The sequence below is a fragment of the Micropterus salmoides genome, unplaced genomic scaffold, assembly GCF_014851395.1.
Source record: "Micropterus salmoides isolate LMB-PRFRI ecotype aquatic unplaced genomic scaffold, ASM1485139v1 Ms_hic_scaffold_11, whole genome shotgun sequence".
Lineage (NCBI taxonomy): Eukaryota > Metazoa > Chordata > Actinopteri > Centrarchiformes > Centrarchidae > Micropterus > Micropterus salmoides.
In genome coordinates this window covers 270,230-340,601 of record NW_024040152.1, presented here as the reverse complement: position 1 = coordinate 340,601, position 70,372 = coordinate 270,230, and the positions used below count along the sequence as shown (strand labels likewise).

The 70,372-nt window shown below is 41.6% G+C and overlaps 2 protein-coding genes across 2 annotated transcripts in view; both read left to right on the top strand.

The window, feature by feature from the left end:
- The first annotated feature begins 11,479 nt into the window (after positions 1-11,479).
- Positions 11,480-38,231, top strand: popdc3 (popeye domain containing 3). The gene is made up of 3 exons (XM_038710302.1): positions 11,480-12,167; positions 31,648-31,756; positions 37,037-38,231. Exons 1-3 carry the CDS (start codon positions 11,662-11,664, stop codon positions 37,298-37,300), a joined length of 879 nt encoding a protein of 292 aa, XP_038566230.1. The 5' UTR covers positions 11,480-11,661; the 3' UTR covers positions 37,301-38,231.
- A 32,014-nt stretch (positions 38,232-70,245) lies between these two features.
- bves (blood vessel epicardial substance) overlaps positions 70,246-70,372 on the top strand; it is a 13,942-nt gene continuing 13,815 nt past the window's right edge. Inside the window, exon 1 of the mRNA XM_038710301.1 lies at positions 70,246-70,372. This exon is cut by the window's right edge and continues 31 nt beyond it. The gene's annotated coding sequence lies outside the window, so the exon portion shown is untranslated.

Here is a 70,372-nt window from a genome sequence, read left to right as displayed (position 1 = left end):
TTTTGAGGAAGCAGACTATATAATACTAGACCATACTAATGTGGTCTATCAGGAGATTCCTATATTGGTGATTGTTTAAATTCTTTTTTTTTTCAAATTCATGAGTATAGTTTTCTTGGCAATGCATAGGGCAGTGAGAAGCATGTACGATCTACTAATGTCACACACTTAAAGTTAGACACTGAAAGTTTGTCGGCATATGATGGCTTCACATGTGGATTCTGCATTCCACTGAAGTGTTGGTTGTGCCAACCCATTCTCACTCGCAAGTCATCAAGCACTATGGACGCATGGTCAAGATCCATCGGTGTCAGTTTGTAACGCCCTTGAGAGCCCCTTAGTGTCCTAGGGGAAGCCCTGCAGTGTCAGTTTTAAACACTAAATGTAGATGTAGGATATTTAACAGAAAAGTCAGAGTAAGAAGGTGGTTGGGGAGGAAGGTGGGCCAAAAACCGGACTTTCAACCAGAAGACTAGTGTTAAAGTTACATAGGTGAGGTCAGTTGCGTTTACGCAAGTAATTACTTTTATTAATTACTTCAGTTACATAAGTTAACTGACGTACATAACGTAGTTATTTTAACCCAAACTGTAATCTTTTCTAAAACCTAACTAAGTACTTTTGGTGCCTAATCCTAAACAGATTGCGACGATTCACAACGTTAACAAGTACTTTGAAAGTCTAACCGGATGTTGCATGTTTATTGTTGCTAACATGACCGTGGAGCCCTGTGCGTTCAGTGTGTAATATTTCTGAGAATCCATTGACAGAAATGCAATATAAGATGCATAAGTATGTTTTCAGAGGTGTAAAACCCTTACATAATGAACCGTTATGAGTCATTTCTATCTACATAACGGCGAGTCCCCCTTCCATGGATGTCGCCATGTTGTGCCATCATGTTTCTACAGTAGCTTAAAATGGACAAACAGCGCTACAGAGCATGTTTCTTCACTATGTTCTTCTTGTTCTACTTCTGGTAGAATTCTGGCAGCGTGGACACTCAGCTGTTACTGTCATGACTGAGATCTATTTCAACACCGCTATAAAGGTATTTAAGTAATGTATCTATCTAAAGAAACCTAATTTCTTGACTGGCTACTCTCTGCTGTCTCAGAAGAGACACCTTTTGTGCTGTGTCAGCAACCGTAGCTGTCCTACGCTCTTTGAAAGGGTAAGGGGCAGTGGTAGACTGGACACAGCTAGATGCCACTAAATCTTACACGCTGAACCTTTAAAAAGCGATGGCACAGGTTCTTGACCAAGCGGCAGAATTGATTATTCACATAAAAACATAACTCTGAATGTCACCCTATTAAGCACTGGTATCCAGAAATTTGAATCACCTCCAAATGTTAATGTGCCTGTACTTATAAAAAGCTTGTAATGTATTGACTGGAGTCAACACTCTTCAAACTCCAAACTATTTCTTTACCTTCATGTCATCCCTTCCCCCTCCCTCCTGTTTAGTGAAGTGGGGCTTTCATTTCCATACTTCCTGCTCTTCATTTGTACAGCTGGCAACTTAGTGGAGCAATTAAACTAAACTGCTTTGCCCAAATGGTGCAGGCAGCAGAGTGGGAAGGTGGGTGAAGTGCTTCAACAATCAACACATATCATGAACTTGCATATTTACATGGGTGTATCTTTGTGAGGCAGGAGTAGAGAAATCTTTGTGTGTTTTCACAAGCCATTTAAGTCAGAGGTAGAACCTAAGCAGGTCATTTCAACCGACACACCCTCAACCAAAGTCGAAACAAGTTTGATCTGCTAATGAGTTGGTTATTCAGAGTACTGATGGTTCCTCCCACTCGCTCTTTATTTCACCTATACTTACAAATACACGCAAGACAGATCCATGAAAATCTTCCACTTAAAGCTTGGACAATTCCCTAAATCCACTTACCTATCCAGCTGTTTCATCGCTGCTAGAAAACACTTTTCACAAGTCACGAAGGAAAATACTGCAGAGCTGAACTTATTTTCAGCACATCTTTAACAAAACAGAAACTAAATCACTGACATGCAGAAGGACTTCACAATAAAAACAAATTTAAGAATAAACTTCCCGTTGTTGACTTTTGTTTTGTTTTGTCTTGTCATCTTATTCATATTTCTCAAGAGAATTGGGATGAATTTATTAGGACAGACCCTGGAAGTAAAGTTGTATATAAACATTCAGGGACAAAAACCCATACTTGGCATGCCTCAGGCTGTCTCCTAGCATCCCCCTCTCTGTGTCCTGGAGGAATAGCAAATCATGGCCATTTTATTTATATAGCCCAACATCACAAATCTGGAAGTTTTACAACTTACAACCTCATCTATCCTTAGACCCTCGAGTCAGATAAAGAAAAACTCCCCAAAACTATTCCCTCAGTATAAAACATACATAAAAATGATAATATATACAATAATGTGTGTTGGATATGTTTTCTTCTGCAAAAAAGTATGATTTTTACAATAAAGGCTCCTTCTCACTCATTAAAAAGTGCATTGTCTGTGTATGTGCAAGGGTGGACTCAAGTTTCTACATCACACCAATATAAGTTGCCAATTGGACCAGGATTGGCTTCCAAATGATTTGTGATGTTGCAAATCATATGACAAACGGGGACAGAACAGAAAAACCAAACATATATATACAATAGCATCATAGAGTACGGTAGCATCATAGAGTACGGTCTAGACCTGCTCTTTTATGAAAAGCGCTGTGAGATAACTGTTTTTGTGATTTGGCGCTATATAAATAAAATTGAATTGAATTGAACCAGGGACTAACAAGCAGGGCGGGAGCAACACAGGTGACAGGGATCAAGGCTAACGAGGCAGGCAGGGAAAAAAGACTGGCAGGTAGGCAGATTACTTGGGAACAGACAGAACACGTTACAAAATACCAGACAAGAATCTAACCCCAGATAATAACAGAAACCCATGTAAACAGACAAACACCAACTATAACACCGGGATCATAACAGACAAAACCTAAACAAGAACACAGGGTAGAAAACAACATAACGGGCCAAGTCAGAAACTGAAACTAGGATTTGACAGAACACCAGACAATTACAGAATAAGACAGGAACTAAAGTCAAGCACAGATAATAACCAGATAAATAATAACCCAGACTAAATAACAGATACCGAACTGATCAATACGTAAACACAGTGAAACAGATGACAGAACTAAAAAGTACATACAAAACCCAAAACTCAGATTCAAGAACCAAAACCCAGAAACAGAGAAACCAAAACCCAGAGAAGGCCAAAATAATATAACACCAACAACCTCAGGACATGATCGTGACAATATAGACCTATGTTACATTAAAAATATGTCTTGCTTTTTGAAAAGCAGTAGAATTTTTCAAAGCAACAATTATTAAAATAACATAATTTTACATAATATGATATGATAATAATGTGATAATTAATTAACTTTATACAAACAACAATGGTTCTCCGTTCGTTGCATGAGGAAATACACTGCTCAAAAAAATAAAGGAACACTTAAACAACACAATGTAACTCCAAGTCAATCACACTCCTGTGAAATCAAACTGTCCACTTAGGAAGCAACACTGATTGACAATCAATTTCACATGCTGTTGTGCAAATGGAATAGACAACAGATGGAAATTATAGGCAATTAGCAAGACACCCCCAATAAAGGAGTGGTTCTGCAGGTGGTGACCACAGACCACTTCTCAGTTCCTATGCTTCCTGGCTGATGTTTTGGTCACTTTTGAATGGTGCTTTCACTCTAGTGGTAGCATGAGACGGAGTCTACAACCCACACAAGTGGCTCAGGTAGTGCAGCTCATCCAGGATGGCACATCAATGCGAGCTGTGGCAAGAAGGTTTGCTGTGTCTGTCAGCGTAGTGCCCAGAGCACGGAGGCGCTACCAGGAGACAGGCCAGTACATCAGGAGACGTGGAGGAGGCCGTAGGAGGGCAACAACCCAGGACTGCTACCTCTGCCTTTTTGCAAGGAGGAGCAGGAGGAGCACTGCCAGAGCCCTGCAAAATTACCTCCAGCAGGCCACAAATGTGCATGTGTCTGCTCAAACGGTCAGAATCAATTCAATTCAATTTTATTTATATTGCGCCAAATCACAACAACAGTTATCTCACAGCGCTTTTCATAAAAGAGCAGGTCTAGACCATACTGGACAGGATGTTCCTGATTTTTGCAATATTCCTCACAGTGGTGCTGGAGGCCAGGGCGATGCCATCAAGGGAAACTATATCTTTAGATAATGCGTCACGGAGGTTCTTAGGCCCCATAACAATAACTTCAGTTTTATCAGAGTTTAACATTAGAAAATTACAGGTCATCCAGGTTTTAACATCCTGAAGGCACATTTGAAGTTTAGCTAACTGATGACTTTCATCTGGCTTGATAGATAGATATAACTATAATCGATCTGATAAATAGGACTTAAACCAGTTTAGAGCGGTTCCTTTCATGCCAATGAAATGTTCCAGTCTCTGCAATAGGATCTGAGCCTGCAGCACTATCAACAAGATGATCGATTTGGGAGGGACTGAAACTAGCATAGTCCTCTGTTACTTTGTGACTCGATAATGAATTTAGAGCTGATGGAATCGCATCCTTAAATTTAGCTACAGCACTATCAGACAGACATCTTGTATAGAAATCTTTGCCCAATGGTGTGTAGTTCAGCAATACAAACTCAAAAGTTATCAAACAGTGGTCGGACAAAGAGGGATTCTGTGGGAACACCACTAAATGTTCAATTTCAATACCGTATACCAAAACAAGGTCGAGGGTGTGGTTAAAACAGTTAGTCGGTTTGTGAACACTCTGAGAGAATGTAAATGCTCTGTATTTGAATAGTGCCTTTCTAGTCTTTTCGACCACTCAAAGCGCTTTTACACTACATCTGCATTCACCATTCACACACATTCATACACTGGCAGAACAGCCGCCAGGGGCAATTCCAGGTTCAGCATCTTGCCCAAGGACACTTCGACATGCAGCCTGGGGGAGCCGCGATTGAACGGCTGACCTTCCGATTAACAGCCAACCCGCTCTACCTCCTGAGCCACAGCCAATGGAATCTAACAGAGAGATAACCTCAGTACTGAAGCTGTCACTCTAAACGTCCACATGAATATTAAAATCCCCTACAATAATAACTTTGTCCGTTTTAAGGACTAAAGTTGACAAAAACTCATTCAGAGTACGGACCAGGTTCTCGGTACACTATAACAAAAAGAATTGGTTGCAGTGATTTACAACTTGGGTGTGAAACACTAAGAACAAGGCTTTCAAATGAGTTATTGGGGCCCGAGCACGAATCGTGCGAGGTACCTATTGAATTTGTAAAGATTATATTTAGGGCCCGAGCACGACCGTGCGAGGTCCCTATTGAATTTGTAAAGAGTATATTTAGGGCCCGAGCACGACCGTGCGAGGTCCCTATTGAATTTGTAAAGATGATATTTAGGGCCCGAGCACGACCGTGTGAGATCCCCATTGAATTTGCTAAGATTATATATATTTAGGGCCCGAGCACGACTGTGCGAGGTCCCTATTGAATTTGCTAAGATTATTAGGGCCCGAGCACGACCGTGTGAGGTCCCTATTGAATTTGCAAAGATTATATATTTTTAGGGCCCGAGCACGACCGTGGGAGGTCCCTATTGAATTTGCAAAGATTATATATTTTTAGGGCCCGAGCACGACCGTGCGAGGTCCCTATTGAATTTGCTCGGATTATTAGGGCCCGAGCACGACCGTGTGAGGTCCCTATTGAATTTGCTCGGATTATTATTATTATTATTATTATTATTATTATTTTTATTTTTTTTCTGCAAAGTAGGCTCAACTGACATGGCCTAAACATACTCGAAAACTCACCAAAATTTGCAAACATGTCAGAACCGGTGAAAAATTTCGTATTCTACAAGTTTCGCACATGGGCGTGGCAAAATGACTCGCTCGAATGCTATTTGCAAGTTTTCGTCAATGGGCGTGTCCGTGGCGTGGCGTCAAAGATCAAGTCTTCGCCATGACACGGAAGTTGTCGTAGCTTCAGTGTACATGCTCACATCTGCACCAAACTGTACATGTAGGATGAGAGTCCCGCCCTGAACATGCTGACATTCACCCACAGTCATAGCGCCACCTGCTGGCAACAGGAAGTGACTTTTAACGAAGCAGCCCCCGCCGCACGTTTCACCTACGTGCACGAATTTTCTGTGGTACGTGTATCTTGTCCAGACGCACAAAAAAGTCTCTTGGAGCGATGCCCTAAAACCAACAGGAAGTCGGCCATTTTGAATTTTACGTCAAATTTTGGATGGTTTACACACTTCGTACTTTAACGAACTCCTCCTAGGGATTTAGTCCGACCGACCTCAAATTTCTGCCGTGCCTTCTAAAGGCATTGAAAATGAAAAGTTGTGCTATCTGCGAATTTTCGTCAATGGGCGTGTCCGTGGCGTGGCGTCAGAGATCAAGTCTTCGCCATGACACAGGAAGTTGTCGTATCTTCAGTGTACATGCTCACATCTGAACCAAACTTTACGTGCTTGATAACTCAAGGGGTCATCTTCTCTGCTATTGGTGGACCAGTCAGACAGGAGAGCTCCTACTCTGCCTGCAGACATCAACGATCTTGCCCCTCACACAGTGCACTGAGGTGTTTAACAACTCTGAAGACAATACTACCAGCAATGTCTTCCTTCTCTTTTCATGTAGACGCTCCGACAGACAGTGCTTTCAGTTTGCTGCATGCATGGACACAGAACTGCGGTATAGAGAGAAGCACACGGTCAGCTGGCTAAATCTGGAGTGCACTCGTATTCAATTCTGTATGGTAAATTCAGTTTTAACGGAGCAGAGCGAGCTGACAGGCAGAGTTAGAGACTTTTTCTGTCCGTTTCTCTCTTTACAAAGGCGCACGTTGCAGTCAGAGTCTTCTCTGAAGAGGGCAATGAAGTCTCAGTAGTACACGATGCGAGCACGACATACAACACAATTTATCAAATTACACAACGGATATACAGTATGAAAATAAGATTGATTGGATTATACTCACAGGAAGTATAAAACCTGTTACATGCGTCTATTAAAAGTAAAGTAACACAAAAATGTCAGGGAAATTACTTTACTTAGAATTAAGTACTGCAGTTGTACATTTGAAATACCTTCCTGCCTTTCTGATAGGAAGCCTTCTTGAGGTGGTATAAAACATTTCTTCTTATATTCTGATTTGAGTTGTGGACAACTATGACCACATGAATTAAAAAAATTAAACATTTCACTGCCCAAGTCAGCTATAACACAAGTCATGTCCATTAGACTACATGCTGTACAGTGTTTGTGGACAGATTTTGTCCCAGGGTTTATTATGCATTTCTTCTTCTGCGTTGCATGATTTAGAATAATAAGGTGAGAAATGGGTCTATTCTGAGTTCATCCTGCACTGCAGCAGCTAATAAAGTCCATTTAATCCCAAAAACGCTTTTCTTTTAGGCAGGCTGGAGCAGAAAACAACTCACCTTTCTCAAGTTGTACAGTAATGTCACATGTGTATGAAGGTGGATCAAACAAGCTAATCTTAAATGTCAAAGTAGAGAGGAGCCTAGGAGGCCTATTTATTTTCATTCATTACACAATATGAATAAGCTATGCAGACAGTTGTAAAGAAAGAACATCTTTTTCTTCTGTTCTCTACTTGTTATAGTTACACAGTATTAGGGGTGTGGGCTGTATTAAAAGTATCCACTGTTCTCCCATGCTCTAACACACAGTAACGATGAAATGTGTGCTGTTCTCACATTCTTCCTCTGTATGTACACATAAACAACAAGGCAGGGAAATATAAAAGGAATTTATTTTATTGTTTGGGTACATTATTGTTCAGTGTACATGCTCACATCTGAAACAAACTTTACGTGCTTGATAACTCTCCCACCCCGCAGACATCTACACGTCAATACCGATTTATATTCATAGCGGCAAGTGCTATGTAGCTCCACATAGGGGACACAGGAAGTGACATATAACACCTTCATGCGGCGTCGGAACCGCGTTGGAAATTCACAGCCGCACTGGCAGAGCTCCAGAATATGCAACTGGCCGGCTCACACGCGGACGCGCTTACAAGTGCGAGGGCCCGCCCAACACTGCTTGCAGCTTTAATTAGGGCCCGAGCACGACCGTGCGAGGTCCCTATTGAATTTGCTCGGATTATTAGGGCCCGAGCACGACCGTGTGAGGTCCCTATTGAATTTGCTAAGATTATTAGGGCCCGAGCACGACCGTGCGAGGTCCCTATTGAATTTGCTCGGATTTTTTTTTTTTTTTTTTTTTTTCTTTTTTCTGCAAAGTAGGCCCAAATGACATGGCCTAAACATACTCGAAAACTCACCAAAATTTGCAAACATGTCAGAACCGGTGAAAAATTTCGTATTCTACAAGTTTCGCACATGGGCGTGGCAAAATGACTCGCTAGCGCCACCTAGAAAATTGGAAAAGATTAGCCCCTCGTTCACGTTCAACCTACATGTACGAAATTTTCTGGGGACATGTATCGTATCAAGACGCACAAAAAAGCCTCAAGAACCCATGGCCTAAAGTCAACAGGAAGTCGGCCATTTTGAATTTTATGGCCATTTTTGGATGATTTACACGCTTCGTACTTTAACGAACTCCTCCTAGGGATTTAGTCGGATCGAAGTCAAATTTGTGCTGTGCCTTCTAAAGGCATTGACTATGAAAAGTTGTGCTATTTGCGAGTTTTCGTCAATGGGCGTGTCCGTGGCGTCGATGATTCGCAATGAAACAGGAAGTTGTTGTAACTTCAGTGTATATGCTCACATCCGGACCAAACTGTACATGTAGGATGAGAGTCCCGCCCTGAACACATGTACATGCCGACATTCACCCACAGTCATAGCGCCACCTGCTGGCAACAGAAAGTGACCTCTAACGAAGCAGCCCCCGCCGCACGTTTCACCTACGTGCACGAATTTTCTGTGGTACGTGTATCTTGTCCAGACGCACAAAAAAGTCTCTTGGAGCCATAGCCTAAACCCAACAGGAAGTCGGCCATTTTGAATTTTACGTCAAATTTTGGATGATTTACACACTTCGTACTTTAACGAACTCCTCCTAGGGATTTAGTCCGACCGACCTCAAATTTGTGCTGTGCCTTCTAAAGGCATTGAAGATGAAAAGTTGTGCTATTTGCAAGTTTTCGTCAATGGGCGTGTCCGTGCCGTGGCGTCAAAGATCAGCTCTTCGCCATGACACGGAAGTTGTCGTAACTTCAGTGTACATGCTCACATCTGGACCAAACTGTACATGTAGGATGAGAGTCCCGCCCTGAACACATGTACATGCTGACATTCACCCACAGTCATAGCGCCACTGCTGGCAACAGGAAGTGACTTTTAACGAAGCAGCCCCCGCCGCACGTTTTACCTACGTGCACGAATTTTCTGTGGTACGTGTATCTTGTCCAGACGCACAAAAAAGTCTCTTGGAGCCATAGCCTAAACCCAACAGGAAGTCGGCCATTTTGAATTTTACGTCAAATTTTGGATGATTTACACACTTCGTACTTTAACGAACTCCTCCTAGGGATTTAGTCCGACCGACCTCAAATTTGTGCTGTGCCTTCTAAAGGCATTGAAGATGAAAAGTTGTGCTATTTGCAAGTTTTCGTCAATGGGCGTGTCCGTGGCGTGGCGTCAAAGATCAACTCTTCGCCATGACACGGAAGTTGTCGTAACTTCAGTGTACATGCTCACATCTGGACCAAACTGTACATGTAGGATGAGAGTCCCGCCCTGAACACATGTACATGCTGACATTCACAGACAGTCATAGCGCCACCTGCTGGCAACAGGAAGTGACTTTTAACGAAGCAGCCCCCGCCGCACGTTTTACCTACGTGCACGAATTTTCTGTGGTACGTGTATCTTGTCCAGACGCACAAAAAAGCCTCTTGGAGCGATGCCCTAAAATCAACAGGAAGTAGGCCATTTTGAATTTTACGTCAAATTTTGGATGATTTACACACTTCGTACTTTAACGAACTCCTCCTAGGGATTTAGTCCGACCGACTTCAAATTTGTGCTGTGCCTTCTAAAGGCATTGAAGATGAAAAGTTGTGCTATTTGCGAGTTTTCGTCAATGGGTGTGTCCGTGGCGTGGCGTCAGAGATCAAGTCTTCGCCATGACACAGGAAGTTGTTGTAACTTCAGTGTACATGCTCACATCTGAACCAAACTTTACGTGCTTGATAACTCTCCCACCCCGTTATGGAGGACCGATCCTGACACAGTCAGAAATAAATACAGAAATAAATAAATGCTCAATAAATAAATAAGCATCCTATTAAATACACAAAAAAATAAAGTAAATAAATAAATGTAGGTAGTAATTAAATTATACAAGGAGACATAAATGTATATATTTTAATTAGTGCCTTTACTTATTCACCTTTGTTATAATTACCTTATTTGTTTATTCAACTTTATTTATTACTAATTTTTTTAATGTATTTATTTATGTGTGTGTTTTAATATTTTTGTCTGTTTTATTCTTCCTTTGTATTTATTTACCTTATTTATTTTCACCCATGGTATTTATTTCTGCCTGTCTTTTTAAATTTTTGTATGCATTTCTGCCTCATTATGCAAATGAGGAGGGGCTGTGTCTCAAGGGGTCATCTTCTCTGCTATTGGTGGACCAGTCAGACAGGAGAGCTCCTACTCTGCCTGCAGACATCAACGATCTTGCCCCTCACACAGTCAGATGGCTTCCTTCAGTGCGCTGAGGTGTTTAACAACTCTGAAGACAATACTACCAGCAATGTCTTCCTTCTCTTTTCACGTAGACGCTCCGACAGACAGTGCTTTCAGTTTGCTGCATGCATGGACACAGAACTGCGGTACAGCACACAGTAACGATGAAATGTGTGCTGTTCTCACATTCTTCCTCTGTATGTACACATAAACAACAAGGCAGGGAAATATAAAAGGAATTTATTTTATTGTTTGGGTACATTATTGTTCAGTGTACATGCTCACATCTGAAACAAACTTTACATGCTTGATAACTCTCCCACCCCGCAGATATCTACACACCAATACCGATTTATATTCATAGCGGCAAGTGCTATATAGCTCCACATAGGGGGCACAGGAAGTGACATATAACACCTTCATGCAGCGTCATAACCGCGTAGCAAATTCACAGCCGCACCAACAGAGCTCCAGAATATGCAACTCGGCCGGCTCACACGCGGACGCGCTACAAGTGCGAGGGCCCGCCCAACGCTGCTTGAGGCTTTAATTAATGTATTCATATTACATTATTGTATTTTAGTATTTATTATGCAGGAACAGAAAGATGCACATTTTGTATTAATTATAATAATAATAGTTATTAATAATATTATGTTTATATATTAAAAACATCACAAAAAAACCGTACATGTATCTTTCAGGACCTTTCCCTTGCTCGCGGTATGTCCTTACCATAATAACGCTACTTCAGGCGCAACAAAAATCAAACAGCGGCTGTCTTGACCACGGTCTCGCATTTGGCGGCTCACGTTACCGCAGTTGGATGACTTTGTGTGTAATGTGGTAGTAGTTTTATCCACTGCCGTTAACATGGAACCTTCGGACTTCGAATCCATGAACTTCACGTCGGAGTCAGCAGCGACAGAGTACCCTTTGTGTGAGGAATGGAAAGCCGGCTCGGAGGGCTCCGTGTTTCACCTCGCCAGTATTTTCCTGTTCCTCGGCTTCATGGGCGGCAGCGGCTTTTATGGACTCCTCTACCTGTACACCTTCCTAACGTTGGGCTACTTCTGCTGTATGCTGTGGTCATGGTCGTATTTCTGCACGAAGGACTCTTTCCTGTGGCATTTCGCGCTCTTCGGGGTGTGTATCGTACAAGTCCTGCATGTGGCTTACAGGCTGAGGAGCGTTTCCTTCCAGAAGGAATTCCAGGAGCTTTACAACTGCTTGTTTAAAAAACTAGGGGTGTCGCTGACGCACTTTGGGAAGATAGTGGCCTGCTGTGACGGAGACATCCACACAATAGAGAAGGACCACTGCTTCGCCATAGAGGGAAAAACCGCTATCGACAAGCTGTCTGTGCTCCTGTCTGGCAGGTGACTAACTTTACATTATCCATGAATGTGTCTCACGCCAAACTGCATTTAAAGATCTGAATTGTTTTGCTTAAGGCCAAAAGTTCAAACAAAGATTGAAAAAACCTTTTACACTGTAGCCTATGACTTTTTTCATAACCTGTCTATTCTCAATTGATATTTGAAATTCCAGCTTACATTGAGATCAAAGTCATAGGCATGGTGTCAGTTTTGGGGGATCCCCCCAGAACAAATACTAAATTTGAAAAATTTTCTTCCATTCTACAATATTTAGAAATACACATAGCAACAATTTTTACACAAACAGAAATGTATGCATTGTTAGGCCTATAGGAAGACGTCCATATGAAGTCCATATTGTGGCCAAGTAGGGCTGCACCAAACGATTATTTTTAAAGTTCACTAACCTAACAATTATTTTTTTCAAGTAGTTTATTAATCTAGCGACAAATGTATTGATCTACCAAGATTTTTTACTTCTTAATTTAACATAAAACTTTATCCAAAAGAAATATCAGAAACTTTTATTTAATTTAATTAACCTTAAAATGAGATACATAAAGCATATGAGAATAATGATTATAATAATGGCAAATTTTAAAATTAGTCTAATTTCCTTGTCATTGCTGTATGACACTGTGAATTGTCTCATAGTACATTCACTCCATCTGCGGCTGACTTCTTAGAAAAGTCAACAAACAGTTTGACCTGCTTTAAGTGTTTCTGTCTCGGACCCACCATAACGGCCAAAAGGTTGAGTGTGGGACGTTGGATACTTCTCACCCTCAATGAGCGCCATTTTAGCTACATAGTGGAAGGGGGAGGGACTAACAACACAGGAGAAGCAGAAAGTTTGTACGTTTGTACACTATTTCATCACTAAATCCATTTCTGAGAAGTTTTGAGGCGAGAAATCAAATGTATAGATGTCAAATATTGACAGTTTTACGAAAAGTGATGGCAGATCAAAAATGTGCTTGAACGTTTTTGGAGGAGCGGGGAAGCTAGCTGCCCGCTCACAGAGCCGTCTGCTCAGGCAGTCACACAGACCACTGCTGCCAACGCAGCAAGTCGGGTCTGGTTGCAGCCTCCCGTCAGTCTTGAACGCAGCAGCAGACGAGTCCAGAAACAACAGTAACAACTGCTGTTATTCTGTCATTACATTACAGTAATTTAAATCAAATGAAGAAACTTCTTGGCTTGTGAAACTTCATCCATCCATCGTCAACCGCTTATCCTGCGTACAGGGTCGTGGGGGGCTGGAGCCAATCCCAGCTGACATCAGGTGAAAGGCGGGGTACACCCTGGACAGGTCGCCAGTCCATCGCAGGACCCATATTTAGTCCACTGTATACTACTTTTTTATTTATTTTTTTGTCAAGTTTTTTAGTTGACTAAAAGTCTGGGGATTTTAGTCAAAAGAAAATCAAAAGTTTTTTAGTCTAGTTTTAGTCGTTAACCATCATTTTAGTCTCTTCTAACTCAGTATAAGTTTGATCAGCATTTTGGTCAATCTGCTCAAACCAAAATAGAGGTTGAAGGTTAGCTCTGTTCTCATTTTTATTGCAAAGGAGACATCAACTTATCTCAATTTTCAGGTGGTTAGCCTTGATATGCCGCTTCAAGTTCGTAGTGAATTTTCCAAAAATTTTATAACCACATGTGTGCAAACTATAGCTTTCGGGGAAGCTTGTTTTTTTCCCCCGTGACTGGGAGGAGGGGGGGCCAACTGTAATTCTTACTGCTAAATCATTAATAGCTGCAAGCATGTAGGCCATGGGCTGACTGTGAAAGTATCAGGCATGTTTGTCTTATTAGCTATAATAATAATAGTATTTTTTATTATCATATGTAGCCAATATGCTACAATTGACAGGGGCAGGAGATTGCGGTGTGGACGGTCTGTGATTGTTCTCTCTGGCTGGTATTTCTTTCTTCAGTTTTTCAGGTGTGCTGTTCCAAGTACTAGGCAGGATGGGCATGTACATACGATTTCCACATACCTGGGACGCACTGAATGAAACAAACCAAGGTTGTTACGCAGTGGCTGCTTTCCCTCCCGACCCTCTGGCAGAAACCATTAAAACATGCAAAACCCTCATTTAAATACTGACATCTCCATTGTGTTTGCTCCTGTTGTCATCTACGCAATAATTCTTAGTAATCACCCATAACAGGTACTACAATCCTCCACCTCTGTCACTACTCATGAGGGATGCCCCTTCCTGCAGATTATAAAGGGTTGGTGCTCCGGTGCCCCCTTTCCTCCAGCGTGGCGTGTAAGTGCGCGTTTTATCCACCAAACAACGTGCTTCAGCTTAACCAAAACGAACATCAGTGGTTTAAATGTCTTTTTGTAGCTCTTTTGTCAGAATTTGCAGTCCTTTTCTTCATGCATTCAGTACGTATTAATATTAATGAGGGGCGTTTCACTGACCATTTATAGACAACTGTGGGCGTTTATAGGGTCGGACAAGGAGCTCGGTCACATAAGCCACATTTCAAGTTGATTGTGATTTATAAAGGGAAATCGGTGTAACGTGCGCACTTCCTGTGTTTTGTACGTACACAACCTTTAGGAGTCTTTTCTATGTCCATTAGAGCAGATTACCTTCCTGGCGTGCTGCACAGAAGGGTGGACATCATGTCGAGGGGGGCCCTTGCCAAGACTAGTGGAGCCTCCACCCCGGTCTGATCGCTCAGATCTGCAGCAGGTTCGCTGATGCAGAGGTGGTTACATTTGCCTCACAGTGCACCCACCTGCTGAGAGTGAGAAATACAGTAGTGAGAAGTGCTGAGCAGAGCTCTGCAGCAGAGACAGCGGGGAGCTCCTCCGGAAATCAGTGGAGCTGCTCGCACTGGCAGGGATTATACTGCTAAGTTCTGCAACAGTTAGAGTGGGGTACTCTTGTGAAGAGGGGGCTTATATGCTCTGATGTGGTAGTGAAATGCTGAAACCCATTTATCATCATCATGCAGGTTTGATGTGTTGAAACAGAGTTGTAAGAGTTTTATATTAATCTATTCTATATCTACAGTTGCAGTATCCCATGGTCATGTTAATGTTGACAATTTAAAAATGATTGTTGCGTTCCTGGTTAGCTCAGTAGTGCACAGGCCTTTCATTTGGAGGGTTGTGTGTTTGGTCCCCCCTTTTGCGAATATATCTTTTCCCCTCATCAACACATGCTCACGTTAAAGCATGTGCTGTGTGTATGTATGTGTATGAGTGTATGTGTCCTGGCGATTGATCCATATTCATCAACCTATGGACGCCTATTTTCATTTCCCCAGTATCTACAGGCAGTGTAAATTCCTGCGCTTCTCATTCAGGGGAATCACATTTCCTGAGGCCTTTTTTAAGAGGTGTGTGAAGCACGCCACAGACTCTTTTGAATGTCTTTCAAAACTTTTCAAAGTAAACCTCTCAAATCAAGTCAAAATAAAGCATTGCTGCAAAAACCTTTCTCAGGTTTTTATTTTGTAGGCACAACCACTTAAGAGGAAGTGATTTTGTGAGTAAGTGTTACTGTCTTTATTTATTTGTCCAGTGGGCCACCTTTGGCCAACCACTGCTTTAGGTGAAACCAATGTGAGATGCACATTTTGAACAAAAAGTGCAGGGAGGCATCACATCACATATTTATATATTTCTACATTTATTTATGTTGACTGTATGTTTGTCTACATGTAGCAACTTATCTAGTTGAGATAGCTAACTTACCGTTCATTGTAATCACGTGTAACGTTACTTCGGCAACTAAGTGCTGCTATACTGAGTTACAACAAATCTAATAACCAAAGATAAACAATGTATGCTAACTAACTAACTAATAACTTTAAATTTGAGGTAAAAATTGGCAAAGTGACATCTTGGTTAAGTGTTAACGTTACTCACATTAACTTTAGCTAGCTACAATTATATAATCTAACAGTTAATATCTTCCGATAAACCACGACTAAAGCTGGCTACATAAAATACTATTGACTAGATTCATGAGAGGACAGCTAATGAGTTGAAATTACTGCATTTGTTGACATTTTATCAACGTACCAGGCAGCGTACTTCAGAAACACTGAAATGAACGGGGCTCAGGGCTGGAACTATGGCGTTACTTCCGCATTCCACAGTTCCAACAGAAGTCAATGGGAGTGTCATAACTCTCTTATTTAAGGGCCCTGGTTGAAAAGCCATGCAGATATCACCCACCGGTCTGAGAGGTGACCGGGTGCGCACGGGGGGCAGCTCCTGTAGCAGTAGGGGTGGTAGCCATGGCAGCGAGGGAGAGTGACAGTCATCTAGCCAATCATTGCATTCGGTTCGATTGGAACAAGTGGCTGTGTTTACTGCAGCCCTGAGAGGACTAGAGACAGACGATTTTTATACTGTTTATTTGTATACTGTTATTTTTTCAGTGCCCCTAACTTTTTAATATGCATTGTTTTATATAGACAGTTTCAACAAATATGACAGTGTTTTAAAAGCAACTTGCCTACCCTGCCTTTAAATAATTTACAAATAATTAATAGTTCTAAATATGTTCCTAAAATTTACAGCTTTCAAATAGGCATTTGTAAGTCCAGTTTTAATTTATAAATTGAAAAGCATTTGTGAATATCTTTCTAACATTTGACACTTTGAAACAGGCATCTGTTAGTCCTGCTTGTATTTGTGGACAAACGTTCCGCCAGTGTAGAGAAAATCGAGTAGTGTCACTCAGCCGTTTTCGAAAATGTGATGTTGCCTGCTGATGACGTCATTTCCTTTATTTCAAAGCACAGCAGAGCTGCCTGAAAGTGCTAGCTTGTTGCTGTCTGTAACGAAATATCAACTTCTGTGTTTCAACAAAACGTAAATGCAGAGTGAAATTCAACTGTGGTGTTGTGTCGGGAGAGGCAGGGATTTATACCAGCGGTGAATAAGAAATAGTATATATTATACATGTAATTCTTTAAGTTGTGAGTAGAGGGAAATGCAGTAGACGTGTAACTACAGGTTACACTATTACAAGTGGAGCATCATTTAACATTAGTTAATGTTTGATTTATGTTTGATCCAACTTAATGTAGGCCCTCTCTCTTAATATACAGTATCAGGACACACACAATATTGACACTCTAGGCCCAATTTGGTGATTTTCACTTAGGGGTGTCACTTTTGTTGCCAGCAGTTTAGACATTAATGGCTGTGTGATGTGTTATTTTGAGGGGACAGCAAATTTACACTGTTATACAAGCTGTACACTTAAGTGTAATTTCTTCAGTGTTGTCACATGAAAAGATAGAATCAAATGTACAAAAATGTGAGGGGTGTACTCACTTTTGTGTGTGTGTGTGTGTGTGTGTGTGTGTGTGTGTGTGATATACACATTAACGCGTTATCATGTGTGTTCAGAGATGGTATTCTGCATACCGAGTAGTTATTTAAGTTACTGTTGTCTTTCTGTGTTCTCGAACCAGTCTGCTCATTTTCCTTTGACATCAACAAGGCATTTTCATTCACACACCTGCCGCTGGATATACTCTTTTTCGGAGCATTCTCTATAAACCCTAGAGATGGTTGTGCGTGAAAATACCAGTTTTTGATATTCTCAGACCAGCTCTTCTTGCACCAACAACCATGCCATGTTCAAAGTCACTTTTTTCCCCCCATTTTAATACTCAATTTGAACTTCAGCAAGTTGTCTTGACCATATCTACATGCATAAATACAGTGAGATGCTGTCATGTGTTTGGCTGATTAGCTATTTTTATTAAAAAGCAATTGTACCTAATAAAGTGGCCAGTGAGTGTACATACATGTCACGATCCTGGTCATTTGCACCAAAAGAAGTGACACTGATTCACAATCGCTTCTACTTCCTAACTGGGCATATTGATATCCCTGAAGTTTAATTGGTGTGAATGCTGTAAAGCAAGCACAATATTGATCTAAATTAGGAATCGATTACTTGTATTCAGAATTTTGGTAACATTAATACTTTGAGATATTCAAGGTTTTCCACGATTTTTTCCCCATTCAAGTGGATGGGCGGAATGTTCAAAATGTCCCCATTTTCACCCCTTTTCACGTTTTTTCAAGTCTTAACTACTCATTCATACTTTCAGCTAGAAACTCCATTCAAAATGGAAAATTAAATTTTATTTATATAGCGCCAAATCACAACAACAGTTATCTCACAGCGCTTTTCATAAAAGAGCAGGTCTAGACCGTACTCTATGATGCTATTTACAGAAGCCCAACAGTTCCCACCAAGAGCAGCACTAGGCGACAGAGGCAAGGGAAAACTTCCTTTTAAGAGGCAGAAACCTCGAGCAGAACCATGGCTCAGGGTGGGCGGCCATCTGCCTCAACCGGTTGGGGTGAAGGGGGGGAGAGAAGAGAGAGGCAGCCTACACAATATACACACAGAGGTACAGACAGTAAAGGTGAAGTTGCTATAGACTACATGAAAAATGGTACAGATATTTATAGTAGTGTTACTGATAATAATCGTAATGTTAATGATTATAATAATAATAATAATAGGACTAGTAACAATAGTTGTAACAGAGGGTATCGAGCAGGAACAAGGGGGCAGCAGGTGACCCGCAGCCACAGATCCAGACTCCACAGCTCCAGAGCCAGAAACACCTGCAGGAAGTGATAGTAGGAGAGAGGAGAGGGACGAGAAAGCACAAGACTACCGGAAAGGGGAGAAGTTGTGTTAGTAACATGCAATAATGGGATGAGGTTGCATACAGAGGGAGAGAAAGTAGAGGAGAGAGGAGCTCAGTGCATCATAGGAAATCCCCCGGCAGTCTAGGCCTATAGCAGCATAACTAAGGGATGGTTCAGGACTCACCTGAGCCAGCCCTAACTATAAGCTTTATCAAAGAAGAAAGTCTTAAGCCTACTCTTAAATGTGGAGATGGTGTCTGCCTCCTGAACCCAAACTGGAACCTGGTTCCACAGGAGAGGATTCCACATCTTTCCTTCTGTCTTCGTATTATTCAACTTTCAAATCCTATTCAAGCTCTTCAATCTATTCAACTTTCTTTGAAACTTTGTTATAATGAAAGTCAATGAGAAAATCATTCTAACTCACTGATCTTCAACCTCTTCCCACCAATTCATACATTCATGTAGAAAAGCCATTCCACCTTTAAAACATTCACAAACCTTTGAACTCTTTCCAGTGAATTAAATTTTTTCACATCTCATACTTTTTACACAATGTCAATTCAAGTTTCATGTCGTTTTCAGCCTGTTTATAATGAGTTTCTATGGAACGGAATGTTCGCAGCCAGAGTGAGAGGAACAACTGACACGGTGGGAATTCACTTCAAAATCTTCTTAAATTGTCTTCAACTCTCTGTATCTCCCACAGCTTTCACTCTACATATGTAATTTTTGTTTGGAAAAAGTTGTAGGAAAACTTGTTCTGCCACTGAGGTGTAACTTTGAAAGCAATTGGACTTACAGAGCTCGCACAGTCAGCTTGGAAGTGGGAGCATTGCCGACCAACTGCCGCATAGACTCCCATACTAAAAAAGTGCTGCAGTTTCAGGAAAGAGGCAGAAAGATGGACATTTCTATACTGCTGCTGTGAAGCCATTTTTGACAGTAGACACACAAATCTCCGACATCATCTTCATGAGGATCTTAACTCTCTAACAATATGTTTGCTATGGCACTGAGAGTTACGGTCTGTTCGGTAGGAGCAGGAGAAGCAGAGCTGTGCTTCAGGTTAAAACTCTGTTTTACTGTCTAAGCCAGTGTAAGTCAGAAAGCTTTTAGCATCGCCATGGAAACCTGGGAATGCAGGCTCAGCACACAGCTGATTGAGATGATGTAATGCAGACAACTCAGTGTAGCATGGCTAAAACTTAGCTCTGAATTTTAATACATTTATGAGAATTAATACCCAATTATGAATTTTAATATTCATAAAATATCACAAATCTCTCGTTTCGGGGCACCACCGGAGTTGTTATTATCCTAGAGTCTTTGGACCTTTAGGTAGCTTTTAATAATTATACAATTATTACTAGTTAATAATCGCTAAAGTATCTTAAATCAGTCAGTCAGTCTCATATCTAAAGGGTCAATTCTCTTGGCAGGGACGTGGAGATAGTCAACACACACAATTCCTTGATTACAGTTATTAACTAACTAAAGCGATATAAACCGGTGGTTAAATACAGGGAAAACAAACAATGGCAGAACAATGAGAAATGGAGGTTCGATTGTGGGAAGCATTTGACTCATACAGCAGAGGAGAACTAATGAAAGTAAGCTATGAGTTTAGGAGTTAAAAGAAAATATTAACATTATGGGACATCCCTGGCCACAGAATGTTTGTTGGGACTTACTGCTTGTCTACGGCCTGCTTTGTCCTGTTGCACAGGTCCCACGCTTTGCTAGGGATTCTCCAGGGTTTTCCGTGTCTGAAGAAAAACCTCAAGGGTTGGCTGTTTTCAGGTTTCCTTCATTGCCACTGGCGAGACCTCATGGCTTGGTCTGACCTCGGTGAAGTTGGCTCGACGAAAAAGCTTAAAAGGTAACTTGGTCGTTCCTGAATTAGACCAGTGTAACTTAACGGACTGATAACTTTAACAAAACAAAAGAAAGAAAGAAAATAAAACAAACTGAGGGGCAAATCGATGTCGCGGCACTTCGCGTGTGTAGCTTCAAGCGAAACAAAGGCTTCGTTGCGCTGGTCTAACTCTTAGGGCATTGCCTGGAGAGGTACGCCGGACGCGTGCCAAAGCGTCCAGAGAGCACAAGGAGAAGAGAAGAGCCGAGAAGAGAGAGAGTTTTCACTCTTTTGTTGTCTGGGGCGTGGTTCCCCAGAGGGCGTTTCCAGTTTTCCTTTCTAAACTTTTAATGTCTAAAAAGAAAATGTATTTGCATGTATTATAATCAAATATTTTCCACGATCAAACCTCAATGGTCAAACGCATTTCCGACGATGGTATGTAATACTTATTTGATCCACTTGGGGGAGCTCGGGTTACATGAGGAAAGCTTAGATTAATCCAAAACAATCTTTCCTTAGGAACTGGGGAATTCAGCCTTATATATAGTATAGTATGACATTTCTTTATCATCATTTTTCAAGGAATTCTGTGAGAAAGTATTGTGAACAAGCGTTACACATAAGATGAAGGAGTGTCCTTAATCTTGCTGAAAATAAAAACACTGCAAAAGTAACTTATTTAGATTCTTTTCAGCACTAATATCAACAACAGATAGCAGTTAATGCTTTGGTGCTTTGGAGACTGCAGTCTTTGTTTATTTAAAGTTCGGCTGTCCTGGATTATGTCATACTTAGGCATAAAAGGGGGTATCCCTTTGATGGGGTAATGAAACACTGAGCAAGGTCAGTTGCCACGGTTACATGAGTGGGGGGGGCAGTTTAGGATTTCCTGCCCCCCCTCCAAGGAGAGTTCCGATAGGCTGTTTGTAATCTCTGGTTAATTTCCCTTTTGTCAGTTTAACAGGTCTCTTCAGCAGTCTGTTGAAAGTTGATCTTTAACCCCCCTGCTCCTCTCTGGGAGAGGAAAAGAGGAATTTGGAGTAGCTCCAAATTTATTCAATATAAAATGCACAAATCCACACTGTTGTCCCACTACATCAGTAAACGTGGCCCTTCACTACATCCTCCATACCTGGACTCTCCAGGAGACCACACCAGGATCCTGTTTGTGGACTCTGCCTTCAACAACATTATTCCAGCTCTGCTGCAGGACAAGTTCTCCCAGCTGATCATGCCTGCAGGTGTATCACAGACTTACTGTCCAGCAGCAAGCGGCACGTGAAGCTGGGAAAACATGTTTCTTACTCCAGGACCGTCAGCACTGTTTCCCTTCAAGACCGTGTCCTTTCCCCTCTGCTCTCCGCCCTGAACACCAACAGCTGCACCTCCGGTCACCAAACCACCAAGCCCCTAAAGCAGTGGTTCTTAACCTTTTTTGGGCCAATGCCCCCCTATCCATTATCCAGGTCCCTTACCGCCCCCCATCAAAAAAGATGTTTGCTATTTGCCCTGAATATTGTTGTATATATTGTTGAATTTTTTTTTTTTTATTGTTACTAGGTAAGGTAATAAAAAAGCAATGTGAAAAGTGATTATATTTAACTAATAAGTGAATGTTCCTCCCAGAAACTGTGTGTGAAGCCAGATACTGTTTTCTTGGATGGGGCACTTAATAAGTGAGGAGGCATGGGGGTCCTCCCCCAGAAGTTTTTGAGCATTAAACACTTAATTTCCTGCATTCTGGTGAAAATTTCTGTCTTTTCTGCACCAATTTATGGTGGAAATGTCTAAAAATTTAGGTGGCAGGTGACAATTCAAAATATATAATTATAATAGAATATAATCTAGTGAGGCTCTCAGGCATTCTTATTGCTTTTAAAAAAATGTTTCCTGTAGATCAACTTATACTGAGTCAAGACACATGATTAAGTCTTACCACCTCTTTTGTGGGGAAATAACCTATAAATGTGTTTGTGGCCCCTTTTCATCTCAGTAATAAATTATTCCGTTTTAATTCCGTTATTTACTGGACTTTATTAGGTCTGTTGATAACTTATCATAACTCAGGGTTTCCCACAGAATGACAGTGTAACTGTGGCGCAGCTGTACAGCATGCTAGCCTCGAAAACCCAGCTGTATTCTAACATTAGCGCTCCTTATTAGCTAGGCTCCTTACATGCTTGCTAATAACTTTTAATAGCTGGGTCTCCGACATTGTCAGCGTTGTGTTGGACAGATTTGTGCAGCTATGTTAACGAGGGAGAGAGAGCGAGAGACGGATGACAGGAAGTGCCGCGCGAATACGCGCTGCCTGCAGCTCAAATATGGTTTTAAATAGGACTAGTAAAACAATTTGAATACCAATATGTGACAGTAAGCGTTGATATTGTGGCAGGCCGCCACAAATAAATGAACGTATGGGAAACACTGTAACTTGCCTGCTCATGTTCAAACCTTTCTGCACATTCAGAATCTCTCCCACGTATCTGAGTTCTCTGATATGTAAATAAAAAAAGTCGTAATGGGAGACTAACGTCATTAGCCTATTTAAAGAGAATTCATAATATTTTACTACATGCCCTATACTGCATTTTGTTACTGATTCGCTGGGTGTATCCCCTTGCCGTCTAACAGACAAAACTGAATGAGACAAAGAGGTGCTCATGCTGGGGGAAAACGAAACTAACCGACAACGTGATTAGACAGAAAGCTCACGAATAATTCCACACACGTTAACTTAAGCACCTCTGATAAATTGTTGTGAATCTTAAGTGTAAACTCGCCTTAGAATTTCCAACTAACAAACGCCCCCCAAAAGCAGCTCAGCGCCCCCTCAATGGACCTCAATGCCCTGAAGACAGTGGAGATGGGTGAGTATTCCAGGAAGAGGCCAGCACACATCCCCATCAATCTGTGCAATCTGCTCACCCAGGACCTCCAGTTGGAGTTGATACACTTACGTCACCTTTCATACCCCTTTCTAAATATTTCAGTTCATCTTCACAACACTTCTTCATGACTTTCAGCTAAAAACTACATTCAAACCTTAAAATGTTCTACATTTATCAGTGCAGTTTGAAGTTTATTCAACACTTTATTCAACTTTAGAACATTTCCCATGTTTCCAAGATTTCATAGTCCTTCAGCTCTTTTCTGCACATTAAAGCTATTCATTTGTACTATTCAAATTTGTTCAAACCAGCAATTCAGTTTAGCGCGAGCCCTTCATCATTCCTAATAACATTCCACATCTTTCATACATTCTTACAATTCAACTTTATTCAAGACAGCAGTTCAGTTTAGCGTAAGCCTTTCAGCAGACGGCAATCACACCGCAATTTCTTCAGAAATTGCTTTTCTAGTTAACCTACTTTGTACCCTTAATTTTTTGAGCAGTGTACATTGACTAGACACTGATGGACAGCAGTGTTCATATTAAGATGTTTTAAAATTATTGAAATGAGTCTCCACTCAATACATCCAGTGATGATTAATTACTAGACATTTTGACCACCCGAATGCCCACACCAGTCAACCTGTCTTTGTCACAACTTGGTGACAACCCACTAATGAACAGGTCCTGGAAACAATTGTGTTATACAGATATCGGCATAACCTTTTGGAAAACTGTAGACCGGCTGTCTGTAGGACCGTTACTGATTTTTAGAACGTGAAAGGGTGGCCTAACTCGGCACTTACTGTAATCACACCTGGTTTGTAAAAAATGTATGCTGGAAGGGTTGAAACTTTCTTGCCTGCTCTCACACCCCGGACACTGGTGCTTTACCTCAGCTCTAACACCTGCTGTGTGCACACAACACAAGCAGTTTAGCAGCATTCTGTCCTGTGTGATTTACTGTGGACTTTATTAGGGCCCAAGCATGAAACATGCGACATGCATACCAAACTTTACATGTATGATAACAGTCCCTCCACACATCCATATGCCATAGCACCACCTACTGGCAACAGGAAGTGTCATGTTTTAAACTGTGATGTACTACTCCTAGCAGGTTGGCCACACCCCCCTCAAAACTCTTCATCTCATTTGAGCCCTAAGAGACTGTGAAATTAAATGGCTTGTCCATGGCGTGGGGTGTAAGTTCAATGCTTTCGCGATGAAAGAGGAAGTTGTTGTAACTAGAGCCCGACCGATTTATCCTTGCAGATAATATTGGCTAATATAAGCTACTTGCAGATAAAACGACATCTGCGTTTATAACAACCAATTTATGACTACTACAAAAAAACAGAGTCGGATCCTTCCCTCACGTCATGAGTGTTGCATAGTTTGCCTACCAGAGGGTGCTCTGCAGCTCTTCTGTTCAAAACACTGCAGCACCACAGAACAAAACAATCAGCTGACCGTGCTTCGACAAAAATTCTTTGATGCTTTGTTTAATCCATGTAGGTATACAGCACAGTGTTTCACAGGGACATTTATTACTGTCGCACATCACGTTTACGCTGTGAACATGACGTGATTATGATGGAGCTCTTTGCAAAGTGGAGAAAGAGTGAGAAAACAGCGAGGGACAAAAAAGAAAGTGTCCAAAGTATGGGATTATTTCAAGCTAAAGAAAACAACAACTCTGTAATGTTACCGTCCGTCTCCCGTAAAACGAAACTTTTGTCGCCTCAGCAACAGCACGACGGCGCCTTATCAGAAAGCAGCCGGAGTTCTGCCAGCTGACCACAGACAAGGTAACAGTAACAGCAACTTTAGCATTTAACTGAAATCATGATTGACTGTTCAGTTGAAGCAAAGTAAGCCGCAGTCCTCAGCTGAAAATGTGCACACATGCATTTGTTCTCCTTTTTGGGCCGTGAGTTGTAACCTCACAGACAACAGTTAACTGGGTGTCGGGGGGGCTGCATCTTTTAACTCCCCTCCAGCTTTCAATCCCTGCTACCTGTGTGTGCTAATCCATCCTTTCACCCAGATTTTTTCTCTTTATAATTGCCATCTTTATAATAACAAACAACAGCTGTTTCGTGTGCAGGATCGCTCATTTCACATTTCACGTGTGTTTCTTGATAAAAGTGGTTTGGAAACCAGCGTTGGGTGCCATAGCTGTTGTCAGCTCCTGTAGTGTGTGTGTGACCCCCTATCACTGATCAGTCAAGTAGTGTGAACGCCACAACGACTTCAAGACTGCCTCATGTTACGGCAAGTTGTGTGAACTGCACGGCAACGCTGAAAGTCGTGTAGTCTGCACGAGCCTTTAGCTTGTATAGCACTCGGGTGATGTTTGTGTTTGTAAAGCAGCTGTCTGGTTGTTGGTCTGATGTTTGCTGTATGACACCCTATGAATTTCCAGAAGGACTAATACATCTATCACCTATAAACGTGCACAGTTGATCCCATTACCGGGATCGATGAATCGTTGAAATCTATTGAAGCTTCGAATACTAAAATCATCGTTAGCTGTAGCCGTAGCTGACCTGAGTCTACCGGAGCAGATTGAAACAGTTACGAAGAGTAGCTCCTGGTAGCTCTCACACTTGAAAACATTCATGACCAGGCCCTCACAGCATTGTGTTTAATGTTATGGTAGTTGAGTGGTGGAGGCTACGCTGTTGACAGACATGATTGTAGATTTATTTCTGAAACAGTTCTAGCAAACTCTCCTCTCATTTTTTCCTAATTCATCACTTCAATAAAAGTTTCTTTTTTACTGCATTATATCGTGGTATTTTGGTGAGGTCTCAACATAACAAATGTTAGGGATAATCTTTATATGTCATGCATTTCTTAAAATTAGGGGAGGTTATCGGCTGATAAATAGACATATTAGAGCTTAAAATCCTCAAATATCGAAATCGGAAACAGACTTCCCATGTTGGCCAGTCTCTACTTGTAACTTCACTGTACATGCTCAGGTGTGTACCAAATTTCACTTGTTTGATAAGGGTCATGCCCCGCCAATATTCACTCATACTCATAGCGCCACCTAGTAGCAGCAGGAGGGGATCCTTCAACGATGCAGCCCCCGCGCCATGTTTCACCTAGATGCACAAAACCTTTCTGGCATATGTATCATCCCAGTACGCACACAAAAGCCTCTTGGAATCATACCCAAAACCAAATAGGAAGTCCACCATTTAATGATTTGAATGTGCACCTTCAGAACTTTTACTTTTACAACTTAAAATTTTGAATGTGCAATCTAAAGGCATTGACAATGAAAAGTTTTTGTCAAAGACAAAAACTCTACAATATCAATGATTTGCCATGAAACATAAAGTTGTTATAACTAATCACAATTTATTGAACATTTTAGCTTGATTACAATTATAGAACGTTTTGTTAGGGCCCGAGCACGACCGTGCGAGGTCCCTATTGAATTTGCTCGGATTATTTTATTTATTTTTTTTTTATTTTTTTTTCTCTGCAAAGTAGGCCCAAATGACATGGCCTAAACATACTCGAAAACTCACCAAAATTTGCAAACATGTCAGAACCGGTGAAAAATTTCGTATTCTACAAGTTTCGCACATGGGCGTGGCAAAATGACTCGCTAGCGCCACCTAGAAAATTGGAAATGATTAGCCCCTCGTTCACGTTCAACCTGCATGTACGAAATTTTCTGGGGACATGTATCGTATCAAGACGCACAAAAAAGCCTCAAGAACCCATAGCCTAAAGTCAACAGGAAGTCGGCCATTTTGAATTTTACTGCCATTTTTGGATGATTTACACACTTCGTACTTTAACGAACTCCTCCTAGGGATTTAGTCGGATCGACGTCAAATTTCTGCTGTGCCTTCTAAAGGCATTGACGATGAAAAGTTGTGCTATTTGCGCGTTTTCGTCAATGGGCGTGTCCGTGGCGTCGATGATTCGCAATGAAACAGGAAGTTGTTGTAACTTCAGTGTACATGCTCACATCCGGACCATACTGTACATGTAGGATGAGAGTCCCGCCCTGAACACATGTACATGCCGACATTCACCCACAGTCATAGCGCCACCTGCTGGCAACAGGAAGTGACATTTAACGAAGCAGCCCCCGCCGCACGTTTCACCTACGTGCACGAATTTTCTGTGGTACGTGTATCTTGTCCAGACGCACAAAAAAGCCTCTTGGAGCGATGCCCTAAAATCCACAGGAAGTCGGACATTTTGAATTTTACGTCAAATTTTGGATGATTTACACACTTCGTACTTTAACGAACTCCTCCTAGGGATTTAGTCCGACCGACCTCAAATTTCTGCTGTGCCTTCTAAAGGCATTGAAGATGAAAAGTTGTGCTATTTGCAAGTTTTCGTCAATGGGCGTGTCCGTGGCGTGGTGTCAAAGATCAGCTCTTCGCCATGACACGGAAGTTGTCGTAGCTTCAGTGTACATGCTCATATCTGCACCAAACTGTACATGTAGGATGAGAGTCCCGCCCTGAACACATGTACATGCTGACATTCACCCACAGTCATAGCGCCACCTGCTGGCAACAGGAAGTGACATTTAACGAAGCAGCCCCCGCCGCACGTTTCACCTACGTGCACGAATTTTCTGTGGTACGTGTATCTTGTCCAGACGCACAAAAAAGCCTCTTGGAGCGATGCCCTAAAATCCACAGGAAGTCGGACATTTTGAATTTTACGTCAAATTTTGGATGATTTACACACTTCGTACTTTAACGAACTCCTCCTAGGGATTTAGTCCGACCGACCTCAAATTTGTGCTGTGCCTTCTAAAGGCATTGAAGATGAAAAGTTGTGCTATTAGCGAGTTTTCGTCAATGGGCGTGTCCGTGGCGTGGCGTCAAAGATCAACTCTTCGCCATGACACGGAAGTTGTCGTAACTTCAGTGTACATGCTCACATCTGCACCAAACTTTACGTGCTTGATAACTCTCCCACCCCGTTATGGAGGACCGATCCTGACACAGCCAGAAATAAATACAGAAATAAATAAATGCTCAATAAATAAATAAGCATCCAATTAAATACACTAAAAATTAAAGTAAATAAATAAATGTAGGTAGTAATTAAATTATACAAGGAGACATAAATGTTTATATTTTAATTAGTGCCTTTACTTATTCACCTTTTTTATAATTACCTTATTTGTTTATTCAACTTTATTTATTACTAATTTTTTAATGTATTTATTTATGTGTGTGTTTTAATATTTTGTCTGTTTTATTCTTCCTTTGTATTTATTTACCTTATTTATTTTCACCCATGGTATTTATTTCTGCCTGTCTTTTTTAAATTTTTGTATGCATTTCTGCCTCATTATGCAAATGAGGAGGGGCTGTGTCTCAAGGGGTCATCTTCTCTGCTATTGGTGGACCAATCAGACAGGAGAGCTCCTACTCTGCCTGCAGACATCAACGATCTTGCCCCTCACACAGTCAGATGACTTCCTTCAGTGCGCTGAGGTGTTTAACAACTCTGAAGACAATACTACCAGCAATGTCTTCCTTCTCTTTTCACGTAGATGCTCCGACAGACAGTGCTTTCAGTTTGCTGCATGCATGGACACAGAACTGCGGTATAGGGAGAAGCACACGGTCAGCTGGCTGCAGCTAAATCTGGAGTGCACTCGTATTCAATTCTGTATGGTAAATTCAGTTTTAACGGAGCAGAGCGAGCTGACAGGCAGAGTTAGAGACTTTTTCTGTCCGTTTCTCTCTTTACAAAGACGCATGTTGCAGTCAGAGTCTTCTCTGAGATGCGAGCACCACATACAACACAATTTATCAAATTACACAACGGATATACAGTATGAAAATAAGATTGATTGGATTATACTCACAGGAAGTATAAAACCTGTTACATGCGTAACACAGTAATGTCAGGGAAATTACTTTACTTAGATTTAAGTACTGCAGTTGTACATTTGAAATACCTTCCTACCTTTCTGATAGGAAGCCTTCTTGAGGTGGTATAAAACATTTCTTCTTATATTCTGATTTGAGTTGTGGACAACTATGACCACATGAATTAAAAAAATTAAACATTTCACTGCCCAAGTCAGCTATGACACAAGTCTTGTTCATTAGACTACATGCTGTACAGTATTTGTGGACAGATTTTGTCCCAGGATTTATTATGCATTTCTTCTTCTTCGTTGCATGGTTTAGAATAATAAGGTGAGAAATGGGTCTGTTCTGAGTTCATCCTGCACTGCAGCAGCTAATAAAGTCCATTTAATCCCAAAAACGCTTTTCTTTTAGGCAGGCTGGAGCAGAAACACAGTAACGATGAAATGTGTGCTGTTCTCACATTCTTCCTCTGTATGTACACATAAACAACAAGGCAGGGAAATATAAAAGGAATTTATTTTATTGTTTGGGTACATTATTGTTCAGTGTACATGCTCACATCTGAAACAAACTTTACGTGCTTGATAACTCTCCCACCCCGCAGACATCTACACGCCAATACCGATTTATATTCATAGCGGCAAGTGCTATGTAGCTCCACATAGGCGACACAGGAAGTGACATATAACACCTTCATGCGGCGTCGGAACCGCACAGCCGCACCGGCAGAGCTCCAGAATATGCAACTCGGCCAGCTCACACGCGGACGCGCTTACAAGTGCGAGGGCCCGCCCAACGCTGCTTGCAGCTTTAATTTTTGAATGGTTTTTTTTCTTTGTTTTTTTTGCCCTCACAGTTCACTGACAAGGTTTTTACTGTAAATATGCTCAATTATTAAAGTTGTGTTTAATACATTTTTTGATTTGCAGATTTTATAAATCGATTAATCTAACTGAACTAAAAGGAAAGCCATTTAGCGCTAGCTAACCTCTCCCTGTGCTTCAGACTACGGTCAAGCTGAGCAGGACTAGATGGGATGGAGTCACGTGACCACACATGCGGTTATGTGTTTTTAAGGGGAAAGTACGTACACAGCAGGGAAAATCTTACCAGGATTAAATGAATTGACCGACATGCTAAAAATATATCGGTTAGAGACTCTGAATTTCGGTTTGAATTACTTTTCAATTAATTGTCCAGCCCTAGTTATAATTTCATTGCATATGCTCAGACCTAAACCAAACTTTACATGCTTTATCAGAGTCCCATCCTGAACACATCTATATGCCAATATAAACTCACACTCATAGCGCCATCTGCTGGTCAACAGGAAATGTCATGTTTTACGCTATGATGGACTACTCCATAGCAAGTTGGCCATATCACCTTCAAAACTGTCCCAGATAACCCTTAACACATTGATGAAGCCATGTTGTAAAACTTGTGAGGCATGGCGGCGAAGTTAAGCGATTCGCCATGACACAGGAAGAATCTACGTGCCAATATTAAGTTATAGTTGTAGCGTCACCTACTGGCAACAGGAAGTAAGCTCTCTCTGACACTCATCATGCGATTTAGATGAAATTTTCACATGTTCCACACTTGATGTATAGTTACTGGGTGCTCTCCAGCACCTCATAGGGGACACAGGAAGTGACTTTTATGTCCTCCATGCAGCGTCTAAAGCGTGTGACAGTTTTGTGTTATATATCTTTTTTGTGCATGTAATAGGTTTTCAAAGTGAAAAGACCAGTCTTTACTTCTGTAACCTGTCACTTTGCAACAATGCTTGCCTAGCGGCTGGTAGAGTAAAAATGCTGGTGGAGTAACATACTGTGTTGCAGCACACAACAGTGACAAGACGCCTGCCTGCTGCCTCCCCTCACCCCCACCCTACCTACCGAATGTTAGATACCCTCCAGGCAGTCAAAGCACTTAAAGTTGTTACTGTGATGTAGAGAAAGTGCTTCTGCTTGGCTAGGTATAAGATCAAAGATCTTATAGAAGTGAGATGTTTCTGTAGCTAAAAGATGATTCAACACAGGGTGAAAACAGGTGCAGCAGTATGTGCAGTATGACAAATATATGGTTTTATTTGAAAATGAAACTCCTAAATAAAATTATGAACCTGAAAATTAACATTTGACCACTTTAATATCAACTTTGCATGCATTTTCTTACAGAATCCGTGTAACAGTTAATGAAGAGTTTCTGCATTACATCTACCCTTTCCAGTTTCTGGATTCACCTGAGTGGGACTCTCTCAGACCATCAGAGGAGGGAGTATTCCAGGTTTGCATTTACAAAAACATTTCACGCATTAATAAACTTAGAATGTCAATCTACTACAGCCTGTGTCCGCAAGCGTTTGTCTGTACTTTGATATCCATAAATGTACATGTCCACAACAAGCGTGTCTTATTTAACTTCATGTGCAGTTAAAGGATAAGGCTCCATCAACGCATTCTTTACTATTCTTGTTGTCAGCAAATCCCATGAAATGACCTAAACCTGTTGGTGCAAGCAGGATAACAGGAATACGGGGGAAGGAACCAAATGCAAATGACTGACGCAGAGCTAATGCAGTCCAATGAATTCATTCACACAAAAGAAGATTACAGGATGGTGAGGCAGGCAATGGTCAAATCCAAAGAGCAGTCCAACAAAGCAAACAAATCCTGTAAGGAGCAGGCAGGAATCCACTGAGCCCAATAAAAAGGCAATAGGTCAAAACACAGGTAAGGCAGAGAGAAACAGACAGCATAATAGGACAGTCTGGCAAAGGCTAAGTGGAAAAGGGTTAGGGTTAGTACTGCAGGGCTGATGAGGGAGAGTGGCAACTGGTGAGTAGGGAAAATCAGGTGATTGCATGGCTGATAAGAGAAGTGGGAAGTGTTTCACAAAAAGACTTCACTTGATAAAAAACTTTGTATACATTACAAGTTGCAGACACGGCGGATATGTTACAAGCACGGACCAGGTAAATCAAGAGTTAACACACAGAGCGCAGATGATGGTTTCGGTTGTTTGATTGGCTACGTCAAGCCGGCATGCGGCTCACCTGCTGCCGTGAAAATGGATTTTGGGTGTAATCGTGATGACGGCTCAACATTGTGCAATAGATGACGGCGTCATCACAAGGATTTATTTAAAAGATAAAAAAAAAGCAAAACACACAAGATGAAATCAAACTAAAATGCACTAAGAAACAAAGATTGTGTGTCTCTTTTTTGAATCCACATGGTCAAAACAAAGAAAGCAGATGAAGCAAGAGCTTTCATTTTGTCTCTTCATGTGTGGTTGTGTTTCAGGCCAAATTAGTGCATGTGTGCGATCTGTGGATCTGTGCCTTGTTAAAAGGAGTTAGTGAGCATGCAAAGACTATCTGTGTGGAGCATCACATTTAAACAACAATTTAGTGGTGGCTAAGAACTGTGGTTACATAATAGTTTCATGTTTACCATGAAACCATGACCGGAAAGCTCAGTAAAAAAACGTACAAAAGCCAGCTAGAGTGGAGGAGATGTGGTCACCAATCCACTTTCTGGGGTCTTTTTCTGAGGAAGTCCAATATCCACTTGAGAGTGGGTACTTAAGTTTGCTGTTCCCTTTCATGAGGAGATTGATTGGATGCTGAGCTGAAATCGACAAACAGCATTCTGATGTAGGTGTTGTTTTTCTCAAGGTGTGTGAGGGCTGGGTGGAGGGCGGTGGAGATGGCATCCTCCTGTGGATCTGTTGGTTCTGAAAGCAAACTGGTGGGTCCAGGCTGGCTGGGATGTTGTTCTTTATGTGCTGAAGAACCAGTTTCTCAAAACACTAAATGAGAATGGAGGTGAGAGCCACAGGGGGTAGTTGTTCACACTTGACACTGCAGAATTTTTTGTTACAAGGACAAAGGAGCATAAAAGGTGTTAATTAAGTTAATCTGGTAATGAGGCCTCACAAATGATAGTGACCCTCCTGCTTTTGATAGCCTGCCACTCACGTTGCTGCCGTAAGATCAGAGTTCTGCTGCGTGTCTGCTTCGAGTAGGACACGCTGGCAGACAGCTGAGGACAGAGAAAAGAGAGAGAACCGAAGTTGTGCTGGAAGTTTGATAGATAAAGTGATCTCATTGATCACAGGTCACTGACCAACAGTGTTGGGCAGGTTACTCATGAATTGTAATACGTTACTTTTTACCTATTACTCATTAAAAAAGCACAACTATTATTTTAACATTTACTATAAAAGTAATTTGTAACATTATTACGTTACTACAGTGGTGTGAAAAGTGTTTGCCCCCTTCCTGATTTCTGATTTTTTTTGCATGTTTGGCACACTGAAATGTTTCAGATCATCAAACAAATTGAAATATTAGACAAAGATAACACAAGTAAACACAAATTGCAGTTTTTAAATGAAGGTTTTTATTATTAAGGGGGAAAAATCCATACCTACATGGTCCTGTGTGTCCCGTTCATAAACCAACTGTGGTTTATCACATCTTTGGAAAGCAGAGTTCAATTTCTCCAGCCACACCCAGGCCTGATAACTGCCACCTGTTCTCAATCAAGAAATAACTTCAATAGAACCTGCCTGACAAAGTGAAGTAGACCAAAAGATCCTGAAAAGCTGAACATCATGTTGTGATTAAAAGACATTCAGGAACAAATGAGAAATAGATATTTATCAGTCTGGAAAAGGTTATAAAGCCATTTCTAAAGCTTTGGGACTCCAGCGAACCACAGGGAGAGCCATTATCCACAAATGGCGAAAACATGGAATACTGGTGAACCTTCCCAGGAGTGGCCGGCTGACCAAAAGAGCGCAGCGACGACTCATTAAAGAGGTTACAAAAAAACCTGGTGGTCTGGGGCTGTTCTGCTGCTTCAGGACCTGGAAGACTTGCTGTCTGTCTACCAAAGACTCCTGAAGGAGAATGTCCAGCCATCCGTTTAAGACCTCAATCTGAAGCGCACTTGGGTTCTGCAACAGGACAATGATCCAAAATATACTAGCAAGTCCACCTCTGAATGGCCTAAGAAAAACAACAGTCCTGACCTGAATCCGATTGAGATGTTGAATAAGCGGTTAAGGCTCAAACCCTCCAATGTGGCTGAATTAAAACAATTCTGCAAAGATGAGTGGGCCAAAAATCCCTCCACACTGCTGGAAACGGCCAACTAAAAACTATATTTCTACAAGTTTCACTTTGCTTTGCTACTTCAGCAGATGCTTCAGTAAGTCATATGGTGGTTGAAGCTTTTTGCTGGTCAAAGTTTACAACGGACAACAATTTTTATTTTTATTTAAAAGGGACAGTGCATATTAATGGACATCTTAGCTTTTCAGCAATGTAAATATGCCAGAGTTAGCCCAAAGATTATTTTACATCTGTTTTACAATGTCTTACAAAATCTTAAGCTGATGATACACGGAGCAACTTTTAGAGCAATGGTGCTGGGCAACGTTGCCATCAATGGTAATGAGGAAAGATTACTACCGTAAACCCCTTCTCCCACCACTCTGCCACCTGCCCTGCCCGCCACTGTCCTTTCAAAACATAGTCAGACTTGCCACCAGCAAGATTGCTCATAAAGTTGCCCCCGTGTATTATCAGCTTTAGACTTAGACACGCAATAATGGTGTAATCCCAGCTGTGGAAAGTATGCCTCCCTCCATTCTTCCTTTAGCTGACTTGAACAACATAAGGTTCTTCTGCTCAACTTTAACTGCCCCTGACCTGCCGTGCAATCGCACATTAACGTCAAGGACAAAACAAATTGCGTTCTGGCAATGCAGCATTACATGAATTAGTAACTGTAATAATATTACTGTTTTGGAAATAGTAATCCTTTACACCACTAGTTACTGGGAAAAGTAAAAATACAGCACACAGTTACTCAGTAATGCGTTACTGCCCAACACTGCTGATCAATCGTAACTAAAAGCTGAGTTCACAGCACAGTGACTTTCTAGAGGATGCCTGGGAAAATGAGTTCAGTCACTCACATGATATGTTTGCTAAAGATTACCGTGGGATTACTCAAACTGAAGCACACTACAAACACAGCATTGGTTTGGATCTTCTTATGGGATTTGATGACAACAAGAAAAATATAGAACACCTGTTTTATCTTTGGTGCAGGATAATGCATTATGTATTCTTTGTTCTCCAGCCTAAAAAGAGCTCCTGATAAATTATGACATAATAAAAACCTGATTCCATTCATGTCACAAAATGGTCAAACTATATTTACAATCAATGTTGGGAACAAATCTAGTTGGTGACTAATGCTTATTAGTAATTATTGTCAGTTTGATAAATTATTAGACATAGATTATTAAAATGTACATTTTTAAAGTTAGTATTTTGTCCTAAATTTTACCTTGGGTTGTATTCCATCTGTCCACATTTAAGAATAAGTCTAATTTATTACGACGTGGGTCTTAGCTTTATATACTGCTCAAAAATTTAAGGGTACACTTAATCATCACAGTATAACATCAAGTCAAATAAACTTCCGAAATATAAGGCACAGTGTAGGTGCACTGGAGAGGCAACAGCAAGAAAACCACCCAAAAAGGGAATGTTTTGCAGGTGGTGGCCACAGACAGTTGCTCTCTTCTTATCCTTCCTGAGTAAGGCGGTACCTGCAGCCCATTCAGGTTGCACAGGTAGTCCAGCTCCTCCAGGATGGTACATCCATACGTGCCGTCGCAAGAAGGTTTGCTGTGTCTCCCAGCACAGTCCCTAAAAAGCATGGAGGAGTACCACAAGATGGGCATCAGCCCAGCTGCAAGACCGGTATCTGCTCCTTTGTGAGAGGAGGAACAGGAGGAGAACTCCCAGAGCCCCATAAAATGACCTCCAGCGGGCTACTGGTGTGCATGTTTCTGTCCAAACTGTCAGATACACTCCATGAGGGTGGCATGAGGGCCTGAAGTCCTCTAGTAGGATCTCTGCTCACAGCGCCGTGCAGCTCGATTGGCATTCGCCAAAGAACACCAGAATTGGCAGGTCTGCCATTGGCTCCCCGTTTAGATGAGAGCAGGTTAACACTGACCACAAGTGACAGATGTGAAAATGTCTGGAGACGCCGTGGTGAACATTGTGCCTCAACAACATGACCGGTTTGGTGGTGGGTCGTGATGGTCTGATTCTGGTATGGGTAGAGATCCCCCAGGACACCATCTGCCGTCTCATCAGGAGCATGCCCAGACGTTGTTGGGATTGCATACAGGCATGTGAGCGCCAAACACACTGCTGAGTCATATTATCAGCCTATGACTTCCATTTTTCCCTCTGATTTTCGGTGTGATTTTGAATTCAGCCCTCAGTCGGTTGTTGATTTTGGTTTCCATTGATGTGTGATTTAAGTGTTCCCTCAATTATTCTGAGCAGTGTAGTTTTGTCCTCCTGTTCCCAGTTCTCAGCATTTACTTTGGTTAGGGACAAAACTACAAGATTAGACCCAAGTTGTGATAAACTGGAGTTGTCCTTAAAATTATACACATAAATGTGTTTATTTCCTTTTAGCTTCATCCCCTTGTTGTCATTTATTCTTTCTATTTTTTTCTCCACAGGTGACCCTGCATGCTGATAATACCTGCCGATACGTGGCGTGGAGGAGGAAGAAACTCTATCTACTTTTTGCAAAGCATCGCTACATAGCCAAGATATTTGCTCTGGTTGTGCGCAATGACATTGCAGAGAAGCTATATTCCCTTAATGACATGGCTTTCCACAGGTCCGGGCACAGCTATGATATCCGCTTACCAAGTTACTGTCACATGCCAGGGACCGAAATAGAAAAGGCAAATGTCTTTCTGCAAGTACCGATGCACTAGGAAGGACTTCCTGAATGCATGCGCACACACAAAAACACACACACGCGCGCACACACACACACACTGCTCTAACGTGTCAGTAAGGTGGGGCAAAGTGAGGTATTATCTGTACCATGTAGGGCGAATATCTAGTGGTGTTATCTTAAATTTTCATCTGCTCTCATTATGCAAATTTGGTAGGTGGAGCTGACAGATCAATGTACACGCATACATACTGTACACGGTGTGTCGGTGTGTCAGGAGTCGGCAAGCTATGGCACGCGTGCCAGCGTGAGAATGCAAACTCAATCCTACAATATTGACATATACTGCTATGCTATTTAATATTACATTAAGTTTGGGAAAAAAACAGACGATCAGCCACCATGATGAATTAATATTGACATTATTTATTAGGGTTGTCCAAATAATAGAAAAAATAACTTCTTATATTTTAATAGAGGATTTATCACACTGGGCTACTTTTTGATCCACGACCAGGCTGGCCGACCTGCCGGTCAGCTGCAGCAGAACGCTGTCTGTGAAACTGGGCCATACTAAAACATTACATTTTTGACTGATCCTTGTTTTTGCTGTAATCTGATTGGCTCAACGGCGCCTGGTTTGTTTGACGAGTGCAACAGAGACTGTAAATATGGCGAAAAATTTGAATTTAGAAGAAAAAATGCGGCATTATAGGCATTTGTAACTATTTTAGCCTTCTGACTGACTGTACACATGACATGTTGGTAGTTAACAGTATACTGTGACCTGGTCTCGGTCAGTACAGTGGTGACTTGCTTATTCAAACCGAGGAGGCAGGTGTCATCCTAAAGTTTCTTGAAGGTCAAAAACAAGTATTTTAATAAAAAAATGTTATGACATTGTTATTGAATATGAACAGTGGAAAAAAAGGTTATGAATGTATAGGAAATAAAGATGTTTAGCTCAATAAGTTTTATTATCATTGATGCACTCATCTACCAAAATCTATTTGAATTACAATATTTTAAATGTTTGTCACAGCAAATATTGTTGTATGTGATTCATTTCAATTTATTCGATGAATTAATTACAAAACCACAAACAAGTTACAAAACTTGTAATTCATTTTATTTGCTTTACAGCCCTATTTATTATGTTTATTATTCTTATTATTAACAAGGTCAAACTTCAATTAAAATCTAACTATCAGTGCATAAATGGAAAAATAAATGAAATGTGCATTAACAAACGCTGCTGGCTGATGTCTTCATCTTTGTATATTGACGCTCATCACAGAAAAGGTTGCCGACCCCTGTTCTAGAGTGACTGCAATGACGTGTAAGATTAGGGTCGCAGGACTCCGACACCTTACATCCTTTGGTTATTTTATGGTAGCCTTGCTAAACAAGCCAATGTTACTTGTACTGTTTGAAGGTAACTTTTTGAGTTTATGATGGCAGGAAGAGGCAACCTTTCAATATGTTGGGCAGATTATATTCTAATGAATGTGAACACAATGTGCAGATGTATTTTACAATGACTGAGTGTAATTAGTCTATAGAACCACCAGAAATTACACATTGTACCAATACACACAAACAAAATGTAATTGTGAATTTAGGGGGAGTTGGCAGCTGATAAAACTTCTTTAACAGTTTATCCATCCATTCAGTATTTTTGTGTAGCGTCTCCACATGCAAGATTGTTTGACCATACTAATACATAACGGCTGTAAAAAGTTATGTAAACATAATTTTGTTGTCCGCAAATAATTCCAAATGCTATATCAGCAAGTTATTTTTATTTATTTACATCAGTTGTGTGTGGGGAGCCAACAGGAAGTCAGACAGCTCTGGCAAAGGAAGTCTCTACCAGGCATGCTCTCACCTTGGTCAGTGGGAGAGGGACTCTAAAGCTGTTTTCACATACAACGCAAATTTAATCCTTGCAACGCTTTCCTCGCGCGGGTTTTATCGCTGGACAACTGTTGAGTGTTCACACACAACACGATAAGCAACCCGCGAATACTACAGCTGTATGAACCTAAAGTAAACATTTTGCTGTGATTTAATTGCAATAAACGGATCAAACTGATGCCGAAATAATGACAATATGATGCAGATTTGTTAGACGTGAATTCATGCTTTGTCAGGCCTGTCAGCAAGTCAGCAGGACAATAGCCTTTTAAATGTTTGTTTTCTGAATGGCGTTTGGATAGATCAGGCCTGTGCTATGTTAACTTGTTCATAGTTAAGTACACCGATAGCTCATATAAAGTTACAGACACATATTTTCTGAACTCACCAGATAGTTCAATTTCCTTGCTTTCCAATCAATGTCCATTTTTGTCTGGTTTTTATATAAATATGAAGTAGTAGTCCAACAGAGCTCAACAGTGGAACCGAATGTGTCTTGTACTTTAGCAGCTGAAAAATGTGAACTCGAGCGAACCAGCGAATATCGCAACAAACGCACCTTCCGCACCACCCCGAATTCGCAGGAATTCGCATCTTTGCTTTGACTTTGTATGTAATCAAGCTGCCCGAAACGCTGGAATAGCTTTCAGTGTAAACAGTATAGATATTTCAAGTTAAATTTATTCAAATATTTATTCAGTCAACTGTACACTGATATACCAGCTTCTGTTGTGTATTAGACAAGCTTGTGTACTTGTACTAAAATACTGTCTAGCTGCTGGTTTCTACCCATGTTTGACTTGACAGATCTTCTAGCATTTAATTGTCACTTCAGTACAATTAAACACAGTACAATGTAATATTAAAACTGGTGTGTGTTTTTTATAGAGCAGGGCAGCTCTAACCAACACCTCCAATCTCGTCTCATTGATGAGTCTTCAGGCTGCCTGACTCCAGTTAGCTTCTGGAGATGATTTTAAATTCAATGTATCTCAAGCATGTTGACGAGTAAATTCGGTAACACTTTATTTGAAGGGATGTGCATAAAACTGATATCACTGTCATAAACATGACATGACATAGGTATATGATTGTTAGACTGTCATAATTTACCAAATAACACACTTTTAATGCAAAGTTGACATTGTTTGAAAAACAACTTGACATTAACCAAGACAACACTAATATTTCCCTTGACCTCAATGGAACAATTTGGACTAGTCAGAAGGATGTCATTAAATGTTATTACACTGACAAATGCTTTTATATCACTGTCATTAATATTCCCCTTGACCTCAAATACAGTGTAACAAGTTGGACTTGTCAGAAAGATGTGATTAAGTGTCATTACACTGTCAAATGCTTACAAAATACCCAAACAAAAGCAATTGACAAGTCAAGAGATACTTTATTGCATTTGCAATTTTTCTCAATACTCTTTATTAGCATTTTCCAAAAACAACAATTTTCAGTGCATTTGTGATTTGTGTATAGAACAAAAGAATGCTAAAGAAAAAAGGGACAATGAAGCATGTATAAAATTAGGACACCCGCATATATTCACTCAGACAAAAATATTATTGTATAGAACAGATAGATACTACAAAATTAACATGGTCTTCATTACTTATTATATAACAAGAAAGACTGCGTTAGTGCCACAGTCCAGTCAGCGAGGAAGTCGCTGGTGCAAAACAAAAATGAGAATGACAGTGGAATCAGCCTGTGGTGCAGAGAACCCCCGATAGTGTCCCAAAAATGTTTGACCAGTAACTCTGGAGAGAAGGGCACAACCAAAACATATGAATAAAGGAGGCGGGTGCCAGTTTACATCTTTCACAAACAGGATCAATGTCGGGATATATTTTAGAGTTTTGTCCAGTAAGTGCAGTGTATTAATTTACACTGGATCAGGCCATGCTTGGCACACAGAGATGAGGAGTGTACGCTAAGAAAAATATGCTCCCAGAGGTCCTTCTTCACCTATGTCTTCTTCCCATTGTGCTTTGATAGCTGAAATGTGGCTACTCCAAAAAGAAAAGATTTTATCATAGCCATGTGAGATGGCACCTTTTGATATCGGGGTGGCAATAGCAACATATCAATAGCTGGGGTTGCTGGTTGGGAAGGAAAAAGGGAGCTAATAGTCTTTACAAAGCTACGGATTTGTAAATACGTAAAAATGTGACTCTTGGGAACCTCATATTTAGACATAATCTGGGGAAAGGAGGCAAAGATGCCCTCATTGTCATTAAAAGATTTTATGCCATGATTAGACCATAGGGTGAATGCTCCATCTCTCAGCGAGGGCTTGAAAATGTGATCTTTACTTACGGGGGCCTGCATTGAAAAGGAGTTGAGCCCATAATGGCGTATAAACTGGTTCCACATCTTGAGAGTAGTCTTAACTAGGATATTTTAGTAGTAGTATTTAGTATTTCAGTATTCTGTGCAGATTGAACTATTAGATGTGTAAACCAGAGCTGCCAGTGAGCATGTTGAACAAGAGGCTGACTCTAATCTCAACCACGCTGGGGCATTGTTTAAAGCACGTAGCCAGTAGTGGAGTATACGGGGGTTGTTTGCCCAATAGTAATAGTTCAAATTAGGTAAGGCCATTCCCCCCTGCACTTTTGGCCTCTGAAGAAATATATTACGGAGTCTCTGGGTCCTGTTGTTCCAGATAAACGCCGAAATAGCCCTTTCAAGTTTCCTGAAGAACAATTTTGGAATAAAGATTGGGATACATTTAAATAGTAAAGAAAATTTCGGTAAAATGTTCATCTTTACTGAGTTTATTCGGCCAGCCACGGATAAGGGAAGAAACCACCACCTCTCAAAGTCTTCCCGTGTTCTAGTACAGAAAATATTTTAACATTTTTTTGTCACTTGGACCCCGAGATATGTAAATTTGTCGTGGACTACCTTGAACGGGATTGTTTGCGAGAATAGTACGCTCTGGGTAAAATTTTGCTTGTAAATGGAAATTGAACCAAATCAGTTAAGGAGCGAGAGTGCAGTTGGGATAGAAGTATTAGGCCTGGAAATATAAAGGAGCAAATCATCCGCATAAAGTGATACTCTCTGCTCAAGGCCGGCCCTAGTCACCCCGGGAATATTAGGCTTAGATCGAAGCGCTATAGCGAGGGGCTCAATAGCAACAGCAAAGAGCAAAGGGGACAGTGGGAATCCCTGCCTAGTGCCTCTAAAAAGGGGGAAATAGTTTGAATGATCATTATTGGTTCGGACTGACGCAAGTGGAGAGGAATACAACAGGCTAATCCGTGCAATATTTTTCTCACCAAGGCCAAACTTCCCTACGATACAAAAAGATAGCCCAACTCCACTCTGTCAAAAGCCTTCTCGGCATCCAAATTCACACTCAGTGGAGTTTGATGGGTTGTACATAACATGAAATAGGCATCTAACATTCGAAAAAGCATTCCTATTCTTAAGAAATCCAGTCTGGTCAGGGGAGATTATAGATGGTAAAACTGTTTCCACACTTGTGGCCAGTAACTTGGCGAAAATTTTGTAGTCCACATTCAGCAATGAAATTGGTCGGTAGGATCCACAAGAAAGGGGGTCTTTATTCTTTTTTAATATTAATGAAATAGAGGCCTGTGACATGGTCTGGGGAAGAGAGGCAGTATTGTAACTCAATAGGATACCCGTCCGGGCCCGTCCGTCGTTTAGAGCACTGCATTTTACCCGCCGCTTGTCGGATTTCTTCTAGTGTTATAGGCTCCTCCAGCTGAAGGTTGGAGGTGGGGTCAATACTAGGGACCATAAGGCAGCTGAAAAAAGAATCAAAATCTGAGGGGTCAGTTGACTGTTCAGACACATACAAAGACACATAAAAGCGCTTAAATTCATCATTAATTAGCTTAGGATCAGTCGTTACCCCAGTGGGAGTCTGAATTTGGGTGATCTGATGTGTTGAACAAGTCTGACGTAGTTGGTGAGAAAGCAATTTATTTGGTTTGTCTCTGTATTCACAGTGGGCATACCGTGACTTCAGTAACATGTCCTCAGTCCTCTTTTTCGTTGTTTCCTCTCATAGCTCGTGTATGACATAATTTGTCCCCTAATATAGACTTTAAAGGTATCCCAGAGAAGAGATGGTGAGACATTGGTTTCATTTGTTTCTATAAAGAGCTCGATCTTACATTCAGAAGCCAGATAAATTTGTTATCGGACAGCAAACGTGTTCTAAAGCGCCATGGAGCCTGGGAATTCAGCCCCCCTCCTACTGCAAGATCTAAGGTCAGGGGAGTTTGGTCGGATATGACGGAGTTATAAGAACATGAACGAACTAAGGGTATAAGTCTATTGTCTAAAAATAAATAGTAAATGCGGGTGTAAGTATGGTGAACCGGTGAGAAGAACAAATATTCTCTACCTGTGGAGTTAAAGAAGTGCCAGAAGTCGGTGACAGAGAATTCTTGAAGAATGTTTCTAATAATTTTGGAAGATTTTGATGGAGTAGTAGGTTTAGAGGAAGACCGATCTAGCGGGCCCAACCAACAATTAAAATCACCCCCGAGCACAAGTAGATGTGAAGACATATCAGGGATTCTAGCAAACAGATTACGAAAAAAGTTTGCATCATTCCAATTCGGGGCATATATATTAGTGAGGATCAACTTGGTACTATGAATGTGTCCTGTGACAATAGCATATCTACCATTGGAAGAGACAAAAGGTACGGATTTGTGAATCAGAATGGCGACCCTCTGGCTTTGCAATGAAGAGTGGAATGATAAAGTTGACCAACCCAACAAGAAAGAAGGATGAAAGGAGTGTGACACTTTAAGCATTAGAAGACCGGTTGTAGTAAACCTGAAAACAAACAAGAACAGATAAGCAAACAAGCAAACTGATGAACATTTACCCACCCACTGAAGCATCTTCCCAAACAAGATTACCATTACAAGCCCCTGTGTTACGGGGTGTGGTGTGTGGACAGAGAGGACCCAAATGCAGCATTCAGAGGGAAGGAGGTTTATTGGGGGAAAAAAGGGTGAGAGGGACTGGAGTGGAGGGAGAGGAGGACGTCAGGGAAGTACTGGCACGGGGAACCAAGGAGACAGGGGGCCAGGGAGCCGGGGAACACAGGGGCCAAGGAAGCGAGGAGAGGCACGGGAACAGGGAGGACGCCGAGAGGGAAGTGGGCCAGTGGATGAGCCCAGCCGAACGGAGGACGAGGGTGAGTGTACCTGGGAGGGAAACAGACAGAGAGACAAGGTTAGGGGGAGACAATGACAAGGCACAGGGTAAGTTTAAAAAAACAAGAAACGTGGACGCCTGAACACAGAAGTGGCACCAGGTATGGCGCAACGACGATCAAGTGAGGATGGTGTGGAGAACCGGGGTTGAAATACAGGCTGGGATGAGGTTGATTACTGGCAGGTGTGGCAGGCTGACGAGGTGGATGATGGGTTGCAGGTGCAGGTAGTTGGCTGGGCTCAGGAGCAGAGGGAGAGAGAGCACACGGGGGAGAACAGGAAACCAAGGAAAAAAGCAGAAGAACTGATAAAAAGTAGAAAAAAACAGGACACTCACCGTCAGCCGGGCTGCCACCACAACACCCTGGGCTCTTCCTAAAAAACATAGAAGACCTAGTGGCTAACAAAGGCTCCATTGCAGGCCAAGAAGGTGGAAATTTACAAGCTGCTATATGCAATAAAAAAAATGAAAATAAAAAACTAGAACTGCAAGCTGTTGTAAGTGGGGTTCAAGCCTCCTGGCGCCAGCCGTGCCCCGCAGAGGTTGCGCGAGTCGACCCGGGCGCCGCGCCACAGAGTTTGAAATTAAAGGGACTTGCGGTTATGGAGATGTAAAATAAATGTATGTGTGGTGTATAACATATGTGCATCTGGCCATTACGTGCATCCGGCCATTACAGTTTAACATAATGCTCTGCAGCTGGTGAGAGGGACAGTGAACCCTTATGGGGAAGTAATGATTGATGGGTGCAGTGTTAGGGGAAGTAGAAATTAGGTATAAAGAGATTAGTGTGTATAAAGAGATTAGTGTGTATGAAGGGACTGTACCCTTCTGTGGTGTCTAATAGATGGTTACACTTATTTTACAGCACTGTGACCTTATATGGTTTTTAGCAGAGACCTAAACATGTCCTATATAAGCTGTGTTCGATGTACAGAGAGACAGAGTGGTCATCGGGCTGGGTCACTCTCCAAGCTGCTGCAGAGCTTGTAATTGATGCTGAATTCTTTGATGTAATAAACTTTTATAACCAAGAACAGTGTCAAGCGGATTTCTTCTCAACACATCATCGCAGCATTATCGTTCGGACACCACATATGTCTATGGGAGTATTATTTGATATACGCTTAGTGCCATGTAGAGGCCGATTGACACCAAATTTCACACAGCCCGTCGGGAGGGTGTGCCAGAAAAGGTCCCCGAGTTTGGTTTAGATTGGCCATTGCAAACTTAAGATATGACATTAAATCCTGTTTTCAGCGTTTTTGCAAACATTTGTTAGCTTGTAATTGGGAGTATTCAGGTATCATCAGGGAACAAATGACCCAAATTTGGTATCAATCGGACCTGTGGTTATGGAGATATAAAATGAATGTAAGTTAATGGGATTTTTTTAAATAGCGCCAACTAGGTGCTAACTGCCCCAAATTTTGCACAGCCCCTCAGGGTGGCTTGGCACATAAGGTCTTCAAGTTTGGTGTTGATCGGCCATTCGAAACCTAAGATATGATGTCACTTCCTGTTTTTAGCGTTTTAGCAAATATTTGTTAGCCTAAAAAACATTTTTTCAAAATCATTATCAAAATTTCCTCTACAAACTTTTATCAGCTTGGTCCAGAGATGGTCCATGCCAAGTTTGGTGCCGATCGGATGTAGCGAAATAGAAGAATAGGTGGAAAGGGGCGTGTCCTATACCACAAGATTCAGGTGGAAAAAAATTTAAAATGTGAGCGAAAACAATAGGGTTTCCAGCTCTGCTGGTACTGCCTTGCATTTGCGGGTTCCCAGCACACTTCAGGCTTGGACCCCTAAAAAAGGCACAGTAAACCAATATGTAATGCAATCGTCTAATGCAAAAGTCTACTAATAAAGAAGGATATAGAAATGAAAGTTAGAACTGACTTTTTGCATGGCATTGGGAATATTAATTAGTAAGTAAATCAAAAAGGAAGCAGTGTCACTTAACCACAACAGTAAAATAATATGTTATTTGAAGTGACTGTATCGCTGGTCCCCTCAATGGATTTGGGGAAGCAGACTTCCTCAAGTCTCTGTAAGATCTGTAAATTTGCGGAGAGCTCCACCTGGCAAAGTGATCCTCAGCTCACCCGGACAGTAGAGGCCAAATCTGATGCCCGGGCAAGTGTGCAGGCAATGCTTAGCATCCACAAACTCTTAGCGTTTCTTGGCCACAGAGGGGGAGTAATCTGCGAAAATCTGGATTCTGATTTGGAGACAGTGGACTGATCATTAACACGTAAACAGTGTGGACTGATGATGATAGGTCGGGGTGGGGCCCCTTCATTGGGCCCCTGTCGAAGTGACCTGTGAGCACAGTCAATAAGAGGTGCCTCATCCAGATGTAGCAGGTCCTGTAGAAGTGTAGAGTCGAATTCTCTGGGATGTGGACCTTCCAGACCCTTCTGGGAGTCTTGATCTTCCCTCTAAGTCATAAGTCAGGCACATTTAGCTTTGAGTATGTTAATTTCACCTTTGAGTAGGCTCACTCTACCACTGAGATTGGCTAAATTGTCACTGCAGTTGGTAGCAGACAGTTCAAGGTCTTTTATGGTAGATCCATGTGAATCTACTGTTGTCTGCAGTGTATCCACGAATGCTTTCAGCTCCTCTTTAAGCAGAGACCGCAGTGTACTGGGAAATTAGTCAATCTTTGAGCCCAGTGTATCATATATGCCTTGTTTCAATCCATCAAGGGCCTTAACAAACATTTCTAATGTGAGTGGTGAACCCTCACTGCCCACGGGTCCGGTCGAGGTCAAGGCTGCATTGGGGGTTGCTCTGTAGGATTTCTTTTAGCCCCATGGGTTATTTTCGGCCTGCTTCGGTGGACATTCAGAAGCGTTGATATTCAGAGGAGGAGGTCCAAAAAGGACGTGAAACCAAACAAACGTTGCAAGAATTCTTTAAAGTATTATTTACGAGAAGATAATGTTAGACTGTGCCTAAAATTAATAAATAAATGCCATTTCTTGGCGGAGCCACGGGAAATGCAACCTGTCCAGACACGCCCCTTGTATTACTTGTTCTTCCTCAAACAGAGGGTTCCTTCCAGCACAGTTTTTAGCACATTCAACTTTTGACATATTAATAATAATTAAAAACTAGATGAAGCAGCAAGCAAGCAGATATCATGTGGTAGGAAGGAATGGTGCACACACAGTAGACACCACAGTTTGTTTATAAATGTCTGCCAGCAGGTGGCGCTATAATCAAAGAAAGTGCGTTTTGCCCGTAACTCCCACATTATATGTTTCACATTCAAATACCTTATATGCACATATTCCATAGATTTCACCTCATCTAAGGATACAGGATACGCCCATTTCTGCTGATAACTTTTCTGTAAAAATGCAAACTATGCAAAACCTAATTTTTCGAACTCGTCCTAGGCTGTGAGTCGGATCTGCACAAATCTTGCACACAGACTCTATTGACCCTCATGATCAAAGTTATTAAAAGAATTTTGATAGTACAAAAATGATAAAGGAACAACTTTCTTGAGGTTATGGTCAAAACAGGAAGTAATGTCATGTTTCCATATAGCCTTGTGCAATTAGCACAAAACTTGATTTTAACCTTCCTTCAATAACAATGACCTGGATGACTGAGAACCTTTACTGACAAAACTAGGGCCAGTACTTTTACCATTTCCCAGCAAGGCATTGTGCAAAATGTTGCACATATCTGCCACTAGGTGGCACTTTTGTTGCACATGTCATCTGCACCTGGTTCTGTGAAAAATCTCATAAAGCCAAGTGGCTGTTGTGGATTCACCATGCAGCTGGTCAGCAGAGCAAAGGGGTCTGCCTGACTGTACACTGCTCTACCTCTCTGTGGCCTTGGCATGCTAATTGCTGATCATGTCATCTCAACCGCACCTGGCTTTGCGGAAAGTTCCGGGGGGCAAACACCTAGACAGTTTTATGGTGCCATATCATCAAATTCTGCCTGTGCATTGCCCGTTTCATGTTGCATTTCTCGTGACCTGCTTGGATCCTGTGACCTGCTTGTCTGTTCTATGTATTAACACTGTCATGCAATTCAATTTCTCTCTATTTTAACACTCCCTAATGTCTCTAACTAGCCTGTAATCATGTCCATAAAGTCAACATCCTACTGTACGCAGAGTTGGGCAGTAAGTGTAACGGATTACTTTTTCCAAAACAGTAATATTATTATTGTTACTAATCCAAGTAATGCTGCGTTACTCCGTTACTGAACACACCATCCTTGACGTGAATGCGTGACTGCCCAGCAGGTCAGCAGCACAGGACCTTAAGTTGTTCAAGTCAGCTAAAAAAGCTAAAGGAAGAACGGGAGAGGGGCTTTCTTTCCACAGCTGCAAGTATCACTATTACTGTGTCACAGTCTAAGATGCTTTCAGCAGCAAACAATTCTACATTTAAGTTATTGATGCTTCTGCTAAAGCAGGACAACAATGCAAAAGTTATTGAAAGGAACTCCGGCTGCTACTGCCAGTCATGCTTGGACTTATCGGTAGAGAGTGTTGTTAAGCAACGTTTTATATATTGTAAATATACTGAATACTGCCCTTATAAATACATGTGCAAAAATCAGCAGTTCAAAAGTCGGGATTTACTTGCTTTATTTCTTTATTTCAGTTTTGTACTCAGCATGTACAGTGTTAAGAAATGTCATATGTTTTGTAAAAAACATACTTCTTGCTGCTGTTATGAATATATTAGTTAAAAAGTTGGGAGAGCTTTGTCTGGGGGGAGGGGGGTGGTAGTGAAAGTAATGTAGTACCGTCACAAGTAACATAACTAGGTTCTTTTATCACCCAGTAATAACTAAAGTAATATCACTTTTTTAAGGAGTAAGTATTGTGTATTGAAACTACAGCCTAGGGGGCAGAACACTCCCTGCCTACCATATGTGACACTACTATAAACATTTACATTTACACATCAACTTAACTTTCAGTCCTCTTTAGGCAAAAGAAAAATTACCTCTGAGACAGGACTCATGAATGTCTTTGGGCTCCCTTGAGCAGTGGTCTTCACTTCAACATTGTGCACCTTACTGTCCACTGGATGTAACCAGTGCCTTAGGCCACTCATTCCTTGTAGCTTGGCTGTCCTTCAACAGTACTACTTTACCTTCCTGTAGGTTACGATGATCTTTGCCCACTTGCGACGACTCTGCAGTGTCGGCAAGGGCTTTGACCTGACGCCTTTGGCTTTGCAAGAGGTCCCTGTCTGAGAAATCTCCAGGAGGGGGAGGAGCACCAATCTTTTTACGCAAGTAGCATTACAGGTGTCAAGGTGAAGGGGGGGTCCGTTGAGATTGGAACCAGAGGTCGGTTGAAGCCTTGCTCACTGTTGCTGCTTGGCCAGTTAGAGTTCCTTGCTGGCACCCACAAAGTTTGTTCCGCAATCTGACAGCAGTTGTTTGGCAGGTCCATGGATGGCAAAGAATTTCCTCAGCACATTGATACAACTGAAGGTATCTATGCATTAGCTCAATATGCACCGCTCTAGTGCTCATACAGTGTTGCCCAACGCTTGCTCTCAGCAAGCCCAGCCCTTGTGCACCTTGAGGTAACTTCCGAAGGTCCAAAGATGTCCAGTCCCAGGAGCTTGTGACAGGTGAAGCAATTGTGGATGATTGAGCTAATCAGTCTCTTGCATCTGATGATCCACAGGCAGAAGATCTGATGGCCCCTTCGGTGAAATGGTGACCTTGAAGCTTCACCTGCTTGTAGTAATGGCTTACTAGCAGAGAAGAGATGTTGTGGCCTTTAGGTAGAACCACAGGATTCTTTTCACCGTACACCATAGGTGCATGCTTGAATCTGCCTCCAATTCTTACGAGACCATCTTCAAGCATAGGATTGAGTTTGGACTATACTTGAGCAGTGTTTTAGCAAGGGCAGAAAATTCCTCCGGAAAGGCTTCTTCCTGTTTGAACAGGTCTGTGGTGAGACGTTGCCTTTGAACTTGTGTATGGAAGCTCGATCAGGCATCTCATCAAGTATTAGCTCTGCCACCTGCAGCACAAAAGCTCGAGCCTTTATATGGTAGGTTCAGACAGAGGACCTAGCTTGGCTTTTCCTAGGATGAAGCTGATGTTGCTGGTTCCTTTTTTAAGTCAACATCACCTTTACTGTCTGTACTTCTGTGTGTATATTGTGTAGGCTGCCTCCTTCCCGTCTCTCTCTCTCCTTCCATTCCTCTTTCTCTCTTTCTCTCTGTTCCTCTCTTACCCTCTCTCTCTCTCTCCCTCTCTCTCTCACCCCCAACCGGTCAAGGCAGATGGCCGCCCACCCTAAGCCATGGTTCTGCTCGAGATTTCTGCCTCTTAAAAGGAAGTTTTTCCTTGCCTCTGTCGCCTAGTGCTGCACTTGGTAGGAATTGTTGGGTTTCTGTAAATATCATCACAGAGTATGGTCTCGACCTGCTCTTTTATGAAAAGCGCTGTGAGATAACTGTTGTTGTGATTTGGCACTATATAAATAAAATTGAATTGAACCTGGAGGTCCCAATAGCCTTAGCGCAGGCATCCGAAAAGAAACACAGTTCCTTGCCTTAGAAAGCTGTCTCAAGTCCTGAAGTGAATCTCGCCAGGTTACCCATTCACTCCATTTCTCCTGGAGCATCCCAATTGGATGCATCACTGTTGAGCTCCCGCAGTAGAGCTGTCTCTTGTATGTTCACTGGAGGGACCAGACCAATGGGACTGGTCCCAAGTACTGTTCACTGTGGACAAGATCCCACAGTGTGTGAATGGCCGGTTGCCCACAGACACTGCATAGGTGAATGAGTCTTTACCTACTTCCCAGCGCAACCCAAGGCTTCACTGCACAAATGCAGTTTCCCCACTGAAGCTCAAATCCTTTACGCCTTGAGCATGGTCTTCTGTTAGGAAAGCCTTCATTACAGCTTGATTATTTGAAACAATCTTGTAGAGGGAGAGATTTGACGCAGCGAGTGATGCTTGGGTCTTCTGGAGAAGACTGACTGCATCTGCATCAGTGGGCAGGGACACAAGCCCATCATCTACGTAGAAGTGTCTCTCCACAAGCTTCACCCACTTTAGCATCTCATCTAAGCCCATAGATGACAATGGAATGCGAAAGGCTATTGCCAAATACATGGACCTCCATTCGATACTCAGTGGTGTCATTCATCGGATCATCCCTGAACCATAAGAACCTCAGGAAGCCCTGGTCGTCGTCTCTGACAAGAAATCAGTGTAACATTTTTTCAATGTCAGCCATGACTCCCACCTGCTCCTTTCGGAAACAGATAAACACTCCCAACAGGTTTGATTTGGAAGACTTCTGCCTTCCTGCCGGACATGTTGTCAGGATTCAGAGGTGAGCGCAGAGGAGGTGAGAGCCCAAATGCAAGACACCAAGGCAGAGCAGATGCAGTTCAGGGTATCTAATCAAACAGAAGCAGAATGTCAGACTTACAGGTTGTTGACTGGAAAGTCCAAATCCAAAATAGCAGAACACAGGCAGGACGCTTCACACATAATAACAACACTACACTACATACACATTGTAATGTGTGTGTGAACACTACACATTACAATGATTGGACAGGGAATGAACAGAAACACCAAACATTTATACACAGGGACTAATGAGCAGGGCGGAAGCAACACAGGTGACTGGGATCAGGGTTAATGAGGCGGAGAGACAGAAGGGGAAAACAGAGAGACTGGATGGCAGGCAGAGAGACAGCAGGGGGGAACAGAGAGACACTCACAGATGCAAAACACCAAGACCATACATTAACTGGAACTCAAGGTATTTAGTGGACAAGCAAGCAGAGGAATTACTGGGGGAACAGACACAAGCAAACGATCACAAATGTAGCATGTCTAATAAATAATTAATAAATTTATGAGAATTAATACCCAATTATGAATTTTAATATTCAAAAATATATTAATCCATAAAAAGCTCTCGTTTCAAAAAAGAAGGGGCACCACCAGAATTGTTTTTATCCTAGAGTCTCCGGACCTCTAGGTTGCTTTTAATAATTATACAATTATTCACCAGTGATCAGTTAGTTAATAATCACTCAATTATTAATTAAATCAATCAGTCAGTCTCATATCTAAAGTCAATTCTCTTGGCAGGGACGTAGTAATAGGCAATAGATTGTTTGGTCTTACTTCTTGTCGGCGGCCTGCTTTGGCCTGTTGCTCGGGTCCCCCACTAGTTGCCCGATCCTGGCTTTTTGCTAGGGATTCTCCGGGGTTCTCCGTGTCTGAAGAAAAACCTCAAGGGTTGGCCGTCCTCCTTCTGGCAATTCGGCTGTTTTCAGGTTTCCTTCGTTGCCGCTGGCGAGACCACGTGGCTTGGTCTGACCTCGGTGAAGTTGGCTCGACGAAAAAGCTTAAAAAGGGAACTTGGTCGTTCCTGAATTAGACCAGTGTAACTTAACGGACTGATAACTTTAACAAAACAAAAGAAAGAAAGAAAAGAAAAAAAGTTGCTGTTAAACGAGGGAAAAATCGATGCCGTGGCACTTCGCGTGTGTAGCTTCAAGCGAAACAAAGACTTTGTTGCGCTGGTCGAATTCTTAGGGCATTGCCGAGAGAGAGGCACGCCGGACGCGTGCCGAAGCGTCCAGGGAGCAGAGCGGAAGAGAAGAGAGCGAGAGAGGTCGTGTGTCACTCTTTTGTGGTCTGGGGCGTGGTTCCCCCAGGGGGAATTTCCGGTTTTCCTGAGGGACTGCCTTTCTAAACTTTTAATGTCTATAAAAGAAAAGAAAATCTATTTACACATATTATAATCAAATATTTTCCACAATCAAACCTCAACGGTCAAACAGTTGTACCGTTCTAAGTTAAGCATTTGGTAACAGGAAAATAATTGTCAAATTACTGGTCATGATAAATAAGTGACATTTATACATTAACGGCATTTTCGACGATGGTATGTAATACTTATTTCGTCCACTTGGGGGAGTTCAGGTTACATGAGGAAAGCTTAGATTAATCCAAACAATCTTTCCTTAGGAACTGGGGAATTTAGTTATTTAGCCTTAAATTCAAGCCGTATAGTATGACATTTCTTTATCATCATTTCCAAAGGAATTGTGTGAGAAAGTATTGTGGACAAGCATTGGTTACACATAAGATGAAGGAGTGTCCTTAATCTTGCTGAAAATAAAAACACTGCAAAAGTAACTTATTTAGATTCTTTTCAGCAATAATATCAACAACAGATAGCAACAACATGGTAACATAACTACTCAAATAGAGGCAAACGTAATCAAGTAACTAAAAGATTATTTAATTAAACAGTTAATGCTTTGAGTCTTTGGAGACTGCAGTCTTTGTTTTCACAAAGTTCAGGGCTGTCCTAGATTTTGTCACTTAGGCGTGAAGGGGTATCCCTTTGATGGGGTAATGAAACACAGAGCAAGGTCAGTTTCCACGGTTACTCCCCCCAAGGAGAGTTCCAATAGGCTGTTTGTAATCTCTGGTTAGTCTTTGTCATTTTAACAATTCAGGCACCGAGAGACTTATCTCGGCTGTTGTCAAAGGTGGCCAGTTTTACAAACAGGCTGCTCAGGAATAGCACTTAGAGAAAGTGACCTTTCCACCCCCATTCTGTTGGGGTCTCTTCAGCCATCTGTTGAAAGTTGATCTCCACCTCCCTGCTCCTCTCTGGGAGAGGAAAAGAGGAATTTGGAGTAGCTCCAAATTTATTTAATATAAAATGCAGAAATCCACACTGTTGTCTACTACACAAATAAACACGAACAAGGAACACAGACTGAAGCCAAGATAAAACAGGACTCAGAAGTAAAACACTGAACTGGGAACTAAGACACCAAGAAGACTGACATTGAGTGACAGACAGAGACGGACATGAGTGAATCCCAAAACACAACAGATTATATAACAGATACTGGCCACAGGACAGAACCAAAAACATTATAAGATAGATACTGAACTGATCAAAATATCAAAAACCCACAGAGAGCTAAACTAAACATAGCCGACAGGCAGAATGTGGCACATGTTGACAACTCCCGCACAAGCTCTTTCTAAGTTAGGAGAGGAATAGCTCTTTACACCGAACACCTTGCCACTGAGCAATTGCTCAGGTCATCCATTATTACGTACATATTGATAGCCTTATCACGCTGCCCCTGGGGAAACACTTGAATGAGACATATTTTACAGCAGGACATTGCTGGCTGCCCCTTACAACAAATCTCAGTGCAGTGTGGGGTGACAGTAGGTGCAGGTAAATTCTCCTCTTTCCTCGCTGTGCTCTGGTGCTGAGGTTGGAGCCTTATGTGCCTGTGATGCTAGATCAGGACACATAGCCGAGACAGCTCACATTTGCTGCATTTCACTGTGACCTTACAGTCCTTAGCTAAATGAGAGATTGAAGCACAACATCTGCAGCATATCCTGTTTTCGCGAAGGATGGCTTTTCTCTCATCAAGTGGCCCAGCAGAGGGCGCTCTGCAGCTCCTCTGTTCAAAACAATCAGCTGACCGGATGTTTAAACAGCTACAAAGAATTTCTCCCTAATGCATCACTTCTAAATATTGCACATTGCTAAATTAGCCACAAAGCTAATGCCGTATTTATTAGTGGAGGAGCGCAAGGAACCATTAAACTACTGTAGTTAAACTATAGTGTTTAACTCATTCTAAATTTATCTGCGAGCTGCTTGTCTTATGCGTGTTAGAAAGAGGGGATATAAAAGTGAGCTTGAGACAAAGTTATCTACCAGCAAGTTAGCTCCTCTTTCAAATGTGAAATATTAGTGTGAAATCTCAAAGTTTCAGGTCCTTGTTGTAGACAGTCATGTAGTATTAGATGCATTCAACAGCAGCATTTCCTCTGGGTCATTATATCATAGACGGCATGTTTTATAGCAAGATGGTAGTTAGGAAATGGTTTCTCGTAGCTTTGGTTAGAATAAACAGAGTGCAGGTAAATGGATAAACTAGATGTGAATATGCTACATAGTAAAAAGTAGTCATTATGGCAGATTATATGTAATGTAATAACTATTGCATGACAAAAAATATATATGTAATTTTTTGCCTAATTAGGAGAGCCCTGTTATCATTATTATAGCAATGACAAATGAAATATGGTATTATTATTAGTAGTAGTGGTATATTTGTATTTGTTATAGTTTTCTTTTACTGGTCCCCACAATATACTATTTACTTTAATGTTCATTAGTAGTAGTACTCTATAGTTTATAACAAATCAGATATTTTTTAAATGTTTTCTGTAGTCTTATACATTTGACTCTTATTTATCAAAACTTTAATATATTTTGTTGTACTTTTGTTCAAAGTACTATTATATATAAATAAAAAGGTTTATTTTTCTACTGCATTATGTCATGGTATCTTGGTTAGGTCTCACCAAAACAAATGTTAAGGATAATATTTGTTTATGTCATGTATTTCTTTAAATAAGGGAGGAAAAGAATATTGGCATATCGGATTTTAAAATCCTCAAATATCAAAATTGGTATCGGACTTAAAAATCCCATATCGGTCGAACTCTACACAAAGCTACAAGAGTTTAAAAGTCCAAACAAAAGTATTTATTCGAAAGAAACAATTATAATCAATTCCAAAATTCACAGTAGTTTTTTTACCTAGCGAAAAAAATTTACAATTATCACTTGTGCTAAAAAAATACAGAGCGTTGGAAAACTATATAGCCAGGTCAAAAAGCACACGGGGAAACCGCAGTCTCTCTTGAAGGGACTGCAAAACACACCTCTATCACAGGGAAAAACTAGGCTACTACAGCACAATTTTTGCCTACCCAAAAGCTAAAGGCCTTATGCATTACTTTATCCAGCTTTTATGTATTTTTAGCCCCCACCGTAAGACTCACCTTCACTCACTGAACTGAACAAGTCTAATGCCTGAAGCAGAAAAGGCGTTGCCAATACCAACATAGAATGTTTATCTAAATTTGCGAAATGAATAGCGCGGAATGAGTGAAAATGTATTCTCTATAGTGGTAAATTTTACCTGCTGACGCTTATCGACAAGAAAGCCCATTTTTTGGCTTTATCTTGACATTTGCTGTCAAAATGGACACAGTTTCCTAAATGTCAGACTTTTGATGTAAGGATGATAACCACATTACCAACTTGTTGCTGCTGTTTAAATTCACTACAGAGCAAGTAAAAAGAAACTAGACTTATATAAACTATTGTAGATATTGTTTTTTTTAATATGTTCCCTTATTTACAGTTAAAGGGGCATTATGTAGTTTTCAGCGGCTACTAGCGGTGCGGTTTTACCATCCATGCTCATTACATGATAACATTACATTTACTGCATTTAACCAAGGTGTTACATCGTTAGCTCGCCTGCTGCTTATAAGTAATTATCTTTATTATCTGTGTATCTTTCACCGGAGGCTCAGCAATGTGAGCAACTTACATGTATTGGATGATAACAAAACGGTTATTGAGCTAAACTGTATATTATAAATGAGATTGTTGCTGCACCTTATAACAGTTAGACCGCAGTCAGTAACTTTACTATAGTGGTAGTGGGTGGTCCTTCTTCTGTGTTGTCGCCGTTTTGTTACAGTATTATATATTACGTGGGTCACGTTAGTACCAGGGACTGAGATGTGAAGCTAAGTATTAGTAAAAACTCAATAAATTTCAATTGAACGTTACGAAGCAAACAGTGGCAGGTCCGAGTTAATGTAGCATTAGCTGGCTGCTCCTGGCTGCATCACTTTGGGCTAGTAAAAACTAATCGCTCCACAAACACATGGAGAGATGTCAGAGCAAGGGGACTACCACTCACCTTCAGGAGTGCCTGGCAAGCTGTCACCTCTCCAGCTGTCAGGCCACGCTCCATATCTCTGGTCTCAACTGGACTCAAACCAGCGGCCCTCCAGTTTCGAACCAAATCCTTACGGACTGAACCTAAGGATAAACCTGTGCCTAGGCCATAGCCTTTACCTTAAGTCAATGTCCTATGTCAGGGTCTGCAAATAAGTCTGACATTGGGCCAAATTTTTTTCTAGCTGTTACACTTGAGGCCAGAACATTTTTTCAATCAAATTATTTCAAACCCTTGGATACTCGTGCACGTTAAGCTCAGTCGGTAGAATGACTTTTTTTATCCCTTGTTAAACAAAGTGATTAGCCAATAAGGACACTTTTTCACATTCTTGCAACAAAGCATGTGCTGCAGTGCGTGTGCATGATCTGCAATCATAAACATAGACACTAATTTTAATTTCCCTGATGCAGTGCAGTAAAATCAGAGTGACTTCCTAATCCAAATCCAAGTCCCGACCAAACTGGGGCTGACGTTGCTGACGTATTGCGGTAAGCGTGTTGACTCATTTCCGTTTCTGGTGCTTGTGTGTTGGTACCGTGTTGTGCTGCTCTCGCTAAATACCAGTTACATTTGTTAGATTACAGCGGCCAACTGTCCGCTAAACACTTATTCTTACAGTAATTTTGCCTAAGTACTCACAGTTCTTTCCATCTTTTCCATCATTCTTCTTACCTACCTCTTAATGGTCAGGCACCATCTTATCTTAAAGAGCTCATAGTACCTTACTACCCCACCAGAGCACTGCGCTCCCAGAATGCAGGGTTACTTGTGGTTCCTAGAGTCTCCAAAAGTAGACTAGGAGCCAGAGCGTTCAGCTATCAAGCTCCTCTCCTGTGGAACCAGGTTACAGTTTGGGTTCAGGAGGCAGACACCATCTCCACATTTAAGAGTAGGCTTAAGACTTTCCTCTTTGATAAAGCTTATAGTTAGGGCTGGCTCAGGTGAGTCCTGAACCATCCCTTAGTTATGCTGCTATAGGCCTCGACTGCCGGGGGATTTCCCATGATGCACTGAGCTCCTCTCTCCTCTACTTTCTCTCCCTCTGTATGCAACCTCATCCCATTATTGCATGTTACTAACACAACTTCTCCCCTTTCTGGTAGTCTTGTGCTTTCTCGTCTCTCTCCTCTCTCCTATCACTTCCTGCCCTTTCTGGCTCTGGAGCTGTGGAGTCTGGATCTGTGGTTGCGGGTCACCTGCTGCCCCCGTGTTCCTGCTCGACACCCTCTGCTGCAACGACTATTGTTGCTAGTCTTATTGTTATTATTGTTATTATAATCATTAACATTACGATTGTTACCATTAACACTATTATAAATATCTGTACCATTTTTCATTTAGTCTATAGCAACATCACCTTCACTGTCTGTACCTCTGTGTGTATATTGTGTAGGCTGCCTCCCTCCCCTCTCTCTCTCCTTACATCCCTCTCTTTTTCTCTCTATTCCTCTCCTGCTCTCTCTCTCTCTCTCTCTCCCTCTCTCTCACCCCCAACCGGTTGAGGCAGATGGCCGCCCACCCTGAGCCATGGTTCTGCTCGAGGTTTCTGCCTCTTAAATGGAAGTTTTTCCTTGCCTCTGTTGCCTAGTGCTTGCTCTTGGTGGGAACTGTTGGGCTTCTGTAAATATCATCACAGAGTACGGTCTAGACCTGCTCTTTTATGAAAAGCGCTGTGAGATAACTGTTGTTGTGATTTGGCGCTATATAAATAAAATTGAAAATTTTAGTGACTGCTGTTCAATCTCATAATTGTTCAAAGGTTTTAGTAGCCAACGCTACAGTACTTTAGCTTAGCCGTTAGCGACATTAGCTCAGCAGCTAGTGATGGCTTCTCCTTCTCCCTCTCTCTCTCCTAATTTCTCCTGCTCAGTGTGTCAGATGTTCAGTTACTCCTCTGCCTCCTTTATCAGTAATGGTACGTGTAATAAGTGTAGTTTATTTGTAGACATGGAGGCGAGGCTCAGTGTTTTAGAAGTTCGGCTCCGCACCTTGGTAGATCAGTCTTCAGGCTACTGTAGCTAGCCAGTCCCCGGTAGTCGGTGCGGAATGGGCTGAGTTAGCGTCTGGTAGCCCTCCCCCGGGATTTCCTGAGCAGCGAGGAAGGGGTGGCTGGGTGACTGTCCAAAGGAGGAATAGTCGTAAGCATTCAAAGCCCACAGGTCATCACCAATCTGTTCACGTTTCTAACAGATTTTCCCCACTCAGCGACACACCCGCTGAGAAACCAACTCTGATCATTGGCAGCTCCATTTTGAGAAACGTGAAGTTAGCGAAGCCAGCGGCCATAATTAAGTGCATCCCTGGGGCCAGAGTGGGCGATATTGAGTCTTATTTGAAACTTCTGGCTAAGGATGAACATAAATACAGTAAGACTGTTATTCACATCGGCGGTAATGACTCCCAGTTACACCAATCGGAGGTCATGTTTTTTTTTGTTTGTTTGTTTTTTTTTAAAAACCTGTCCTGCCCAGCAGCCTGGTATAGAGTATGATGAGCTGGATACCATATTGTGCCAGACAGATTTTACTTTAACAAGAGAGTATTAATATACTCCTTTGTCTGTTTTATTATTTATTTAATTATGTATTGATTTGTCACCGGGCCAGAAAGGGGGGCAGACACAGGGATGGGGGGGCACAAACAGACAGCACAGAGAAAGGACAAACCTGTAAGAAAAGGGGGATGGAAGGTGGGGACAACAGGGAAAAGCAGTGGGAAACACCAATTGCAGAAAGCAACGAAACCTGCAATAGAACAGAGAGGGGGGCTTGGGGAGGAGAAAAACAACAACAAACAAACAAAAACAAACAATAAAAATAATAATTAAAGCTGCAAGCAGCGTTGGGCGGGCCCTCGCACTTGTAGCGCGTCCGGGTGTGAGCCGGCCGAGTTGCATATTCTGGAGCTCTGCCGGTGCGGCTGTGAATTTGCTACGCGGTTCTGACGTCGCATGAAGGTGTTATATGTCACTTCCTGTGTCCCCTATGTGGAGCGACATAGCACTTGCCGCTATGAATATAAATCGGTATTGGTGTGTAGATGTCTGCGGGATGGGAGAGTTATCAAGCACGTAAAGTTTGGTTCAGATGTGAGCATATACACTGAAGTTACAACAACTTCTTGTGTCAAGTCGGAGAGTTGATCTTTGACGCCACGCCACGGACACGCCCATTGACGAAAACTCACAGATAGCACAACTTTTTATCTTCAATGCCTTTAAAAGGCACAGCAGAAATTTGAAGTCGGTCGGACTAAATCCCTAGGAGGTGTTCGTTAAAGTACGGAGTGTGTAAATCATCCAAAAATTGCTGTAAAATTCAAGTCCCCAGAATCCTGAGGGTGTATGTTGTAAGACATGACTAAAAGGGGAAAGGTGAAGGAGGTCATAGGGAGGCTAGAATGGTCCTCCTCATTGGGACCAGATTCCTGACTGGCCCCATCATTCAATCAGTCCCGTCCCCCATCCCCCTAAACAGAAGGACGCCAGGTCCCTCCAGCCCAGGACTTATTGCAAGAGCCCCTCTAGCACCAGCAGCACCCCAGAGTCAGCGACAACCCCGCCCAGCCCCAGGACAGGTCCAGGGGGGCCCCCCCAGCGCGCAGACCCACCCCAGACCCAGAGGCTCCAAAGCCCCGAGCCCCAGACCCCCACACACCCTAAGATTAATGTCAGTGTGTACATATGCAAAAACAATGTAAGACACCGTAGTTTTCTCTGGACCCCTGCCAAATCTGACCAGTGATGACATGTATGGTTGTCGAGGTGGTCCAGCAAACGATCTGGGCTTTGTAGATCATTGGCAGACTTTCTGGGGAAGACCTGGTCTGATTCGGAGAGATGGCATCCATCCCACTTGGGAAGGAGCAGCTCTCATTTCTAGAAATCTGGCCAACTTTATTAGTGGACCAAATCCATGACAACCCAGAGTTGAGACCAGGAGTTAGAGTCGCAGTCTAACACACTTCTCTGCCTTTCTATTTCAGCAGTTACCTACCCTAAACCCTACACAGAGTCGCAGTCTAACACACTTCTCTGCTCCTCCATTACAGGAGTTACTTGAAAAACCTTTAGTGAAGGTGTCTGCCCCCCGACCATTGAAATTAGTTAAATCAAAGGTAAACAGAAGAGGAGCTGTGCATAAAAACCTCATAAAAATTAAAACCACAAGAGCAATAGTGCAAATGAATAGGAGAGTTAAATGTGGACTAAACTAGATCACTCTCTTCTGAAGGTGTACTAGTAAATGAAATAATATCAGATTATGATATTGATTTATTCTGTCTTACTGAAACCTGGCTCGGTGATGGAGAATATGTTAGCCTAAATGAATCCACCCCTCCCAGTCATATTAATACTCACATTCCTCGAGGCACAGGCCGAGGAGGTGGAGTTGCAGGTATCTTCCACTGAAGCCTACTAATCAGCTCTAAATCTAAACTAAATTATAACCCAATTGAAAGCCTTGTTCTTAGTCTTTCACACTCAAGTTGGAAATCACTGCAACCAATTCTTTTCGTTCTCCGAATTCTTATCTGAATTTTTGTCAACTTAAGTTATTATTGTAGGGGATTTTAGTATTCATGTGGACGTTGAGAATGACAGCTTCAGTACTGTCTTTATCTCTCTGTTATATTCCATTGGCTTCTCTCAGAGTGTTGAACCGACTCACTGTTTTAACCACACCCTCAACCTTGTTCTGGTATATGGTATTGAAATTGAACATTTAATAGTGTTCCCACAGAATCCCTCTTTATCCGACCACTGTTTGATAACTTTTGAGTTTCTATTGCTGAACTACACGCCACTGGGCAAAAATTTTTATACAAGTCTGATAGTGCTGTAGCTAAATTTAAGGATGTGATTCCATCAGCTCTAAATTCATTATCAAGTCACAAAGTAACAGAGCTAATTTCAGTCCCTCCCAAATCAATCATCTTGTTGATAGTGCTGCAGGCTCGCTGCGAATGACACTCGACTCTGTAGCCCCTCTAAAAAAGAAAATAATAAAACAAAGACGGTTAGCTCCATGGTATAATACTGAAACTCGCAAATTAAAGCAAATATCGCGGAAACTTGAGAAAAATTGGTGTTCCACCAAACTGGAAAATTCTCGTTTCATTTGGCAAGATCTTAAAACTTATAGGAAGGCCCTCCGTAATGCCAGGGCAGCGTACTACTCGTCATTAATACAGGAAAATAGCAACAACTCCAGGTTTCTTTTCAGCACTGTAGCCAGGGTGACAGAGAGTCACAGCTCTACTGAGCCAAGTATTCCCATAGCTCTCAGTAGATTACGATTTCATGAGCTTCTTTAATGATAATTCTAACTATTAGAAACAAAATTCACTATGACCTGCCCTCAACTAGCACCGACTTATCTCTAAACTCAGGAACCTTAGAAACAACTGTAAAGCCAGATATATGTTTAGACTGCTTTCCTTCCCTCAATCTTTACCAACTAACTTCAATAATTTATTCATCTAAACCATCAACCTGCCTCTTAGACCCCATCCCGACTAGGCTGCTTAAAGAAGTTTTACCCCTAGTCAGCACTTCTCAATCTATCTTTATCAACAGGCTATGTACCACAGTACTTTAAAATAGCTGTAATTAAACCTCTTCTGAAAAAGCCCAAACTTGATCCAGATATTTTAGCCAACTATAGACCTATATCTAACCTTCCATTTCTCTCTAAGATCCTGGAGAAAGCAGTTGCTAAACAGCTGTATGACTTTCTACAGAGCAATAGTTTATTTGAGGATTTTCAGTCAGGATTTAGAGTTCATCATAGCACAGAGACAGCACTGCTGAAAATTACTAATGACCTCCTCATTGCATCAGACAAAAGACTCTGTACTGGTTTTATTAGATCTTAGTGCTGCATTTGATACCATTGACTATCAGATCCTATTACAGAGACTGGAACATTTCATTGGCATTAAAGGAACCACTCTAAACTGGTTTAAGTCCTATTTATCAGATCGATTTCAGTTTGTACATGTTAACGAGTCCTCCATGCACGCCAAAGTTAGTCATGGAGTTCCTCAAGGATCTGTGCTCGGACCAATCCTGTTCACCTTATATATGCTTCCTTTAGGCAATATTATCGGGACATATTCCATAAACTTTCATTGTTATGCAGATGATACTCAGTTATATCTATTGATCAAGCCAGATGAAACTAATCAGTTAGCTAAACTTCAAATGTGCCTTCAGGATGTTAAAACCTGGATGACCTGTAATTTTCTAATGCTAAACTCAGATAAAATTGAAGTTATTGTTCTGGGGCCCAACACCTCCGTGATGCATTATCTGAAGACATAGTTAGCTTGATGGCATCGCCCTGGCCTCCAGCACCACTGTGAGGAATCTTGGAGTTATCTTTGATCAGGAAATGTCGTTTAAGTCTCACATTAAGCAAAGTTCAAGGACTGCCTTTTTTGACCTACGTAGTATTGCGAAAATCAGGAACATCCTGTCTAAAAATGATGCAGAAAAACTAGTCCATGCATTTGTTACTTCTAGGCTGGATTACTGCAGTTCCTTATTATCAGGCTGCTCGAAAAAGTCCATTAAGACTCTTCAGCTGATCCAGAATGCTGCAGCACGTGTTCTGACAGGAACCAGGAAAAGAGATCACATTTCTCCTGTTTTAGCTTCTCTGCATTGGCTTCCAGTAAAATCCAGAATAGAATTTAAAATCATTCTTCTCACCTAGCAAGTGTTCAAGTAGCAGATACTTTTAGAATGTAGATGACAAACCCCTAGAAACATTTGAAACAGATGAAAGAATCCCGCTGCTAGAGAGATTACATTGACTTACAGAAGCTAGTGTAACAATGGCTATTGGAAGCGAGTCAAGTATATAGCTCGCTTACATTGTATTAAGTTCATACAGTTTACAGACCCCTTTAATTTTGAAAATTGCTGGATGATTAATTGAAAAGTAATCAAAACCAAAAAGAGCCTCTTACTGATGTAATTTTACCATGCCAGTTATTTCAGTTATTTATAAATATTTTCCCTGCAGTGTGTGTTCATGTACTTTCCTCTTAAAAACATACTACTGCGTGTGACGCATCCAGTCCTGCTGAGCTTCCAGTTTCAGAGTTCCAGAGTCTGAAGCTCAGGCAGAGGTTAGCTGGCACTATAACTGCCTTCACTTTCCAGCAGTTGGGGAAACAAAAGACATCCATTTTATTATCGGACACACTGTGACCTACACTGTAAATTTACTACCAGACTGACAACAAACTTGCTTGCTTTAACCGTCATTTTCTCTTGTCAGGAAACGCCAGTCAGCAACAATATGTAAAATAGCCTCACCTGCATCAGTATCAGTATATGCTTCCTTACTCATCAAATGGTTTGATGACATGATTACCTGTTCATACGTCCTTATGTACTTGTCTATGTAGAGATTGTGAATTCTGAAATTGAACAGATCATACAGATTGAATATTTAAATTTGTAGTTTGAATTTCGGGCTGACAGCCCTTTTAAATACAATGTTCCATCCATCAGCTATATGCGCTTATCCTCTAGAGGGTCACTGGGGGCAGGTAGCCTGTCAATCACAGGGCTGATATACAACCATTCACACTCACAGTCACACCTACAGGCAATTTAGAGTCAGCAGTTAACTTACATGTCCTTGGACTGTTGGAGGAAACTTGCACGACACGGGGAGGACCTGCAAACTCTACACAAGTTCAAGCCCAGAACCTTCTTGCTATGAGGTATCAGTGCTAACGGCACAAGTACACTGTTGTTGTAACCAAAAGATAAGTACGAAAATTAGACCCAACTTTGTCCCATTTAGTATATACTGGCTGTGCTAAGCAGTGATTGCTGTTGAACAATTAGAGACTTTCCACACATAGAGAAAACTCAAAGAAATGATGCCATTTTATAAGCTTAAGAATTATCTGCCACAGATTCAGTCCACACTAGTTTTGAACAGTCTGCGTTCAGAGAAAGAAGATGTTGTGGGTTTTTTTAGGTGATGATGGAGCTGTGTTTGAAGAAAAACTGTTGACAATTAGTGTGATGAAAAAACAGAATGTGTTAATGAAGAGTACATGTGACCTTCAAAAAATGCTCTTAGAGCCAAAAATATTACAAAATCTATCCAACCAGTAACAGCTCTGTAGTAGTGTTTTGTAGTGTCATCAGTGTATTGTCTGCTGCAACATAAAAGTTTTATTTCACCCACAAACTTGCAAAAGCTGTCTGTCATCTTTGTATTTCTTTATAAAAACAAATTGCACTGATGCTGTTTTAATTTTACTATTATAATACCTAGTTTTATTAGTCAGGGCCCCCACCCTTATCAAATGAGGAGTGTTGATGTAGGTGACCAGACCCCAGCCTCTTTGGGCATTTAGTACGATGATGATGATGATGATGATGATGATGCTGATGATAAAACCCACTACGCTGTAACACAGTACTGCTGTGGTGATCTAGTGTTAAATAAATTATTTAAATTTCAAAGTAACTCCATGTTATGAGTGTTCTTTCTGATTTGCTTGTGATATTTAAATCAGGTTGCTGCAGCATGTTTCTTTTTTATTTTATTTATATAGCGCCAATTCAGAACAGAAGTTATCGCATTGCACTTTTCATATATAGCAGGTCAAGACTGCTCTCTTTGTGAAATTCATTTTAAGAGTAAGTAAGTATGTAAGTAAATTTTATTTGTATTGTACCTTTCAAGATAAAAATCACAAAGTGCTTCACAATAAAATGTGATACAATACAACAAAGTTAAATACAAATATAGCCGCAAGCGGCAATTTGCGGTTTCATTCCCGCAATATCACCATCAAAGAAATTTCAGAATTTGAATATTGTTATGAAACACATTCTGCAAGTTTTGTAACAATTGGACAAGCATTTTCTGATCTATAGCTTTATTTGTTTCATTCCACATACAATTATTATGCATTTATAGCACCTCCTAGTGGTCGATTTGAGGGTTAGGGTTAGGATGAGGCTTGCAGTGTATGTGTGAGGTGCTCAATAGAATTTAAAATCATTCTTCTTACCTACAAAGCTCTTAATGGTCAGGCACCATCTTATCTTAAAGAGCTCATAGTACCTTACTACCCCACCAGAGCACTGCGCTCCCAGAATGCAGGGTTACTTGTGGTTCCTAGAGTCTCCAAAAGTAGAATGGGAGCCAGAGCGTTCAGCTATCAAGCCCCTCTCCAGGTTCCAGTTTGGGTTCAGGAGGCAGACATCGTCTCCACATTTAAGAGTAGGCTTAAGACTTTCCTCTTTGATAAAGCTTATAGTTAGGGCTGGCTCAGGTGAGTCCCTAACCATCCCTTAGTTATGCTGCTATAGGCCTAGACTGCCAGGGGATTTCCCATGATGCACTGAGCTCCTCTCTCCTCTTCTTTCTCTCCCTCTGTATGCAACCTCATCCCATTATTACATGTTACTAACTCGACTTCTCCCCTTTCCCGTAGTCTTGTGCTTTCTCGTCCCTCTCCTCTCTCCTCCTATCACTTCCTGCAGGTGTTTCTGGCTCTGGAGCTGTGGGGTCTGGATCTGTGGTTGCGGGTCGCCTGCTGCCCCCATGTTCCTGCTTGACACCCTCTGCTACAACTATTTACTATTCCTATTATTATTATTGTAATTATAATCATTAACATTATGATTATTATCAGTAACACTACTATAAATATCTGTACCATTATTCATTCAGTCTATAGCAACATCACCTTTACTGTCTGTACCTCTGTGTGTATATTGTGTAGGCTGCCTCTCTCCCCCTCTCTCTGTTCCTCGCTCTCTTTCTTTCTCTCTGTTCCCCGCCCCCCCCCCTTCACCCCCAACCGGTTGAGGCAGATGGCCGGCCACCCTGAGCCATGGTTCTGCTCGAGGTTTCTGCCTCTTAAAAGGAAGTTTTTCCTTGCCTCTGTCGCCTAGTGCTTGCTCTTGGTGGGAATTGTTGGGCTTCTGTAAATAACATCACAGAGTATGGTCTCGACCTGCTCTTTTATGAAAAGCGCTGTGAGATAACTGTTGATGTGATTTGGCGCTATATAAATAAAACTGAATTGAATTGAATTGAAATTCAGGGGAACCCAATGATACGTTTACTGACGGCTTTTACAAAGGTGTGCCAAGTAAGCCAGAGACTCTTTCGAATGTCATGGGGGGCTGGAGCCAATCCCAGCTGACATCGTGTGAAAGGCGGGGTACACCCTGGACAGGTTAGTAAGTAAGTAAAAGCTCTCAATAAACTCAACATGAATTACTGCTGCAAAAAACTTTCTCACGCTTTTATTTTGGAGGAACAATCACTTGTGAGGCCAGGCATTGTTCTGACAATGGCTCTGGGGATTTAATCCCGGTACCTAACAGCAGTGAGAGTACCAATAGCTAGCAGCTAGGCGGCTGTGGCTCAGGTAGAGCGGGTTGGCCGTTAATCGGAAGGTCGACAGTTCGATCCCTGGCTCCCCCTGCTTGCGTGTCGAAGTGTCTTTGGGCAAGATACTGAACCCCGATTTGCCCCTGGCGGCTATTCCGCCAGTGTATGAATGAGTTTGAATGCTAGTTTCCGTTTGAGCACTTAGGCTCAGTGTATGAATGGTGAATGCAGATGTAGTGTAAAAGCGCTTTGAGTGGTTGAAAAGACTAGAAAGGCGCTATACAAGTACGGAGCATTTACATTTAGCAAGTGGAGGTCTGTAACCTATTTTGCGTTCAGCGCTTCTTTTGTTTGGGCCTTGTTGTATGAAGTTTTAAAGCCAAAGTTTATGATAGGGTAGATTTACTGCCAGGGTCTGTTGTCCTCTCTCACGTGTGGTCGCGCGCAGCAGATACTACGTGTTACATAGGCAGGTTATAGGTAACGGAGGGAGGGGATCACAGCAAGCTCATCAGACGTTTCCTAAAAACATTGTTCATGAGTCCTGCACCTCGAGTCCGAGTCAAGTCTGAAGTCTTTTGAGGACGAGTCTGAAGTCTAGTCTGAAATCACTGTGTGTGCGACAGAAACATGCACACCAGAAGCACAATGGTGGTCATTTTGTAGGGTTCTGGCAGTGCTCCTCATGTTTCTCCTCACACAAATGAGCAGATACCAGTTCTGCTGCTGGGTTGATGCTCTTCTATGGCCCTGTCCAGCTCTCCTCTTGTAAAGGCCTGTATCCTGGGAGACACAGCAAACCTTCTTGTGACAGCACGTATGGATGTGCCATCCTGGAGTAGCTGGACATTGGATGGGCCCAGTCCCATGGACACTGTGCAACCTGAATGGGATGCAGGTACCGCCTCATGCTACCAGAAGTGACAAGGACACTAGCAATATACAAAACTAGAGAACAATCAGTCAGGAAAGATAAGGAGAGAGCAACTGTCTGTGGCCACCACCTACAAAGCCATTCCCTTTTTGGGGGTTGTCTTGCTATTGCCTCTCCAGTGGACTATAACGGGTGACATTGATTCACAATTATTTCTACTTCCTAACTAGACAGATTGATATCCCTGAAGTTTAAATGACTTGATTTTATATTGTTATGATTACATAATTTAGCAGTGTATTTAAACATCAGAATAACATACAACACAACACATACAAAATAATGAAATACTTTCTGAAAAAGAATGTTTGTATTTTGCTTCCAATAGCTCTTTTATAGGTTGTATTTTGTACTTGAGGACTGTTTAAAATATATATACCATATATATATACACAGGTGCTGGTCATATAATTAGAATATCATCAAAAAGTTGATAAAACTTGTATAATGTATACATTCATTCCGCACAGACTGATATATTTCAAGTGTTCATTCCTTTTAATTTTGATGATTATAACTGACAACTAATGAAAATCCCAAAATCAGTATCTCAGAAAATTAGAATATTACTTAAGACCATTACAAAAAAAGGATTTTTAGAAATGTTGGCCCACTGAAAAGCATGAACATGAAAAGTATGAGCATGTACAGCACTCAATACTTAGTTGGGGCTCCTTTTGCCTGAATTACTGCAGCAATGCGGCGTGGCATGGAGTCCATCAGTCTGTGGCACTGCTCAGGTGTTATGAGAGCCCAGGTTGTTCTGATAGTGGCCTTCAGCTCTTCTGCATTGTTGGGTCTGGCGTATCGCATCTTCCTCTTCACAATACCCCATAGATTTTCTATAGGGTTAAGGTCAGGCGAGTTTGCCGGCCAATTAAGAACAGGGATACCATGGTCCTTCAACCAGCTACTGGTAGCTTTGGCACTGTGTGCAGGTGCCAAGTCCTGTTTGAAAATGAAATCTGCATCTCCAGAAAGTTGGTCAGCAGCAGGAAGCATGAAGTGCTCTAAAACTTCCTGGTAGACGGCTTTTTGTAATGGTCTTAAGTAATATTCTAATTTTCTGAGATACTGATTTTGGGATTTTCATTAGTTGTCAGTTATAATCATCAAAATTAAAAGGAATGAACACTTGAAATATATCAGTCTGTGTGGAATGAATTTATACATTATACAGGTTTCACTTTTTGAATGGAATTACTGAAATAAATCAACCTTTTGATGATATTCTAATTATATGACCAGCACCTGTATATACATACTGTAGATAAATAAAGTATATCTTCTTCTTCTATACAATTAATCAGATCCCAGCACAACTTCAAAACATTTTCTTAATGAATGAAAAAAATTCAAAGAAGATAATATAACCAACAGTGCAATTGATTAGCTTGCATATCTATCTGAAGTTACCACAAATTTAATTAAAATTAGGTTAGTGGGTTAATTCAGCCAATTTCTACAAATTCACTGGGGAAAATAACTTCAAAAGATGCCTCTAATGATTTACTGGCAGATCATTAAATTGACAGATTTGCCAGTAGACTCTTTACACTATTTCCACATACCAGATAACGTACACTGTCACCCCCTGTTTGAGCCCTTGGTCACTGCAGTGCACTGTTATCGCCTTCTTGCCCATTTTAGTCTCTCCCTGTCAGCTGTGTGGAATGTTCAGCATATATTGTGCAGCCCCCCATCTAAGGGTCCAGCCGGCAGTCACCAGCAGTGTCTCAAGTCTTTCATAGAAATCATTCCTCCTTCTATGCTGTACA

What these genes read in the sequence shown, in the direction of transcription:
- popdc3 (XM_038710302.1), top strand. Translation starts at nt 11,662, where the DNA reads ATGGAACCTTCGGACTTCGAATCCATGAACTTCACGTCGGAGTCAGCA. An exon ending in TCTGTGCTCCTGTCTGGCAG is followed by an intron (nt 12,168 to 31,647) that starts GTGACTAACTTT and finishes ATTTTCTTACAG; the next exon opens with AATCCGTGTAACAGTTAATG. An exon ending in CAGAGGAGGGAGTATTCCAG is followed by an intron (nt 31,757 to 37,036) that starts GTTTGCATTTAC and finishes TTTTCTCCACAG; the next exon opens with GTGACCCTGCATGCTGATAA.